The 59346-nt window shown below is 40.7% G+C and overlaps 1 protein-coding gene across 3 annotated transcripts; it reads left to right on the top strand.

Moving 5' to 3' along the window:
* The first annotated feature begins 11430 nt into the window (after nucleotides 1-11430).
* Nucleotides 11431-58723, top strand: ALKBH8 (alkB homolog 8, tRNA methyltransferase). 3 transcript variants are annotated; one of them, XM_065849548.2, is made up of 13 exons: nucleotides 11480-11537; nucleotides 13029-13099; nucleotides 13790-13930; nucleotides 16824-17064; nucleotides 18115-18246; nucleotides 19126-19221; nucleotides 20584-20688; nucleotides 23704-23774; nucleotides 42197-42303; nucleotides 46308-46462; nucleotides 47290-47555; nucleotides 56896-57045; nucleotides 58024-58723. In XM_065849548.2, exons 2-13 carry the CDS (start codon nucleotides 13064-13066, stop codon nucleotides 58588-58590), a joined length of 2067 nt encoding a protein of 688 aa, XP_065705620.2. In that variant the 5' UTR covers nucleotides 11480-11537; nucleotides 13029-13063; the 3' UTR covers nucleotides 58591-58723. The 3 variants fall into 3 exon arrangements, with proteins under 3 accessions (XP_065705629.2, XP_065705620.2, XP_071659873.1); XM_065849557.2 differs by lacking the exon at nucleotides 13029-13099 and having other exon boundaries at nucleotides 11431-11537; XM_071803772.1 differs by lacking the exons at nucleotides 11480-11537; nucleotides 13029-13099 and adding an exon at nucleotides 12117-12164 and having other exon boundaries at nucleotides 13787-13930.
* The last annotated feature ends 623 nt before the right edge of the window (nucleotides 58724-59346 follow it).

Raw genomic sequence — 59346 nt, 5'->3', positions numbered from 1 at the left:
TCCATAATTATGCAAGACACATCATAAGCATGAAAAGCCAGATCCATGCTGCAGAAGTAGGCTTACCATCCCAGATGCCATATTCTTGTCCACAAATGTGAAGGAATTTAAAACATAGCTGGAAAGGCTCATTGACTTCAGTCCCTTACCATTACAGCAAATTTAGGGGATCAGACTGACAGACGGCATTCTGCCTGTTCTCTGGAATGGAGCAGTGGTACATGGCTATGCTGTAGTCATGCAGTGCCATTTCAGATCTGAATGGATTTTTAGAAGACCCTTCTTACCAAGTTGCAGTTTTACATACCCATTTCTTCAACGTCTTGGGATGGAAGTTACCCAGATTACTATGCCTCTGATGTTCAGCAACATTGTTCTCATGAAAAGTTGAGGCAAAATAGCATTTTAAAGCTAACCAGGCCCTGGGTTAAAATGTCTCCAGCTCTTGTGGTTATAAGCAGTTAGAGAACATTTTGCTATATTGTACTTTCCTTCTAATAGCATAATTATTTTTAATTTATGGCAAATGAAAGAAACTGTACATGACAGCAGAAACATAACCTGTACTTAGAAGTGGCAGTGAAAAACATTAAAAAAAAAATAGATACAGGACCCCACTAGTTGAGCAATGTCACACTTTTCCAGCAATAGCTCATAGAGCCTGCTGTGTGTAATAAAAAACAGCAAGGTCACCTGCATGATTAATTTAGCACTGGAAAGAAGGTGACAGAAGCAGCAAAAAAACCCCCAAAAAACAACAAACAGTTAGCAACGTACCTAGCTCAGATATTGGTGAAAAATCAAAAGCTCAAGTCTCTCATCATTTTGGATAGAAGCTCTCATTGTTGCAGAATTTACTGATAAAGACAAGATTGATAAAGAGTACACATGCTGTGCCCTTGTGAATAAACTAATGTGTTTTGACACCATCCAGCACTTTTCTCAGAAGACACGCCGCCCAAGCATTATTAAATGCACCATAAGCAGTTACATTTTAGTTAATGCTTTTACAGTATTATTTTGGTTTTTTTTAAACAAATAACATTTTTCATTTTGTGACAATACAGATAGCAGCAAAAATAATTTAGCTATACTTGTATTCTTTTTACTTAAAACAGAGAAGAGAAAGAATACATTTTACCTAACAATCCTAGTACTCCCCAAATAATCTTACAGGTTGTAGTAAGGAAAGATAAATGAATAAAACCAACCTCTCCCACCATTTACATAAGGAACTGTCTTACCTCAGTTTTCAAACCCTATAGTGCAAATTATTGATCTGTTCAGGTTTTACTCAGGATGAGACAGGCTACCCTCAGCAGAAACTGAAACCTTTTCAGGCTGCTTTAAATCGTCCTCACCTGCCCTGGGCATCAGGGGACCCTTTTGCCAGCTGGGCATTACCAGGGTGTGATAAACCACACCCTGCTCTTTAGTCTGCTAGCACTTGTCCTGAGACATGTGGATCACCTCAAAGTTTTTGTTTTTTGCTCCTTAGTGTTTGATCTTCTGGCTTTATCAGCCCAGGTGTGATTTAGGGGACCATAATACACAAGAAAACTGGTGACAGTGGTGTGCATTTAACAGAAAATTGATGTAATGGAACCATACTGCTAAGTATAATGATACTTGTGGAATGATTACAGTATCACAGTATCACAGTATGTTTGGGATTGGAAGGGACCTCAAAAGATCATCTAGTCCAATCCCCCTGCTGGAGCAGGAACGCCTAGGTGAGGTCGCACAGGAATGTGTCCAGGCGGGCTTTGAATGTCTCCAGGGAAGGAGACTCCACAACCTCCCTGGGTAGCCTGTTCCAGTGCTCTGTTACCCTCACTGAGAAGAAGTTCTTTCTCAAATTTAAGTGGAACCTCTTGTGTTCCAGCTTGATCCCATTGCCCCTTGTCCTATCATTGTTTGCCACTGAGACGAGCCTGACTCCATTCTCATGGCACTCACCCTTTATGTATTTATAAACATTAATAAGGTCACCCCTCAGTCTCCTCTTCTCCAGACTAAAGAGCCCCAGCTCCCTCAGCCTTTCTTCATAAGGGAGATGCTCCACTCCCTTAATCATCTTTGTTGCCCTACGCTGGACCCTCTCCAGCAGTTCCCTGTCCTTCTTGAACTGAAGGGCCCAGAACTGGACACAATATTCCAGATGGGGTCTCACCAGGGCGGAGTAGAGGGGAAGGAGGACCTCTCTTGATCTACTGACCACCCCCCTTGTAATACACCCAAGGATGCCATTGGCCTTCCTGGCCACAAGGGCACAGTGCTGGCTCATGGTCATCCTGTTGTCCACCAGGACCCCCAGGTCCCTTTCCCCTACACTGCTCTCTAATAGGTCATGCCCCAACCTATACTGGAACTTGGGATTGTTCCTGCCCAGATGCAGGACTCTACACTTTCCCTTGTTAAATTCCATCAGGTTGTCCCCCGCCCAACTCTCCAGCCTGTCCAGGTCCCGCTGGATGGCAGCACAGCCTTCTGGCGTGTCAGCCACTCCTCCCAGCTTAGTGTCATCAGCAAACTTGCTGATAGTACACTCAATTCCCTCGTCTAAATCATTAATGAATATATTGAATAATATTGGCCCCAGTACTGACCCCTGAGGCACTCCACTAGATACTGGCCTCCAACTGGACTCCGCACCATTGACCACCACTCTCTGGCTTCTCTCTTTAAGCCAGTTTGCAACGCACCTCACTACTCTATTGTCTAGACCAAAACCAGCAAAAACAGCTGCTGTGTTTCTTTATTACTTTGACTGAGCCGATCAAACTTTTTTGCTCATGGGGAAAAGCTTTGCATTAAAAAGGCTACACTTTTCTCCTAGTACTGGAGACATGCGTCTGGAACACACATCTCCTAGTGCCAGAACACATGAAGTGTGACTTCAATTTAAACAGCTATTTGCCCTCACTTCATAGGAAATGGCATCAAACCTCTTGTCATTTGAAAACCTGTAGGTTTATATGAAACTGTACAGGATCTTGATATTAGACCACTGTAAGAAATGACCATACTGGTATGTGGTGAAATGGAGCCTTTCCAAAGTTGGTAGCAAACAGGTGGCAAAAGCATGGTGTAATTAGTGAGTCTGATGCTAACCGCAGTTTTTGTCAAGATGTTCAGAGAAGAATCAAGCTCAGATTACCTTAGGTGTAGGATGTCATTCAGCAAACATCGGGCTGTGCCTTCTGAGAAGTGTTATGTGGTCCAGGTGAACAGGACTCTTGCGTAAAAGTGCAGATGGCAGGAGACATTTTTCTGAGCACAGCTTGTCACTGTTCTGCACACGTGCATTTGGGGGGTAAGTTACTTGCTGAAACAAAAGTTCAGTAAGGAACATTGCAGAGGAGGAATTTGGAGTTTTGGGGGCTGCCAGTGGGAGCAGGAATCATGTGAGAGGTAGACAAACTATTGTGAGCTCTGTAGTGAAAGGTGTCTATAGTAAATCCATTTTCAGCTGCCGGACTGTACTATGTATGCAGGGGGACAGGTGCTCCCAATACAGTCCTTGCTCCTGAGTCAACATAGCCAGAAACTTTTATATATCTGCCTGGAGCTTTACAGTTTACACCTAATAAATAAATTAAAAAAAAAAAAAAAAAAGGAGAAAAAGAAATAAACCATATAAAATAAATGGAAACAGGCCCTGTTGAGGATGCACAAGAATCTAGAAACAGAGTACTAAACATCTGTAGATTTGCTTATATGTAAGAATTGTCACACTTTTGGAGCCTTTGATCTGAGGATGCTCATGTGCTAGCATGAGTTAAAACCTCTGTTTTATGTTTGATACTGCACAACCTATGTAGAGGTCATTTGTTGTTACTATATACAATCATATATATCCACACTGGGATTTACTGGGTGGGATGTGGGGTTTGCAGTTCATTCCTCCTCATTCCAAGCAGTGCTCAGGTACTGAGCATGATCCTGAATTACGTGATGTAGCCAGGGCTTCCCTCTTTGGTCTCCATGTACATTCAAGCAGGTGCTAACTCTGCTCCTAGGACAGTGTCCTGTGTAATTGATGAGCGTAGGGGACTTACCTGCAGAAATCGTCTCCCCCAAAATGCATTCCTACAACTGAGCTGCACAACACTATAGGCATGTATGATAAAGAACCATCCTGCTGCAGGGAAGAGAAGGATGGGGTAATAAAATACATTTCCAATCTTTAAATTCTTTAATTTTGTTTGCTTAAGAAATCTGGTCCCCCAAATTAAAAACTACCTTCTTGCTATGTCTGAGTATCCATTTCAAGTATCACAACGATCTCATAATCATTGTGATGCTTCAAATCTGTGTCAACACTCTGCTTTGAAATATTGAACAGCTGGCAACTCTTTGTGCCTAGCTCAGGACAAGCGTCAAATACAGAATTGTCCTGAGATTGTGTATTACATGGCTCTCGTGCACTGATATTACAGCACCTAAAGCAGTTTGCACACAACCTTTACGATGTTTTCTTAAACCTCTCTCTTAGTTATTTTGTTCATTTACAGTGCCACACTTCGTTTCACTTATATTCCTTTGATTGAAGGTGCTGTAAAGTTTAACACAGGAGACAATAACAAAGGCATGCAGATGATGATAACATGAGAGATGAAGTGTGTCAGGCTTGCTCATATAGCCTTTGGAGAGATGACAGCACAGTGAAGCAGCCAGTATGCTCATTTAGTTTACCCATCTCTTGAAGCAAATAATTTTGCCAGCAAGGACTTTGGCAGTATGAATTAAGAGTATTTAATATTATAATGTTTGAATTTAAATCATTCTGTTTGATATTTCTATATAGAAAGAGTAAAAGAAAGTGATGTAGACGGGAATTTCAAATACTATATGTTAACAACACCTGCTTTTTTATCTTAATAAAAGTGAACAGACTTGAATATGCTGGTTAACATCAGACTGGTTCCTGATCTTCTTCACTAAGATGTGTACCAAACATATTATGTCGGTGTGGAAAAGAAAGATCTGCATTTGTAACAGAGAATTTATTTGAAACCAATTTGAAACAAGGGAAAAACAAAGCGATGTGATCATTTTTATCTATTCTTTTCATTTATCCTCTGCCATTAATCAGATCCATACTCTGAATGCATATGCTACATTTCATTCAAGGATTACAAAGTGTCGCATAAACAATGATTCATGAAGATTTGCAACCCTTGGTAAGTTTGGTAAATATTTGTGTAAATGTCATACAGATTGGCAAACTGAGTCACAGAGAAGTGGTGTTTGTGAAAAAAATGCCACTAAGGTGCATGCATCTTTTTTTTTAGCCCATTTAGTTGAAAAACTTAAAACTTCTATTTTTCAGATGTGTTGAGTATGCACACAGATCCAGAGAAGTCCAGGAAAACTGGATTACAAGAGCAGCAAGTGGGGTAACTCAAGAAACGGGCCACATTTTCATGTAGAAAATTTAATTTATGATTGCACAGCTATTCTTCTTCCAAAGAAAGTGAATCTATTGCATGAGCAACAGCTAATGAGACCTCCTGAGATGATACCTGAAAGGACAGAGTCCCGGTCTAGGGAATATGTGGCAGTATTCTCTCCAGTCTCACTGAAGGCACTGAGTATCTCACTTACATGGAAATGTAATATTTAGTTCTCTGCATGTAAACAATACCATGCCTTTAAAAATTAACTTTGCAGATTGTGTCTGGACTGCAAGCACTATATCCTTAAAAATGTATTGATTGATGAAGTAGAGAAATTCACTGCCTGATATTCTGTGATTGTGGTAACGATATATTTATGCCCTGAAGGATAACTGTGAGAAACGATGGTTTCCAAGGATATGCAGGAAAGCAGACTGCTTGCCTAGGATAGATATCAGGGAGGATCCCTGTGCAGGGTCGCATTGCTTTCTGAATGCCTACCGAATCCTAATTGCTTGTGACAGAACTGGGTTTTGCCAGGTTAGTGTAAGATTTTGACTGTAGGGCCAGAAGAGAATAACATAATTCGATCAGTAATTCCAAAAAACAATAGCTCCTGTCTCATCATGGAAAACAGGCATAAAGAGCAAGAAGAGAATATAAAGTACATGCAGACTTTGAAGAAGAGACTATACTTTTCAGCCTTTATGCCAGAGAAAACAGAAATATTCTGTTTGAGTCTTTCTAACAGTGTTGCTTTCAAGGCTAAACTAAACCATGTGTTGATGGGTTCAGTGATTTAGAGGGAAATCAATATTTTGTATGGTTCTTTCAGTACTTCGTATTACTTTTCTGGCAGCCTGGAAAGTGTACTAGACTGGCACAAGATCTTCTCTAGACTTTGTCTGAATTGCAGAGAAAGAGTCACCTTAGAAGTGGAAGCAGCAGCTCCTGTTCAGCAGAGCCAACAGAGCATTTGGGAAATTGTTGAAGAAATCTCCATTAGTCATTTATGGATTTAATAATCTTCAAGCCTCTAGTAGATGGTTCACCAACTTGTTATGTAGCATGATAGTTTTCTAGTATTTTAAAACAACACTGTGATGATGAAGGTGCATAATGTCTGATGAGAAGTTGATGGTGGCCCATTGCTCCAAACTGTACAAGGCTCCCTGTGCTAGCGAGTGGAAATGTCTGTAGTATTCTTAGAGCAGAGAAGGCACAGCTTTGGAAAGACTTAAAGCATAAGTGTCCAAGGTGGCTTATGGCCAGAGAATATTTAGAAAATTAAAACTGAGGGCAAAATAATTGCCTGCAATTTATGACTTGCTTAGTATTGGTAAATGAAGGACTTTGAGGGCTAAAGACCATTCACTGAGAGGTCTTATGTGAGCAGAAAAAGCTGCCAGGAGACAGTATATCAGGAGCATTGGGAGCTTTTAAGTTGCTCTTCATGGATATTATACTTTGCCACTAATTGTGCTTAGGGAATTTACATCTCTTAGATTCTTCCTTAATCAAATGAGGAAACTCTCTGTTGGTTGGTATCTGTGTGCACGTATGCAGGAACCTTGCAAGAGCTGGAGCTTTGGACTGGCAGTACTGATAACGAAAGGTCTTCAGATGTGTGCAATGCACATCGTAACTAACTACAGTGATTTCTGCCTTGTGCCTGAAGGTTCACAGGAGTTTTCTGAGTACTCTCCAGGAAGGGATCAAAGATTTTCCGTTCAGTGAAGCCTGCAGAATTGTGCTCCAAGTTCTAGTGAGATATTACTGGTGACCCAGCAATGTAGGCAAACCTTGGTAGTGCGCCTGACAACACAAATTACAACTGTTCCTCCGCCCTCTGATAGCACATGGTTACACTGCAGACATGGCGTAGCAGAAGCACTCAATTCAGCTGACCTCTGCCCAGTCCTAAATATCCACTGACCAGTTCCCTGGATGACAAGATCAGTAGCTGTCCCAATACAGAACTAAAATCTGTGTGTTCAGAAAAAAATTTGCTGTTGTGCCAAGGAAACCTGCTTTACAAGAGGGTGGTGCCTCATAACAATGGAAGTGAACAATAATCATGCAATTGTGCCACAAAACCAGTGTTGCAAAAATTTGCAATTTTATCATAAGATTTATACTATTTAATTTATTTCTTAAAACTCCAGTACCTTGAGTCTAGAGATTTCATGAAAATTTCAGCTTTTATTAAAGGAAAAAAAATATATATATATACTCCAAAGTCTTATGTTTGTGAAAAAAAGCGTGGAGGTATGAAGAGAGTATAGCCTAAAGCTTAGAAATCACAAAGCATATTGATATTACTTGATGTTTTAAGTCTCTTGAGAACAAAAGATCTTTGTTTGCTAGTATCTGAAAATAAGGTTAAAATCCGCCTTTATTGTAACAACTGGCACAACTCCCATTGATTTTAGCAGGGCTTAGATTTCTCCTGTATCTTTTTGGTCTTATGCAATTGCTAAAAAATTCTTGAAGTTGTATTTTGGCTGTTTTTCTTTTTTAGAAAGAAATATGAAATCTAGCATTGAACAGCACAAATGCTGAATTGAAATGACACAGCACAGAGCCAGCCTTGTCATCTTCCTGAAAAATATAAGCCTTTGGCATTGCAGAGATTTGTTGTGCAGAATGTTACCATCACAAGCAGCAGCAGTAGCACATTTTGAATTTAGGTCAACAGATATTTGTCAAAGTCCTTAATTAATACATGAATGCTATCCTAAAACAGTTCATCTTGTGGCTCACCCTTTACTATGGCACTCATCTACAGTACTAGTTGTGGGTGATTTTGAGCTGGATTTTGTGCTAAGAGGTTTCTTTTTATTTCTGTAACAAACTGCTATCCTGAAGCATATCCTATTTGTCACGATTCTTAAACCGCAGCTTCTTAAATCAAGAGATTTGATACAGCAAATCCTACTATCTTCCTGTGATTTTCTTTCAATTGGGTTTGAAAGTGATGGAAATCCAGTTTCATCACATTAGGCTAAAGCATGGCTTGGCTTGCACTGGTGTAAAAGGCAGTAAGATTGTCTTTCCATGCATGGACCAATAACCTGTATTTTGTTGAAGGAAAAAGAAGTGGTGGTATCTGTTTGTTCACTATCATATGAAGTGGATGAGGAATTAAAAGTGCTGGACAAGTGCCTTGACTCTCCCTGGGAATGTGGCAAAGATAAAATAGCTAAGAGCATAGTGAGTATTGTAATTTGCTCCTGGAGAAAGTCAGCAGCTTTTTATTTCTCACTCATGAGGAACTGAGAACATGACATTCTGCTTTAAAAGACATGGTTCCTTGTTATCAATTTCAAAAAGTAGAGCCAGAACCAAGATTTTCTGTTATAAACATTTTTTTCTTAAGAAAACTATGAAAACTTAATTTCAAACTAGAATATTTGCTGAATATTAAAACCAAAATATTACCATTAAAAATTATTTATTTTTAAAAAATATTGTGAGTTCTCCTAAAGAACTTTTTATCAGATATTATATTAACATCAAATGTAAATGTATTTGAATCCCCACTTCTGTGAACTATTTTGTGGGTTAGTCGGTGACAATGTTGTTAACAATATGTAGATGTATTTTCATTTGTAGTCAATAAGCACTGTTGTATCTACAAGAGTCTATACCCATGTTATCTGGTATGACAAGGGACTACACAATGCCTCAGGTCTTAAATTATAAAGGCAATAACAGTTCTGGTTTGACCATAATATTCCTGTATTAAAACCTCATAAACCGACTTTAACTGTTTTCCTTTTAATCGGTGGATTTTTCCTATGTGAGAATGTTGTTTATAGAAATAAAATCTTGATGTGTTTACAAAGGAAATGTTACTGCAATATGCATCACGAATTCTTGACCAATTTTAATTGTACAAAGACATTTTAAGAAAAAAATGCATTGAGTCTGTTCTCCCCAGGAAAACATTTTTCAAAATAATAAAACAGAATAAGCCCAAACAATGACTGGCAAACACAGAGTCAGGCAGCTGCCAGAGCTCTGAGATGTAACATCCCACTAAGCCTACATTCTGCTTCCTACCTACCAGCAATTCATCCCAGTGGGATAAACTACATGTGGACAGCAAAAATAAAGTTTATCCCCCAGTGGGATAAACCACATGTGGACAGCAAAACAGAAGACTAGAGAGCCCACATAATCAGGACTTCGAACTGGAAATAGGCCCTTGACAGCAATACACTTTGGGCAGGTATTTTCCACTTGTCAGAACAAATGGGTAATGAATTACAAACTGATTTCATTAGGATCACCCTTTCAGTAGCTTTCAGGTTTAGTGGTTTCCAAGGCTGAGGGCCTCAGATAATACTTTGATAGACACAGTAGCTTTTGATGTTACCTCGTTGTTCTTTTTCCCCCATTCATTCTGGCTTATAAAAAGACCAGCTGATGCTGGTGTTTAGTGTTTGCAGAGGTTAACAAGCTCCCTGCTATACTCTTACTACGTAGGCATTTAATATTCACACTTTACATACAAGAAAACTCAAGTAAATGATCTGTGCTATCACAATACCTTGCTACTCACTGCATGAGTCAAAGATGGAGAGTGATGTAATGCCACAGACTGTGTTGGAAGGACAGAAATGGGACAATCTTTCTAACCAAATACCACCTTCACAAGCTGGTGGATGTGCCCCACCTGCCTCACATCCTTATGGTGCTTGTACCCACTGTACATGGGATAGCCATGTCCCTGGCACAGGCCACGCTATATACTCCAAGGGAAAGAAGATACAGTTTTTTTCTGGGCAAGCACAGCCCTACCTAACAGCATGGCTAGGCTCATCCAGAGCACGGATCTGGGACAAAGCTGAGGAGCTGGTTTCTGACTACAGGTTTACAGGCTCATCAGTCAGGATGTAAGGACAAACCACCCACCTGGGAATCCCATACCTAATTGATCTTGAAAAAGGTTAAAGACTCACAGGAGACTGAGGGAAGAAAAAAAAAAAATCAGCTTGGTATTTGAATAGAGAGAGGAAAAAAAAAAGACAGCTTTTTAGATAATAACCTACAGTGAGAAGTAGAATATTTTTTCAGGTAAAAACAGAAAAAGTAGGTAATGCTGAACTTTAGTATTTTGGATAAAAGAGGGGGAAAGGTCTATATCTAGGGGCACAGTATGGAACTTAATTAGTCTATGATGGCAGAGAAAAATGAAGGGAAGACTTACACACTAGCTGTGATTTAAGGGATTACTTTCTCATGCAGGGAGCTAGTGAGCTGTGGAGATGCTTCCTTCCAGCGAGGCAGGTCGCTAAATAGCATGGGTTTACTAAGCAGCCTTACTGGGGTTGTCAGCTAGCTATGAGTGGTGCGGGGAAATATGTGCATGCAACCGAAGGGTCGTTCTTCATATGGCCTTGACTTCATTGGCATGGTTTTGTCTTCCTCTGTTCCTTGTGTGGGACGTGCCAAAGGAAATGTGGTCAGTGCTGGAGGCTTGTGTGGGTGATGCTCCCTTCAGGTGAGAGCCTTGGCCTGAGGGAACACATCTTTTACCTGCTGCATACGTGTGGCTGTCCCCTAAATTGCCCCCAGCGAAGAAGCAGATCTAGCCATGGGGCTGACCTGGGACCTCAAACATTGCTGCAGGCTTGGAAGATGATGTTACTGTTAGGAAGGGGGGTGACAAGGAGCAGGCTCCACTCCAAGAGAGAAGGCAGAGGGCCCACAGAGAAGCGAGGCCGAGTGGCACTTGGGAGAGCAGAAATGAGAATACGGAACAGATACAGCAAGCATCTGTCTTAAGCACCAGACTGAAGAAGGCCACTTTCCACCCCACCCCACCCCTCCGTTACACGCTCGTCCCTAAGCGCTTTAAGGCAGGCCCGGGACCCACCAGGCGCGGACAGGCCTCCCTGCGGAACCGCCTGACCACGCTCCCGGGACGCACTACACCGGCCTGTGCGACACAACTTCCCTGCCCTCACCCTGCGGTAATTAGGCAGATGTTATATCTCGGCGAAGGCCCTGAAGACGTAACACTTCCCAGCCGGCAGAGGGGACCCGCCCGCCGAGGGCGGGGCGCCGCCATGACGGAGTGACGGCGGCGGGCGGGCTGCCCGCCCCAGCATGGCCGCCTCCAGCCAGGTAACGTGCTGCTCCGGCCGGGTCTGGGGCTGCAGCACTCGCCCCGCCCGGTTCCCGGCTCGATGCTGGGGAGGGAGCCAGCGCGGGCGATGGGAGCGCGGGCGGCCCCTCCGCGGGGTTCCCTCTTTCCCTCCCGCGGCGGCCCGGCCTGGCAGGGCAGGGTGGTGTGAGGGGGACAAGGCCAAGTCAACCACTTTGCCTGACGGCTTTTACAGCCCCCGCCCGGTGTGTCCTCTGAGGGTAGAACAGCGTGCGCACGTTCCTGTTGTTGTTCCTGTTACCGTTGTTGTTTTCAGCGAGTGTTCAGAGCCCCTGAATCTGAGGGGTGTCAGTGGAGGTTTAGGTGCTGCGGGGGTGGCAGAGCCGCTGGGATGTGCTGACGCCCTCAGGCGCGTTTGGTCAATGCTGGGACTCCTAAATCTCCCCAGCAGGGCTCCTGAATTTACTTTTTTTTTCACAAGTTTTGATGTCTGTGTGTATACATTTATGTTTACGTGTCCGCGGCACAAAACCAAGCCTAACCTGAATAATAAGCTGCTGAAGTTCATAACTGAGCGTGGCGCTCCCTCTGCTGACAACTGCACTATCGTAGCGATGCACTTTCGTTTTCAGAAGTGGCTCCTACAGCAAATAAGCTTCCCCCATTACTTAAAACTTTACATTGACTTTTGTAGTCGTTTCAAGCCAGTTGTGTGACCTGCTATAACTTGAAACTAGCTTTGCAAAGCAGGGGGGACTGTTTCAGTGTATTTTCAGGACCTACTTATTTTAATACTTGTGAAAGGAGGTGGTAACAGTTGTTAATAATCCATTGCTGTGTGCTTTTTCTTCTGTAGTCATGATGGCCTTTGTAGGGGGCATGTGAGATGTTACCAAATAAAGTTTTGCGCTTCTGTACTGTTGAATGTGACTCCTCAATTCAGAAATCAAGGCAGATTGCTGGTCTCCATGTCTGCAGAGTTCAGCCTTGGGTAACAGTGCAAAGGACAAGGCAGAGAGTTTAGAACCCGGTTCAGAGACCAAGGGAAGGTTCTGCTGTCTCAGTATTGCAAGTAATGCTGTTTGAGATGTGTTCAGGGGCTGGAGACATCTGGGTGATCTTGGCAAGCATGACACAGCAGGTGGGGAAGCTCTTCAGCTTCTTGAGCAGCAGGTGAAAGGCCAGGCATCTCTGCCAGTTTTAGATGCTCTTGTTTAGGCAGCGGAGTCACACCTCATCTGTCCTGTACTCTGTTGTTTAGTTCAGAGGCTTTTCAAGGATGGGAAGCAGTCTTTCAGCTTCAGTTTCTATGCTGGTTGGCCAGATATTGGGCCACGACTTTTTGGCTTTTGCGTGGAAAAGTGGTAGTTTGCGAGGACCTTGCATGATGAAACTCAGAGCCGCTTTCCCCTGAGATCAGATGGAGTCTTCAAGTGTGCAAAGATGTAGATGTTATTAGAGAGGCCTTAGCCTTTCAGTTCGATATCTTTCTGGCGGGGTCTGTTTTGCAGATGCTCCCTGCTGATGGTCTGACTGATAATGGGTGATGTGCAGAGCCCCCATGTTTTTCCTTCTGAATCAGGTTTGTGTGGTTCCAAAGAGTAAACCCATCCTGTATTTTTATTCTTTCTGTAAACTTACTTCACCAAATCAAAGATGTATCTGTCCTATACTTCCCTGTAAAGTAGTTTTAAACTGCTTGTTCCCCTGCCCAGAAGATAAGAACTTGCACTTGGGTGGTCTGTAAAGGTGTTGGCCTCTCTTCACCTGTGTATTGCAAATAAATTTGGGCAGGCCAAGCCTTTTGGAGCAAATCTTTTAATTGAACAGCTTGGTCATGATAACCTTGCTGAACAAGCCCGCAAATCAGGTGAATCCTGGTAAGGGTAACCCATTAGATGTATCTAGGGGAATGTACTTGATGCAAACTTTTCATGACAGGAATAGAAAAACTGGAAAATTAAATCTACCAATCTGTCATCATGACAGTCTTTATAAAGCTTTGTTTTGGGGAGGGCTCTTCTTAAGAAAAGAGAGTTTAATAACAACCTTCAGAGATGTGGAAAACTGTGCCATTGACTGAGGAAGAACCTACTTTTCAGGCTCAGTTTTTGTCAGCCTCAAATAATTCATGAAATCTGGAATTATCGCAAATACTGTAACTATCCTAGAGATGACATGTGGGATGGGAAGGCTATCTCTCTACAACAGACTGAAGTATTTAATTTTTCAAGCAGGATACTTACTATGTGTTTTTTTTTCTGCTTCCCAGATCACCAGCATGGAAGTTAAAACCAGTGAAAATCGTTTAAAGGTCTATAAAATGAAGAAGAAGGTATTGAGGAAGCAGGTCAGAGCCCAGCATACGTTGATGAGACACGAGGGCATTGAGTGCGTCTCCCATGGCACACAGGTGATGGGCAGTTGTAATATTGATGGTAGTGTGAAAATGCTGCTTATTGGTGTGTGATTCTTACATATGCTCTGTCTAAAATACTGTTCTCCAAAATGCACTTCCTAAGATTGAGGGTTTTTTGTGCCTCTTTGATTTCAAAGCAGAGCTGTACTTCAGCAGTTTAATGTCTGTGGAGAGACTCTGATGGCCTTTGGATAAGCTTTTTTTCTTTAATCTGAAAGAGTATTTCCTTGGGTTGGGGAGAAGGAGAAAGCATGGGAAATTATACCGTGTTGAAGTAGATAAACTTTTCTTCTCTTTGTCTGATTTCTTCTCTGGCTTTTAGCTTTTATATCTTTCTTTCCTCTGTACTTGTCTATAAAGTATGATTTATCGTATTTAAACTCCCAGTTGAAAACATGTCTCTCTTAGAAATCTTTTCCACATTGTTTTCTTCATGTAGATTGATTTAGGCTATGGTTCTGTGGGAGTTGAACTGATTGACTGACTTGCAGCTGTTGAAAAGGGGACTACTTTCTCTTCCCTTGCACAAAAGAGGACAACATAGGAGGGAGTTCTGCTTTATTATGATACTCCGTGAACTGTACCATAAGTCATTTTAACCTAACAGAAAATGACTCAGCTGTTTGATCTGTGGTTTCTGCCACAGTAGTGAGTTAGAGCAGATCAGAGGGTGACCTCAGAGATACTGTTATAGCAAAAAGCAAGTGACAGGAGCTTGCGGACAGAAAGGGAAGAAGTCAGAGAGACTGTTTATAATTTCCTTCCGTGAATTGTGGGGAGATGCTAATGGCTTGAAGCACTGTAGTGCAGTATCGTTAACTCTAGCCTTGTTCATCTTGACGCTGCAAATTCTTCCTGTTCAAATACGGAAACATCAGTTAGATCTCTGTACCTTTTTGTAACAAAATTTGGCCTAGTCTTCACTCAGTTTTCACATCACGTGGGAATAGGCTAAAATGACCCAGCAATCTTGCATACATTGTAAGCTCTTTGGAGCAAGGACTGTGTTATTCTAGTGTTGCTTGAAAATAGGTCCATAATCTGCAACTTGTTCCCCTTGACACTGCCCCAGATACAAAGCTATCCATTGAATCTATTCAAAGGATAATTCTGGGGTCCAGTGGGATCCTCATTGAAGAAGGAACATTTTAATAAGTGGTATATGAAACAAAATCATAGTGCTAGTGATAAACTTGTCTAAAGAATGCAGAAAATGCTTTCGGCCTTGGTGCAAGAGTCTGATTCTACTGAAATTGCTCAGACGTGATCAGTTGCTGTACATACTGCTGTTGTATAGTGGTAGACTTTGTAGATGAGGTGCCTACAGCCGGTGGAAGCACTGTTTGAGTCTCTGCATTTCTTCTACAGACTTGGGCCTTCCTGTTAATATCATGCTAGAAAATAACTGTAAACCATAATGGGGTCACATTTCAAAAATGTGATCAGTAATGGACAGCTGGATGCAGTGATAAGAACAAGTGTTAACGGCATAGTCACAGTGGTGCCTCAGACATGCTCACTATATACATTTTTAAAATAATCCTTCTCTTCAATTTTAAACCTGTTTTTCTGTCTTTTGGAGAAGTGAAATGCTATCATTTGAAACAATTGAACACTTTACCAGCTGCCTTCAGAAAAGGTCATAGAACATTCATAGACTTTAAGGAAAGGATTGTCTGAAAGCTTTCTGGAGAGGTATTACAGGGAGTCAATCTGAGTAAATCGTTGCTAGCTGTTTGGAGTCACTGTAGCTCAATCAAGTCTTCAAGACTTCATCCTCATTTGGCCTTAAAAAGGCACTTACACTTCTTTCAACCACCATGATTAGATTGAACATCCAGTTATGGCATATAGCTATTTAGATGTCATAAGAACTTGTTAATTTATTTTGAAAAGGCCTATGTATTTTCAAAGGATATTTCTTGAATAATAGTCCCATGAAAAGCTCTGTTTTGTTTCTTCTAATGTTTGGCAAACCACAAACAGTCCTTGCAAACTGTGTGCTCCTTGATAATTTTGGGCATAAATCACTATGAAAGCATAGAATTAAGCAATTAGGCATTGTGCATGAACTAATCTGTGTTAACTAAGAATGGGATATAAATCCCTTTGTTTATAAAAACAGGAAGGAGGATTTTCAGATGAGAGTGCTGGAGCAGAACTAGATGCTCTGTTGCTAGAGGCTGCTGCTTTTTTTGGTGAACTTGATGTATGGGGGCCATGAGGTGGGACTGGGAATATCAATCACTCTATGCTTGGAGAGACTCCTTGGCAAAGATGAGAAAAACTGTCTTAAAAAAAAAGTTTCCAAAGGTTTTTATCTTTGTTTTTATTGGTGGTAACAGGTCTTGGGAGAAGTTCTGTTTTAGAAACCTCCAAAATTATGTGTGTCAGTGTCACTGTTTGCCTGTAGTACACTTGACACACGTGCTGGTTTGAAGCTTAAGAGCTCTTGTAAGAGTAACTACATGCATTAACTGAGGAGGTATCTCTGATACGGGTTGCAAGACTTTCTGCCAGAATATGTACTAGGCAAACAAGTGTTTGCCTTTGCCTTATATACCAAGCTCTTTGAAATGTGGAATACATAAAAGAGTACTCACGGACTTACTTAATTTTTCTTTATACAGCTGCTCTCCTGGTAGGGTGTTAGTTTTAAATGAAATGATAGTAATCACTAATTGGAACAGGCTTCCCTAGGAAGTGGTGGAGTCACCATCCCTGCAGGTGCTTAAAAGGCATTTAGACAAGGTTCTTAGGGACATGGTTTAGTGCTAGGATTAGGTTAGGTTATGGTTAGACTCGATGATCCTGAGGGTCTCTTCCAGCCAAAATGATTGTATTATTCTAATTTTTTTTTCTTTTTCCTTAATTCCCCTTCAATTAGAGCCTGGTTATTGCCAATGCTGGTCTTGGTAATGGGATGAGTAGACACCAGCTGCTGAAGATAGTAGAAGAATATGGATTGGTGGAAACACTCTTAATGCCACCAAATAAACCATATTCATTTGTGAAATATGGGACAACAGAAGCAGCCAAGAAAGCCTTTGATGCCCTTAATGGAAAAGAAGTAACACTGGAAGACTTTGGCCAAAACATTGTTCTATATATTAATTTTGTGGAAAAAGGTATATTTTTTTCTGCTCTCCTATACAGCCATCTTCTTACGTAGTGCTTCCCTTTGCTTTTACTTTCTAGGTATAAATATAGCTAAAAGCACACTGGTCTTTGCAAGTAGACACAGACAACGAAAGCCAGAATCTAAGATTCAGGACATAAAACAAGCATTCCTCCTTGTATTTCCTGATAGGATACTCTAATTTGAACTCCTTTACTTTGAGACAAAATAAGAAAAGGACTTCAGGTAGTTTCCCTGGCCATTCAATACTGTGCTTGAAAGTTTTGTGATTAAGGAGCTAAACTGGGACCCAAGAGATCTCTGGACAGGTCACTGGATTTTTTTGTATGACCTTGTTTCTTGTGGTCTCCATCTCAACTCCAAGAATGAAAATAAGCACAATAAGATTTCTGTTTTTTTGTCCCCTTCTCTCCAGTTTTTTTTTTTTTTATGGCTGACTATAAACTATTTAGGACAAGAACTGTTGTTCTTTCTGTGAGCTTTTATAGTGTCTAGTGGAAAGGGTTCCTGGTGTTGGTCTATACATTAGGCCAGTGAATAGCTTTTTTAAAGCTATTGGGGTAGCAAACTGAATGTCTGCATTGCCAACATTTTATGTTTGCCTACGTATTGCATTATATGCCTCCATATTTGATTACAGTTTGCTTCTCTGGACTGAGTAATCTGGTGATTTGATAAATCACCAAAATGAAATGCAAGTAGAATCCTGAAGTGACTGGGAAATTCTTTCTACTGTTATTTTGACATGAAAATCACTAGTGGTATTGCTTTTAAATAGTGCGGAGTCTTGTTGATCTTATGCAGTAAAAATTAGAATGTGCTTTGCGTGATGCAAAACATGGGTCTGCCCTGTTTTGTCATGCCAAAAAGTGATCATTTATTCACTAGATAATACTCTAACGAGGACTCCATTGTATCATTAAAGTAAATACTTCTATACCTATACTGTACTCCCATACATAGTAAATATCCCTGTAGGGACCACATGGTTTTATTTTTTCTAAACAGTGACAATATTTTCTTTTTCCATATATCCTAGTTTTCTGCAAGAACGCTGTCCCTACAAGCTTGCCTCCAGGCCTGATGGTCATTGAAAATATCATTTCTCCAGAGGAAGAAAAGAGGTTGTTGGAAAGTATTGACTGGGTAGGAGATGAAGATACTCAAAATGGTGGGCAAAACCATAGAAATGCAGGCATTCCATACTTTTATGCTGTTGTTAACTACTTTTTCAGTTTACAAGAAGTCTACATCTTGGTAAATGTATTGTTTCAAATCATTGTGTATTTGTTCTTAGTAGTTTAGAAATTGGATCTTGTATTGCAAGTGATAAACTCCTGGGGGCAAGTGATCTGAATTGATATTCTGGTATGGGTTTACTTGAATAATATTTCTGCATCCAGAAACAACTAAAGTCTTTTTAGATGTGTTTATGTCAAACACAAGCCTGTTCTGTGAGGGTTACGCTTTTAATTTGATGTCCAACTGAGGAGCTGTGTCACGTTAAATCAAAAAGAAGTCAGTGAGACACACATTCCAGATGCTTTTGTGCTTTCACTTGAGCTCTGTGGAATTAGATCTTGCAAAAAGTGAATTGTTCTTGGAATTCACTTCAAGGTTTCTGTATAAATTTTGTTCCTTGGGACAACACAAAGCTTTATATTGGCATTAGCTAACATGGAAATGGTGACTGGTGAAAGTGAAGGATCCTGCTCTATCTGCAGGATATTAATCAAATGCAGGTTCAGGGATCAGGGCAAGAATAAAGATGCATTACACATGGCTCAGGAAAACTGGTGCTTTCTCCTTCTTGCATGTACAAAACCACTATCAGTTTGACTTCCAACAGCTGTGAATGTGATGTGTGCTGAAAATACGAAAGGCAGTAGGGCACAAGAGTGTGCCATGAAGAACAAGGGCCAAACACAGTTTCAACTGTTAGTTAAAGAATGTGTAGATTTAGCAGGTCAGATGGAATAGGGAAGCATAGAAAATTGCCTATACTGCTTTATGTAGTCTAATCTTACTTTAAACTTGTGTGTTTTTACAGCCCAGCAGACTTTAAGACATAGAAGAGTAAAACATTTTGGATATGAGTTTTGCTATGATAACAACAATGTTGATAAAGACAAACCTTTACCTGGAGGTGAGAATTTCCCTATTAAGTCATACTTATTTTGCACTGATGTTTGAACCATTATATAAAGCCTTTAAGCCTCACTGCGATATGGATCTGCAATTCTAATAAAAGCAGAGCCCTCACTTAGTCTTAAGCACACACTGAACAGTGCTTTTGAGTGGGATACATTCCAAATTACTGTGAGTGCTTGAAGCTTGTTTTCCAGTTGTTGCTGCCTTTTGAAGTCCAGTCAAATAAGGATTTTGGGATTGTAATTGTTATTTTTTTTTTAGCTTTTGTTTTATAAAACAACTGTGTGTTACAAATTGCATACTTGTTTGGGGGTTGTGATGTCTATTGCTTTGTATATTTATCTTGACCAGCTGAAAGGTTGCTGGATGCAAACCAAAATAAAATTTCTTTTGGACTGAAAGCAGATTTGAAAAGGTTTCAATAACTCTTATTTCGTGTTGAGAGTTGTGAGTCAGAGCAAAGCGAGTGAGTCATCTTATAGTCTCAGATTTAAAAACAGTAAAATAGGGGAGTTAAGTTCCTATAAAATGTGAAGGTGTTTAAGGTGATGCATATGTACTGGGTGGGTGTAGCTTCTAACAGAAGGATTCCGGCTACACTTTGGTTTTAACAGTGAAGCTGTGTAATCATAAAAGCAATGATATTTGAGCTGTTTCCTTGTCGCACAGCTAAAATATTTGGTGTGAGAAAAGCTTAATTGAGAAACACTTCATTGTGGGAGAACAACTGAGAAGTAAAAGTCAACAGATTGATGAAAGGAGTGCTACTAACATGTTTGTGGGTGTTACCTTGAGCAGAAGTTTACAATGAAGTCTTCAGGTAAAACAGCAAACCAAAGATTCAGTGAAGGACTGTAACTTTCATTCCCATTTCAAAACCAGTTTAATTTCAGCAGATTTCTTGGTGGTACTTAATCTAATTCAGTAATAGATTTTGAGAGAACTCTATGCACAACTTCTCACTTTCTGTAAAATAATTTTCCTTCTTGACTGCAATGTTTTTACCGTAGTTGCTGGAAACTTTGCCTCTGATTTGATATGCTTTTATTTATGTGCTGAGATAGTGCAGTTTGCATTTGTAAGGAGTTAGGCCTGAACTACTTCTGAATGCAGAGGCCTTTGGGGAATAGCCTTTCTAATTGTGAGATATAAATATATCAGACTTGCAGAACAGGACCCCATTTCTGATGTGTGTGTGTTACAGCAAATGCAGAGTGATCATTATTAAAGATGGACTTATGTATCTTTGAATCTGTTTCTTTGTGTTTTGTCCAGTTGTTGTATTTATTGTAAAAAGAAAGGATAAAAATGTAAAAAAGCTTTCTTGTCTTGCTTACAATTTTGTTTCTCTAACTAGGTCTTCCTGAAATTTGCAACCTATTCTTGGAGAAGTGCTTGAAACAGGGATATATCAAACATAAGCCTGATCAACTGACTGTAAATCAGTATGAACCTGGACAAGGTAAGTTTATTTGTCTTTCAAACATTTTGAGCTCTTTGCCTTACATTGTGGTTTAATGCTGGTAGACAACTAAGCACCACACAGCCAATTGCTGACTCCCCCTCATTGAGATAAGGAGTAGAAATGGGAGGATAAAAGTGAGAAAACTCATGGGTTGAGGTTGAATGTCATGGTACAGGCAGTTATCAACACTGTTTTTATCACAAATCCAAAACATAACCCCATACAGACTACAGTGAAGAAAATTGACTCTGCCCCAGCCAAACCAGTACAACTTAACTGAAGATTGGAAGAGAATGGCATCTAAATGTGACATGATGTAGGGACAGGATTTAAGGACCTGCTCAGTGTATTTCCTCTGGGATCAGAGGAGCTTTGAATCAAAGATAAAGTCTTCATGCTGTTTTCTGAACCTGGGAGCTTGTGTTTATGCCACTGCTATGGAAATGGATGGTGTTTAAGTCCGAGGCCATAACAAGGAAACCAGATATAAAATGCTGTAGGAATAGTCATATTTGGTTTTGTACTCTAGTGCGCTTTTCACTCCAAACTCTTCTTGATCCGTGTATGTACTGTGCATGATCTCCAGGCGACGGCTCTTGCTGTTAGTACATAAAATAGAATGTTAATATATATGGACTCATAAGTGATACAAGCAGTATTCCCTTATCTGAGGAATAAGAAATTACTCTGTTTCTGTAATCTTTCCCAAACTGGAGACATCTGAAGAGACATTTACTTCTAGTCACACCTTTATGGAATGAATCATGTGCTGTGCTTTTTGCGAAGGTCAGTCATCAAAGCTAAATATCTGGCTTCCTTTCTAGAGTGGGTATTTCATTTGTCCTTAGGAGGAAAGGAAACAGCTTTTCTTTCAGAATTAATGTCTGACAGCTAATACAGTGTCTGCCAAACAGGGGTCTGAAAAGCTGATCCTATTGGTTTATGTATATGACAATCTGTTAAATTGATATAGTCATGTATTTCTGGCTGGGACATCAGAGAAGATTAGTTAGAGTTATAGATTTCTATCAAGAAAAGAAGCAGTTTAAAAAACAAAACCAAAGAAACAAACCAACCCAAAACAAAACATAACAACAACAAAAAAAACCAAGATCAACTGCTCCTCACCCTCCAAACCAAAAAAACAAACAACCCAAAGCAAAATACCCTTTCTTAAGTGCAAATCATATGAATGAGCCAGGATGCTGTCAGATTAATATCTGTGTTCTGAGTCAGATTGACACTAGAAATTATACTTGGTATTTTAAAGAATGACTGATGACTTTGGCCTTCTAAGCTGTAGTGGTGACGCTTAAGACACATTAAATGAATTCCTTTTTGAGGATACTTTTTCATTCAGGGTCCTAATCATGTTTAAAGTGGTAGATCTATACTTGAAGGTCCCTATCCACTTTTGAATGTTTAGGTGACTGCGTTTATGAGCTGCGTATATGGAGTAAGAGAAGCAGGTAGGTCAGTGTGGTCTTGATGGAATTGTCTGGGTGACACTGAAGACAAGCTGCCAATGTTGCCCTGCTGCACAGTGAATTCTGCTGACTTTAGTGCTCATCTGAAGGCAGAGTTTCAGTGCTTTATGCTGACGTAAAGTTATGAGCAAACACAAACTGATAAGTGTCCTTGGTTTTCAAGTCTCACTGATCTTATTTCAGATTAAATGTTTGCATCATAAAACACTTGTATTGCTTTCACCAAAGCTAATGGAATAGTAAATTTTGACTTAAAATAAGGATGCCTTATACGGCTGACTGACACTGTTAGGAAAAAATGTTTTCAGTGCAGAAATTCAATAATATCCAAAATTAATGTGGGTAGAGTTTTTAATAAGCAAATATAACTGTTTTGGTTTGGATTACTCTGTCTGGATCTGCTATAGTGTCCAAGGAAGGTGCAGTTGCCATTCCCCTGAGCTCTCTGCTGGCCTTGCTCTACTGCTGGCTGCAGTTCCCCACTATGTGGTGAGATCTTGCTGTGACATGTTGCTGCTGTTTCAGCACCTGGCGTTCAAATGGGTGGCACGAGCTGTGGGGGATGGCAGTTCCTTTCTGATTAGCAGATCTGAAAGAAAATGAAAAAAAAAAAAATTGCTGGCTGCTTTGGTGATTCTCAGCAATGTGTTGCTCATACACACACTGACAAATGTGCTGCCTTAGGGGTTGGCCTGGCAATGATGTGTGGAGTTCTCCTGGGAACTGCAAAGCGGAGACAGGGTTTGATCCTGGCAGTGCCTCCATTTGTGGTAGTACGTCCTAATTCTGAAGCTGAGACCCTTAACACAATCATTTGCTTAGTGAGAGAGCGAGTATTTGCAATGATTCCTTCTCTGTGAAAAGAGTGAGGGAGAAATGCATTATCAGATACAGGAGAAGAAATTTTTTACAATTAGGGTGGTAAAACACTGGCCCAGGTTGCGCAGAGAGGTGGTAGATGCCCCATTCCTGGAGAAATTCAATGCCAGGCTGGACGGGGCTCTGAGCAACCTGATCTAGTTGAACATGTCCCTGCTTGTTGCAGGGGGTTGGACTAGATGACTTTTGAAGGTCCCTTCCAACCCAAACTGTTCTGTGATTGAATGATCATAGATGAGCTAAGGCCCAAAATCACCTAACATAGCATAATTGTTAATGCTAAGCACAGAACTGCCTAAGAGGAGAGCACAGTGATTTAAATTACTCTCTGCAGCAAGGAGAGCATTTGGAGTCCTCAGGGGATGAGTGTAGCCTTTGGGTGCTCTGAATTATCTTCCAGATATTTCAGCTGATTATACAGGACACTTGTGTGAACTGTGCATCTAGTCTGGGGATGTAAGTCAGATGTAATCCAGTCCTGGATTGTTTTGGAAGGCAACTCCCTCTTTTATGGTAAGTTTTGTTTGTTTCAGCTGTACATCCCAGTTTTCTATATGGATGTTCATGGAAATAAAGCTTGCTAACTGAGACAGCACTCAATTATTATTATTCTGATTTTTTTTTTAATTTGTCTTTTCTTATGCAGGAATTCCTCCTCATATTGATACACATTCCGCTTTTGAGGATGAAATCATCTCTCTCAGTTTAGGAGCTGAGGTAAACTTTATGTTTATACGTGTTTTGATGACGCTTTACTGAGAAGTTCCATATTTATGTTGTTTAATAGAAGTTAATTTGTTTTTTCCATGGTGTCTGTTCACACTCATCTAACTTTAGTATCGAGCATGTAAGGTAATGTGATATGCTAATTAAATAAGTAACTGCAATGAGATGTTGTCATTGGAGGATTTTCCAGTGATATTAATGATACCCCATTTTTTTTAACGTTAGTATCCAGTTCTCAATTGACCTTCATTTTCTGTTCATTTTAGAAAGCGTACCACTGCTGTTTGTTTCTACTTCCATTTTTCCCTGTGCCGTCCCCTTTTCCCTCTGCTCTGTGTAAGCCTCCCATTATTTTTATGTTCAGTATATTTACTGTAGGCTAATGCAGATTTATTACCTGTAGAAGGTCCAGTCAGCATCTGAACTGTACTGAGCTAGTAGTGGCAGGCAGAGGTAGACTCTGATCTCACAAGTTTCCAACATATGCGGATGATGTAGACAAACAGGGGGAATGGAAATGGAAGAACAGTGGACTAGCACAAAGTCATGCAACGTATCATAAGTATGGCTGAAAACAGTCCATATCATCTAGTCTGAATGTTCTTGTTAGTGGTACATGTATTGCTGTGTATTCCCATTTTACTGGATAACTAGAAGCTTAAGAAGGCTGAGAATGGGTTATTGCAGTGGGTAATAAAGGTTTGACTTTTGAATCTTTCCATTGAAAAGCTATGAGTGCTGTAGAAGAATGATCTAATCTGCTACTTGTTTTTACTGACAGTGGTATGCAGATGCCACAGATGTTTGCGCTTATAGAGTTATACCTGTATTACTGATAGTGTTCTCCTGTTACAAAATATCAACTGATTATTGCTCTCAGTTTTTCTTACTCTTTAGGTGGAGAGGGGAATGTGGCTGGATATTCTGAATACTGACATTTTTTGAATCTTGAGTCTGGGTTTTAGCATCGACTTGCTTTCTTCTTGCAAGTTGTGTAGTGGATGTGGAGCTCCTGTGACTAGGGTTGAGTCTAAGGAAGGACAGCTTTGTCATGAATGTGTGACAGTGGCACATCTGTGTTCCTGGTCACTTGAAAATGGGCTGAAAGTGTTGCCAGTGCTCTCAGCCTGACTGTAAGTGTATTTGTGCACCATTCACAAAAGCGTCCGCTCTAGAGTAGGAGTGTTTGGGATTAGTTGTGAGGGTGGTATGCACAGTGGCAGCAGAGTTCTTACTACTTTTGTTCTGGAATCTCCAAATCTAGGGGCTACTTCCTCATGTGGCTTCTGCACTTGGCCTTTTCTCAGAGATAATGTGTTCTCCTCTGTTCAACTGCAGTGTTGGCTTTAACAGCATCAACACCTCTGCGCTAAGTAGCACGTGAGAATGTCGCTTTCTTTCATACAGTTTCTCTGGGAGAAGGGCTCTAATTGATCTTCTGTGCAGTTTATCCATCCTAAGTTTAATTTTTCTAATACGTGCCGAGCATTCAGAGCAGCACAACAGTAGGTAACCCCAATGTACAGCTGTTCCTATGTTGATCTAGTAAAAAGAAAAAAGTTACTTTAGTTTACTTTAGAAAAACTATATTGGTGCTGTGATTTCACATGCTCTGCCTCAGTCTCCAGCCCCAGGCTTTCTTACCCTTTCCATTTCAATTAAAAGGCTGACTCTGGCATGGATGCTCTGTTACCTCATTGATGAGGCACCATAGGTGGTGCATTTCTTGATGATTATATTACAGCACACCTTTGTGATGGGCTCAGAGATGGCCAAAAGCAGAGTGATTTTAATCACCTGAGAAATACAAACCTGGACTGCCTGGAGCATTATGATGCTGTTAAAAATTGGAATGTGTACATTTCAATCAGGAAAACAGCCGGACTTGAGCAATTTCTAGATATTTCAGGGATAGGCATTGGATACAGTCTGTTAGATAGTGACTTTTCACTAATGGGCCATTAACGCACTTTTCAGGTGCAGAAAATCAAAGTACACATGTAGTCAAACAAACCAGTGGCCAGTGAAATGCTACATTATTTAATGGCTTTTCTTTCTGGTACTTTTACAACTTTTTATAATTTCTTCAATGTGTTTCTGTGCACTTAACTCTTCATCTGATTTTAAAATGTACATATCAGTTGCAGCAATATGTGTGTTAGCTGTTTTAGGAGTGAAGGCCATTACTGTATTCCCTTAAAGCTTACCATGTACAAAATTTACGTGGTCTGATAATAAATAATCAGAGTTGCATATACAGCAGCGAACTTTGGTATCTGTCCCATCTTGTCTCTGTAGTATGACTGTTTTTTTATCTGAATAAATTAGGCTCAAAATAATGGAAAACACACATAAACGAAGTTGCATGTCTTTTCCTTTATTCTCCTCAACAATAAATGCACGTATTTAAATAAGTGTCTAAAAGAAGTAACCTTGCAGCTCAACTGGTTCTGTATTATATTTTGGCAGCTGGTGAACCAGATACTTCAGAGGAACAAAAGAAAGCAAAATGCCTCATGTAGTTTATTCTTACTAAGCTTTGTTTTATGATTGCTTGTCTGCTTGTCCTTCCAGGATCTGAGTTAGGCAGGTTCTGGTAATTAGTAACTAAAATAAATATTTTAGCTTATGAAAAAGAGGTCTGTGGCAGGGCAGGGGACTAAACACAAGTGCCTTCCTAGCCTAGTGCCTTATTTATCAGCATAGGTTCTCAAACTTGTATCATCTTCACAGAATCACAGAATTGTTTAAGTTGGAAGTGGCCTCTTGAGGTCATCAAGTCTCAAGCAGGTTGGATAAAGCAGGTTGTCCAAGACTCTGTCAAGTTGTCTTTCAAATATCTCTGCAGATGCTGGACTTCCTACAGTTAGGTCCATATCTTTTTGGCAGTGGGAAGCACAGTCCAGTCCCAGTACTGGACACAGTACTCTAGATGCATCCTCACCAGTGCTGAACAGAGAGGAAGGATCACCTCCCTTGAGCTGCTGGCAGTGCTCTCCCTGATGTAACCCAGGAGGCTGTTGGCCTTTTTTTTTCTGCAAGATTACACTGGTGGCTCATGTTCAACTTGTCCACCAGGACCCCAAGGTCCTTTTTGGCAAAGCTACTTTCTGTTCTAGCTGATCAGCCCCCAGCATGTGGTGCCTGGGGTTATTCCTGACCAGGTGCAGGACTTTGCAGTTCCCCATGTTGAAGTTCTTCAGGTTCCTGTTGGCACCACTTCTCCAGCCTGTCCACATCCCTCTGAATGGTGACACAACCATCTGGTGCATCAGCCACTCCTTCCAATTTTGTACTGTCCATAAACTTGCTGAGGGTGAGCTCTGCCCCATCATCCAGGTAATTAATGAAGATGTAAAATACTGTTAGCCCCAGTGTGGATCCTGGGGTACACCACTAGTGACATGTCTCCAACTGCAGCCTAAATCACGTGGTTGAGAATCAGTCCCTTCCTCAGTGGCGAATGAGTTTATCCAGTAACAAAGCACTTTGTACTGTTTTGTCAGAGGAATCATTGTAAGTCTAATTTGTTTCTGCAGACTTGATTTATGTTGAAAAAGGAATAGCTCTTGGCATGTGACATTTATGTTCATTTTAAATATGAACAATCTTGAGAAGAAAATAAGTGTGTGATTCTTCACAACACAGTGTTTGTCTTGCATTAGAAAACCTAAAGCAATCCAAATTCTTACGCTTCTCTGAAATTAGGTGGAACTGTAGGTGAGAGATTTTCTTTCCTATCAGTCACATGGAACAGCTTTGTCAAGAGACACAGAGAAACCAAGTGGCTCAATTTTGTTCTAATTGGTGCAATAAGTTGTGTTTTGGAGAGTTTACAAGACAGATTAAACTTGATTTGAAGGAGAAAAATCTCACTCTTACTTTGTACTTCTCCCTGGCTTATAAAAACCACTAAATAGTTAGAGGGCAAAGCAGTGAGACAGGTGATGTGTCTTCTCCCATAATACTCCAAGAAAAGTGAGGGTCTTGAGCTAATGATTCCTTTGTTTGTGACCCATTTCTTTGGCATCTTCTGGTAAACTGCAGAATAAAGTGAGACTTCCGGAGTGGCCTGTGGGCTTCTAATGGCTTTTTGTAGATCACCACATTCACCCTTTCTTTATAGGAGCTGAAAAACTGAAAATATTAATGAAAGTCAGTTTCAGTGTTATGTTACTTTAATTTAGAAGTTGTCACGGTAGAAGAAAGGCAATGGGGTGAAATTAGTTCAGAGTGATTTTTATTAAGCTTAATGGTAAATGATATGTCCTATGTCCATGGATTTGAACAAAGTATCACAGTATCACAGTATGTTTGGGATTGGAAGGGACCTCAAAAGATCATCTAGTCCAATCCCCCTGCTGGAGCAGGAACGCCTAGGTGAGGTCGCACAGGAATGTGTCCAGGCGGGCTTTGAATGTCTCCAGGGAAGGAGACTCCACAACCTCCCTGGGTAGCTCTGTTACCCTCACTGAGAAGAAGTTCTTTCTCAAATTTAAGTGGAACCTCTTGTGTTCCAGCTTGATCCCATTGCCCCTTGTCCTATCATTATTTGCCACTGAGAAGAGCCTGACTCCATCCTTGTGGCACTCACCCTTTATATATTTATAAACATTAATAAGGTCACCCCTCAGTCTCCTGTTCTCCAAACTAAAGAGCCCCAGCTCCCTCAGCCTTTCTTCATAAGGGAGATGCTCCACTCCCTTAATCATCTTTGTTGCCCTACGCTGGACCCTCTCCAGCAGTTCCCTGTCCTTCTTGAACTGAGGGGCCCAGAACCGGACACAATATTCCAGGTGGGGTCTCACCAGGGCAGAGTAGAGGGGAAGGAGGACCTCTCTCGATCTACTGACCACCCCCCTTGTAATACACCCAAGGATGCCATTGGCCTTCCTGGCCACAAGGGCCCAGTGCTGGCTCATGGTCATCCTGTTGTCCACCAGGACCCCCAGGTCCCTTTCCCCTACACTGCTCTCTAATAGGTCATTCCCCAACCTATACTGGAACCTGGGGTTGTTCCTGCCCAGATGCAGGACTCTACACTTTCCCTTGTTAAATTCCATCAGGTTATCCCCCGCCCAACTCTCCAGCCTGTCCAGGTCCCGCTGGATGGCAGCACAGCCTTCTGGCGTGTCAGCCACTCCTCCCAGCTTAGTGTCAGTCATTCCTGTTGAGAATTTTCTGTATTTATTTGAATTAGGTGTTATTTTCAGTGCCTCCATTTGGTGTCTCTAAAGATATGTAATTTTATAGTAGTTCATCTTAGGAGCCTGACCAAGTTTGCAGCTGTCTCAAAAAATCCCAGTTAAAGCCTGTGTCAAATTTCCTTTGGTAGATGTGCAGCAGGAGCTTGGTCAATATTGAGATTTTGTTTTTCCCCTTTTCGTAATTTCCATTTTACATGCTGTCACGTAAGCCTTGATTGATTAGAATTGTAGAAATACAGAGGTAGGTAACATTTCTATGATGAGCTAAGTAGTGCTATAAGCATATCAAACCAATAAAAGAATTTTCCCTTCCTGGCTGTAGATCTTACCCAATAAACAGTGGGTGACACCCTGCGGTCCCTCCTCATCGGCTCTGCCCTGTTCTGTCCAGTACTGCTGTGGGACTGTCCTGACCTCGTGCCAGAGAGTGAAGCACAGTTGTAGTTTTCCTGAAGAGTGTGTTGTGTTGGCACCATACTATGATTTATGTTGTTCTGTCTTATTTTCCTAGTATCCAGCCCTGATGTGGAAGCCCCAGGTTTGTCATTCTCTGCCCCTTCGCTTCTGCATTTCCTTCTTGAGTGCCTTACTCTGCTCTGCAGCCCTGTGCCTTGGCCTAGCAGAAGCCTGGTATAAATACGGAGAACTGCTGTGATGCTCTGGCCATGCCCCTGACCTCATGTCTGTGAAAGGGAAGCGTCAGGGTTGTGAGTCAGAATTGTGGCTCAGAGTTAAACAGTGGGGCCATGTGTAGATTGTCGTTGACCTCTGTCTGACTTCAGTTCCTCTGAACACCTGTTCATCAGGTCTTAGCCTGCAGATATTAAGTGCCTTCATTCTATAAAGAAAACCTGTGACTCTCTTAAGCTTTGAAAGCAGAGCAATGTTACGAAGAAAAACTCCACTGGGCCTTTTGCAATATGTATTACCAGTGGTCATCCTAGAACTGATAGAATGAGGTAACCTAATATTACTGATCTCTCAGACTGATAATTAACCATTTTTTCCTACACTTGTTTCTTATCTGTTAATCTATTTCTAATCTGTCTTGGTTAACAAACATGAATCTGTAGGTGTCCTAGCAGCAGCTGTTTCTGTAATAGCTTCTTGAGAGAATTTATCAGAAGCCTTTAGAAAGTCTAGATTGTGCCCAGCCTTTGACAGTAAGCACCTGTTTCATGTCTTGTATGAGCTCTAACAAGGCGGGGAGGCACTGGAGATATTGTTGTGTTAACTTTGTGGTCCTGCTCTTATTTCACTTTTCTTGGTTAGTTGCTGATTCTGTTTCATTTACTCTTAAAATTTACATTGCATTATTTTTCTTTTAAGAGAAGACAGAAAACTTCTTACCTGTTTAAGGAATTACTCTGGTAGTGGCTATACCAAAGGTTTTCCTCTGTCTGTGCTAGCAGCATGATTTTAGTAGGTGAAATACTAAAAATAACAATTGATATTTAAGAACAGATCGGATTGGCAGAAATAAAATGTCTCTTGACCTAAATGGGAGACATTAATTTTAACAACTGCAACCTAATGCTGTGTTCAGAAGTTTGTTCAAGTGAGGCTGGTAGGATTCCTGAAGCTCAGCAGTGTGCTTTCCAGATCTGTAAGACAGGTTTCTTGAGCTGTACCCTTCTTATAGTAATGGATTTTATCAGTTCTTGAAGAATAGTGACTTGCAGTGGTTTCTGTATTATCTAGATGGAAATCCAAAGGCATAGTATTTATAAATATATACCCAATTTAGTTGTTTTGTTCCGTTTAAAGTGGTATTTCATTTTTGGAAACTGCTCAAGAGTTTCTCCTGAGCACCACAAGTTAAATGCATCAGGCTTCATAAATCTCTCTCTCCTATTTGCATTTATTCTGTATAAATATGTCCTGTGTGTTTCTTTCTGTGCATCCCATACCATAAAGTACTATCATTGAGCTTGGATCAGATACAAGACCAGTCAAAATCAAGGGAGAAGTTTCTGTTGATGTAACTGAATGTAGAATTGTGCCCTCTGAGATAAGCAACAAACTCTACAACCCTTCATGGGAATATTTATAACAATCTTACAGTATTTTAGGGGAAAGGTGAAAATTCGGTGGCCATGCTGTTCCGAGTTTTATCTTTATGCTGGATTACTCTTTTCCATTTGCATGCAGGATTCGATTAACGAATATTCATGTGTCCTGCTGATCTTCTGGTCAGTTATTTTAACCCAGCTTTCATATTAATTGTTCAGAAATAACCTATTATGTAATATTTAATCACCTCTTTCCACAACCTTGGTTGTTTATAGGCTAACTCCCTATTTTAGCCAAAGGTAACAACCCCAAGACACCTACTGCATGCAGGTAGTGCAGACAAGCATTTGTTTCTCTGCTAACCAATCTATATTGGCACTGAGAGCCTACAAGAAGAGCGTTTGGACAGAATTGCCCTCAGAATGATGATCCTGGCCTTCTTTCTCTGGAAGCTGTATGGCAGCAATTTGTTGAAAAACAAGACAGCAGGGTAGAGATCTTACCTTCTCTGCTACCTTCTCAGCTACTTAGGAGGAGCAAAATCAAAGTTAAGCAATGACAGAGCCTGTATTTTAAAGTTTTGTATGTAAAAATATGATTTTTTTTCTCCCCTTTCATCTTGGTGAGACATTACAGCTTCCAGGTGCCTCGTGTGAGTTGTCCCTGTGGTAAATCTCCAAGGTCTGGCGTTTACTACCAGTGGGCCAATACTGGGCAAATATCTCTGCAGAGCTTTGTCTCCTGTCTCCCTTTTTGTGGAATTGTACCAGCCTTCCTTCCTCTCCACAGAAGAAAGAAACTTATCTGCTGTGCTTTTCCATAACACTGTCCCCCACCACGCAAGGCCTTCTCTCTAAATGGGCTCACATCTTGCTTTAGCACTGAGGAGGGAAGGGCGGCTTGCTGTTTGATCGCTGTGGGATCTCTGGTCTGCAGAATATGCTGTGACTTGCTGACATGTTTCTTCTGGGTCTGCTGGAGTGGGAAGTTGCCTTACTCTGTTCTGTGCAGCAATTTTGTTTCTTGCATGAGGCCTATTACTCTGGCTGCTGAAAGGGAGGACAGAGCTGTGGCCCCTCCTGGTTTGTGCCACTTTGCTTTCTCCATGTCAGTTGGTTTTAGCATCGTGCATTTTCTTTGTGTCATTGTAGAGAAAGGTATGTGAGAAGAATGTTCTCGCTGCACTTCTCTGGACAGTTACATCAGCAGTGTGTTCGAGGTGAATGTAGAAAGAGAGACAAAAGAAATTGCAATTAACAAGAATTTGACAATAACATCCGCTCAGTATCACATAGAAAAAATACAGAGAGATGCTATGAAAAATATTATATGGTTCCAGTTAGTTTTCTCACAATTACACCAAAATCCTACTTTGAGTGAAACACTTTCTGAAATGTTTGAAGTCTGCAGTATGGCTTACAGTTTTCTGACTGTGGTCATAGCTGCTAAATAATGAAGGAAAACTTCTGCAGATTCCTATACCAACTTGATTCTGTTTTAACATAACCTGCTGTCTCCAGGATATTTGCCGTTTTTGAACTGTGCTTATTTTGTATGCTGAGGCAGCATCATTTCATTTCCAGTTCTCAGACATCTGGCTGTTAACAGCTTTTCTGTGAAACACGAATACAGATATTGAATTTTTCAGTGGAAGCAAACGTACTCTCTAAAAAATATCTTGTTATTGCTGACAATTACTAATTGATTTTCATGTGGTAGGAAATATGCTGATAGATTAAAATTTTGAAAAAATATAGTTTGTGATATTGCTCTCTTTAGGCTAAAACCCTTTTTTTTTTCCCTATTGTTCTGTTTCACTCCTCCATGTACAATACATGAACTGCTTTTCAGTGGTGGTGGCGTGGATTATTTTTTTAAATATGAAGTTGCTGTTTATTCCTGTGAAAGATATGATCAGTGTAATAGAAGAAAATTAGCAGAGCATTTAAATTTACATTTCAATTAATATTTTTACAGCTGAAATTATTTTTTAATCAAGTTTTGGATTGTCGTTCTTGAAACAGTTCAATTTTTTTATAGAAATGTGTGTTGTTGTTTGAGTAGTTACTAATTTCTTCTTTAAATAATTTTTTGATTTCTGAAAGGGGTTTATCAGTGAAATTTATTTCTATTCCACATGTTATTTTTAGAAGATCAGCACTTGATGCATGAAATGGAATCCTGGTGTCTGCCACAAATTAACAGCAAACAGGCTGAACTCTGGGGTATTAAGAAGTCATTATCTTTAGCTGTTCCATTTCAGCTGTACTTCAGTTCTGGAATTCAATAAAAAAAATCTAATTTCATTAGCTAGTGATGTCATCTCTATTGTCATAGGAGCCTATTTTAGGACTGTGGCAAATTTCATGTAGAAGTAACAAGTGGTCAGTCAATAATAATAATCACAAGTGGTCTATAAGCAAAGAAAGAAGCTTGTTAACCTCCTGCTGTGGTATATTGTCTCTTTTGGCTTTCAACTGGACTTCTATAATACCAGCAAGTGTAACAAATGGGGTTTGAAGTCTGTTTGCATTTATACTATCTTTACAAATATGTGCGTTTTACATGCTCTATTTTTCCTTCCAGCTATGTTGAGTGTTTCGAAAGTTTCTCCACAGAGCTTTTGTTGCTGTAGAGTTGACTCTGGAAATTTTCATTGAGGAAGTGGCAATTTAGAGCAGTTAAAAGTGCACTGGAGCCAGATCTGTCAAACCTGCCACGCTGATAAACTTGACAAAAAGATTCTGATTCCAACCAGGGGAAGAGACGTCTCTTAGCAGAGACGAGAGTCGGCAGCAGCCTCTTGGTGCAGTCACAGCAATGCAGATGAAGCTCTGGTCTGTTCGCTGGGGCAACAGCAGGAAGGCTGGAAAGAACCAGGGCTGAGGTGCAGCTGAAAACAGTGAAAACCAGAAACTTCACAGTTCCTCATGAGATTTTCTTGTCCCTCCGCTGTTACTGTGTACATCTCTCTGCAGTGCATGTTCATGCAACTACTGTAAATTCAGGTCCAGATGCTGAGGCTGTGGTAAAGCCCTTTTGTGTAACTTGTCTGCAATATACGAAACTAATATGTATTATGTTGCTAATATATATTGGGCTAATGAACATATGGAGACAGTGAGAGAAGAAAGAGATGACATTGCTGGTGGTGAAAATCAGCAGTGTTGGAACACTGCCTATCCAAACTTCAGAATGTTTTTTCTCTTTGATTGTTTTACCTGCTTTAAAATAACACCTGTATGCCAGATGTGTCATACTTCTATGGGCTGCATTTGTGTGAATTGATAAAAGTTTCTTCAAATGATTTTAAAACAGTCTTTCTGTGTCATGCTGTGTTTTGAATTATAATTTATGTCCCTAGGAGACATCGTTAACCGAGAAGATGGCTTTCATTTCTTCTTTATTTTTTTGGTGTTGTGTATTTTTTATTTTTGTCTAATAAGGAATGACTTTTCTTTATGTATTTAAGCCATTTCTGTAAATTCACAACCAGATCTTTATTCCTCAGTAGATTCCCCTTTTGCAGTGAAGATGTAGAGGATTAAGAAACAAGCCATATGGTAGTTTCTATAGCAATAGATTAGAAACTGTGTCATGTCAGCTCTTGTGAGGTATGATGCAAGAATTAGTTCATGAGGCACAGTTCACATGTCTTGTATTCTGGCAATTCTCTGTTACTGTGATGATCTCTGGGATAGTTGTTAGATGGAGCTGTGAGAAGAGCTCATTGACCTTTCTTTCAAACTCAGGCTGAGTAAACACATAATTTCATCCTTTTGAATTACAGATATTTGGCACAGGACTATATTTTCATACTACTTTCTCAGTCTGTAGAGAGCAAGATTGTCGTGATAATAGTGCAGGTTTTAATCAGGCAGGACTGTTTTAAACGGAGTTGAGGCATCTGCTGGATCCATATTTGGGTGCCTTATTTAATAGCTTGTTGTCAGTGGTATTCAGTTCAGGATTAAAACACTGAATTTTAGTGTTTACAAGGAGTTATGTATATGTGCACTGCATGACTGAGGTCCTCTGTGTTCAATGGGGGCTGAGTCAGTCCAGCCTAAAGTAGACATCTAGTGTCTGGTTTCACAGTTTCAGATCCCTGATAGGATTTTAAAAAGTCTATACCCAAACACAGATGTCTTAATCTTGAACTGAATTGACTGTTCTCACCCTGTGACATAGTTAGGTTGGATTCCTGTAATACAGTGTTACAAGCAGAAAGCTGAGACCCGCAGAGGTCTGATGAACAACCCCAGTGTTTGTAAAGAGTGAGGGAGGACGGTTTTCCACTCTATAGGCTTGTGAACACACCAGATGTTTTAGCCATGCCTTGAAATTCTCTGAACCTATAAGGACTTGGGCTGTTGTACAACAGCTGGTGCTGCACTAGTGTGTGGTACGAGTGTTACCATGATGTTTTCACAAAATGTCAGGGATTGGAAGGGACCTCAAAAGATCATCCAGTCCAATCCCCCGGCTGGAGCAGGAACACCCAGATGAGGTTACACAGGAAGGTGTCCAGGTGGGTTTTGAATGTCTTCATTCCATGTTTGGCAGTATCACTCAGGCAAGACCCCATTTGTCCTGTATCAATAATTTTTTATGTTATGTAGAGGCCCTATTAGCAGTCACTTAAATCACCTCTGTTGTACAGAACTTGCAGTTAAAGGTTATAATGTTTAATGACAGGTTGATAGATAGATCAGATAATTGCTGGTTATAATGTGTGTTTCCGCAGACGTTTTTAAACGATTGATGATTTCAAAAGGTGATATGCTCTTTTTGAATTCTGAAGTGTTTCCTTTTCGACTTGGACACTGAAAATCTTTTCAAAAGGTGCAAGTTTTTAATGTGTGAAAGAATTACAGATATGCCACAGCACCACATGCACAGATGTGTATACCAGAATCCTGCAAATGTCATCATACTTGTGTATAAATTTGTACTCATTACAGAACAGCCATGTCTGTGTTGTAAGGACTTGTTTAATGGTTTCTTGGTAGGCATTTTGTACAGTTTTATTTGCTTTCAAGACATAGAGTAATTAAGTGCAAGTCTGAGGAGATGTATTTGATGATGCTGAACTGCTTTCGTGTGATGTTTGGGCGTTAGATCTTGAACAGATTGAGCCTTCTGGAGGCCACTGGCATCAGGATGTCCAATAGTCCTCTTGTGCTCCTCCTTTGAACTGTATTCCATTAGAGAGCAAGTGATACAGAATCTCGAAAATTTCCTTTGGAAAAGAGAATGAGTGTTTTCATATACTTGGGGCACATTCTGCCCTGGTGTAGATGGGTGCAATTCTCTGTATATCAGTGTAGTAATACCCACAGATGTGAGGGAGGACATATGACTCAAAGAATGGAAAATACTGTAGAGGAGGCTAAGTCAATAAAAGAAATGAAATGAAATTAATACCAGCAGCATTAGCCTCTTCCTTTCTGTGTCCTGGAAGAGTTTAATCTTAATCTTTAATTTATTAAAGGATGAAAATGGAATGTTAGCAAAATTGAATAAATGATGTTGTTGAGAACTTCAGTCTTTGTCTCTGAATTCACAAAAGGACATCAAGGTCATATGCTGAGCTTGAATAGCATTTTCCAGAAAGAAGACCTTTATACCTGTGGTGGCAGAGAGGGAGGAGGAGTGGTATTACAGCTATTGCTTTTTACTGTAGGGATTGAAAGTCTTCTATGTAGGAATCTAATATTCAGCCTTGACAGGACAGGTATTGTCCTGACGTACGAAACAAACTTGATAGTTTCAGAGTTAGTAGGAACAGGCGTATTTGATGGGTAGTCTTTAATAAAGTTTCCTGTGTTCTTTTAGTCTGGCTGTTCAATCAGTGAGATGAAACAGTAACCCTGGATTTACAAAGAGGCATTTGAAACACAGAAGAGTCAGCTTGAGAGGACATGTGAGTGAAACATAAAAATTTGTAACAGCAGGGAGAGGATTTGGAGTGGGAACAGCAGCGGTCAAAAGTTGGTGTGACACTGCCAGAAGTACCACCAGCATCCCAACCCCGCCGAGGCTGCGCAGAGCAGCTCAGCTGTTGGACACTGTGAGGAGCCAGCAGCCAGCTAGTGGGGTGACTAATAACTTGTAATCAGTTGGAGTTGGTGAACCTTAAGAGATGCATCCCTGGGTACAAAATGAGAGTGGTGTGTATTCCAGCTTGCTGTGACAAGACCTGCAGAAAACTGAAAGCTCCTCCATCCAACAGGACTTAGCTTAGAAACTGCAGTAGTTTTCCTCGTCTTGTGCACTGCCCAAATCTTGTAAAAGGAGAACTTGTGTCATGGAGTCAATGGCATATGTACTAGGTAGGAGAGACAGTGGTATGCTGTTCAGTGGATACACTGTCCTTTGTGAGGTTATCAAGAAAATCATAACAAGGTGAGACCTCAGAGAGAGAAGAATGAAGTACTGTTGATAGAGTGAAGTAGGTTTTAAAAATGTATAGACTAGCCTTCAATTAAGATGAAGAAATAGGTAGCTACTTAAAACAAAACAGAAAATTCAATAAGAGAGTAATGCATTGCATGGATGGAAAACTGAATATGTTTTTTGAAGAAAGAAAACCTAGTAAGTATATTAAGAATCTGACTAGCATCACCATAGTGTCTAAGTAGATAAGCAGGCTTAGCAGGAGGTGGTAAGCTTTGATGTAAATCTGATATGGGGGAGGCCTGTGCATATGTTGAGAGGTTTTTGAGGTAGGCAGGACTGAAATATTTCATCATTGTGATTGTAAACGTCACACTCATTTTCTGAAGGATGGCTAGAGACCATGATACAGGATGGAAATATCAGCATAGGTTACATAAGATAAATTTCCTATGACGTGGATTATTTAGAGAAAATAGTCCCATTCTTCTTCCCCTTAGAATTCAACACTTTTCCGAGTTCCAAATTTTGGAATTTTGCGTGGTTTTTGCAGTGGAAGGCACAGTGTATTAGTTCTGGGTTGCCTCAGTCCTATGTGAGCCAGCAGGCTCTTGTCTCTGCACAGAGCCCCACTGTGTTGTTACGGCTCCATGTGTGGGCTTTAAACCTCTCAGCTGTCTTTGAAGTAGACATTCTTTTTCATCTGTTTTACATGTGGGAAACTGCTATGTAGGCTGATAATGTGTCTTTGCTCTCTGAAAATTCAGTAAATAATGTCAGAGCCTAGAGAAGCATTCCACATTGTACTTTTTTTAGCTTTAGACTATGTTTCATCTAAGGCAGTCTATTAACATCAAATACAGATTGCATCAGAGACAAAGCTTAGAAAAACAATGTTGTCATTTCACACTGTAGCAGTAAAATCCTTATCGACATTGCCCTTCTAGCCTCATTGCATTATTTCTCTTTTGCTCTTGGATCGTTACTTATTAGATAGACCAGTCATTCACCTCCATCCTCCTGCTCTTTCATGGAGTGCAGAACCATCGCACTGAAAGGCGGTGCAGACTTCTAATTCCCTGAGGAGTTAAGAAAAAACACATTGCTGCCCTGTTTCTTTTATGCTGAGTTCTTTTCTGTTTTTTGCGTTTTGCTGTATTTTATGCCACAGGAACAATGTTTGTGATGTGAATATCTCTTTGATGTTTAGCCAGCCCCGAAAGCTGTTTACTGCTTCATATGCTCCCTCGTCATAAACACTCTCTCTTAAACATCCGGCATCATGTCAAGTTATTTAAAACCACAAGTAGGTATTATTAACTGTTTGTTTCTTTTAAGTTTTTTGATATATTTAGAGAGACCTTTTTCTCCATAGTACAAAGGAAGAAGGTAAAAGTTGTATAAGATCAAAGCACCCACTATTTTTATTTTTTGAATGTAATCTGTGGATGATGCACCATGGGCTAGCTGGAAATTTGATCTTTATTGACTCTGCCATCTAAGAGAAAAAAGAAAATGGGTAAAAACGAAAATAGTAATTGGAAGTATCTCCTGTGGAGCAAAGCTGTCATGAAGCAGATCGATTCAGCAGTGGCAGAGTTGCTTTATTGATCGAATCCTTAGTAAATTAAAAAGAGGACCAAATGCGTTAATCTTTTGTGTGCGTGTGTGTGACAGTGACAACTTAGAATGTTCTGCCAGGATAAAGACACATATAGAAGTGTGGGAATGTTATCTACTTCAGTCAGTAATAGGCTTTTCAGAGATAAGAGCAGAGTTCTTCAAAAACCCTTCTGGGTTAAATATTCTTTACTGTACTGTAAACAAAAGATATAAGTACTCTTGCTTGATTTCTTCAAGCGTTCAGGTGCAGTTACTCTAGATAAAGGAATCGAGCATAGGAATTGCGCTAATATACTTCAAATGTTCACAGTGGGTTCCTTAAATTTGGTTGTTGGAATAGCAGTGTCAAATTTGTTTTTAATAGAAAAAGTGCAAAACTTTAATGTATTCTAGCTGAGGATCTTGGCTTCATAAGCAAAAGTCAGTTTTGAATTTGGATTTTTGACTCTTCCAGTTACTGCTAATTACTTAATGTCATTGCCCATTTGCAGGTAAATCCTTTATTTATATTTTCCTCGCCAAATCATCATGGCTTGTCATAAGGATGAAGTTCATTGAAAAGTGGAGCAGCCATATGGTGTGAAATGATGGTGCACAAGGTTTTCCTCCACAGAAAAGTAGCGAGCAGGGGCAGAGCTGGGATCCTGTGCTGCTGAGGACTACACTTGCCAGATGTTACGTAGATGAAAATCTGCTTTTCAGCCTCAAATTCTGCATAGTCAGAAACTTTGTTTCACATATTTCTTGTTGGCTTAGCATAGCTGAAATTTAGCCAGGAGGACATACTCTCCTCTTTTACTCTCTATTTTCCTGCCAGTTCTGCCTGAAAATCCAGTTGCCAGGGATAGTTTTGTGGCCTCTCATTCCTAATGTGCTGTTACAGAGCACTCTGAGCATCTGCTGTTTTGGATGCACAGTTATTAACAGGACAGGGTTTGAGGAACATCTTGTGTGAAGAGACTAAGGGTCCATGCAGCTGGTGAGGGAGGAGGAATTGGAGACACATGAGGTAAAGCAAGGAGCTGGAGGCACTGCTTCCCAGTGCTTCAGATGGAGTCCCCAGCCTGCCTCACAGAAGTGAAAGGGAATGAGGTCTCCTCTTCCAGGCCCTGAAGGGAGATAGGAACTAGAATTGTAGGGGAACCCATAGAGGTCTCTTCATTGATTCTTGGAGAAAGTGTAGTTCTTGAACATCATCTGCAAGAACAGAGCTTTATAGCTACTACTGTCTCAGAACGAAGGACAGTGGGGTAACTGAGCCTCCCGGAAGGAATCTGGACAGACTCTCATGTTCAGTTTATTCTGCCATACTTCCAAAGAACCTGGTCTCTATCCTGTCCCCTCACACCTTTCCCCCAACAGCAGTGAGCCAGAGAGGCAAAAGACAGACTGAGATATCTCACCTATTCCATGCAACCCGTTCGCTCCCCGTTTCTTTTCCTGCTTTTCCTTTCCCTACTTGCTGGTCCTGATTATTTGTCCTCTGGTTTTATCTCCTTAACAGGTAGCTATGTCTTTTTACAGAGGCTTGCACCTAGTTATGCTTTATGGGACAGCCTCCCCATCAGATCTGTAAAGCCACTGTGCTTTGCCTTCCTCACCCCATGCTTCTTTGAGGATACCTAGAAGAAATTGCTAAGTGCAAGGGAAGGACTATATTGGCAAGTTGCTGCCATTCATCTATTTGTGTAGCTATTGAAGCATTTCACAGTCATTAATCAGACCTTACAAGTAGGCTTTATTCCCATTCCCCCATATCTCTCTTCCCCTTTCAACCCCACTGTTCGTCACTCATCATTTCTTGCCTTAAATTTAGATAGCTCAACAGAAAGAGCTGTGTCACTCTATGTGGGTGGTACTACAGCATAAATAATTCTTTTTGTAAAAATGTAAATGCCACTGCAGTTTGCTCCAGTGTGCACAACATTAAATAGTAAATGTTGTAAGTAAGTAATTTGTGGTGTTTAAAAGTCTTGCTTGTTCAGTCTCTGTCTTGCTGTTTCTTGTGCTGAATGACTGATCATTGCGCCACCGTTTTCTTTGTTAAACGCATCTGTATGCAGAAGCAGAACTGCTGCATTTGTTCTGATGTGGCATACTGTAGTAAATCGGCTTTTAAATTGCATATTTAGTAGGTTACAAATCAGGTGGCAGCACTTTCATGGTGCTAATTCTCTGGTGTAGCTGGAACTGCTGACTTGAATAGTTTTGACCACTTTTCTTTTTTTGTTAAGTCTTCTGTAAGTCGGTTGACTTGCTTAAATGACCTGCTCCTTATTTTCCACAGCAAGAGTTTCACTCATTTGGGAAATGTAAAAGGGTAACATTCTTAGCCCAAGCAGAAGCAAAATGCAGCATTGCCATCTGGGCTGTGAAATTGGAATAAAGCTGAAAGTGTTACCTCAGTAGATTGCCATGGCTAGAAGCCAGGTGGCAAATAATGAAAGGGTGGTCTGGTGGTTGTCATGTTAGTCAGGATTTTGGGAGACATGTGCTGCTAACCTCCAGGAATGTGGGCAGGCTGGAAATTATTTCTCTCACGTAATACTGGTTATCTCAATGTTTTCTGCCTACTCTGGGTTAACTGTCTCTGCCCAATCTGCTGTGAATGGATAGGCATTTCCAGAGGGTGTAAGGTCATTCTGTGTCACTTAGCTCTACATTTTAGACTAGGATGAATAAATCACTCTGTGGAGATATTTGTCTCTCTCTGTATGGCCTTCACAAAAAGACAGTAGCTGACTGCCTTACCCTGGGTACATAACTTTCAGATGCCTCAGTTACAGCAAAAGAGCCCCCTCTTCCTCTTATGCAGTTGCCTTTAGTTGTGGAATAGTAATCCTTTCCTACTTCACAGGTACCCACAGAGATTAAATAGTGCTACACTGTTCTCGCAATGAAAACTATTACTGTGAAAATAAAATATATGTATATATATTTAGTGTTTTAATTATCTATATACGCACATACATTTGTGACTGCCTCAGATTTTTGAACACGGTGCTGAAAGGGCACTTTTGCATCCCTGAGGAAATACGTAGCTGCTTTGTGCCAGTGTTCTGATGAACACATTGAAGAGGCAAACAAAGCTAGGACTCGAGAATGCCTGGCATGTATATGAAGCTCTGTAAGTTGTGCTCGTTCACAGTGGCTGGTTTTCTCTTTTTTTAGATTGTGATGGATTTCAAACACCCCGATGGCCACACAGTGGCAATTATGCTGCCCCGATGCAGTTTATTGGTGATGGCTGGAGAATCCAGATACCTGTGGACACATGGGTATGTGTAAGAGTCCCTGCATTGCTGATAATAGAAGAATATATATTGTTTATTTGCTTCATTAATGACATTCTGTATTTTAAATTGCTCTGAAAGAAAGTAAAGTTCTATAATTATTATACAAATTAACTCCTTTGCTCAGATGCTGTTCAGGTTAAATTGAAAAAACTGGGGATTTTAGGAGGCTAATTGCCAGTCCCTGAGCTGCAGTTTCTTGCTGCTGTCACAAGTGAAGTTTCACTTGGAAATTGCTCTCACTTACATCTGCAGTGTGAAAGTCCTCAATGACTGTGAGCTGGCAAAGAATTGATTGTAGTGCAATTAGCTTCACCATTTCCTTTCTCTCTTTTCAGCCTACAGCTTTTCCCATTGGATCACATATGCCAAAGGCTTTAGAAAAGGGCTGGTTTGAGAGAGTGACTTTGCCTGCACAGAGGGCATGAGGGTGACAAAGGGGAATCTTTCTGCCCTCTTCCCAGCTGCTTTAGGGATGCTTTAACTACTGATAAGTCTGCATTGTACTGAGCAGGTCTGGGATCCTGGAAAAGAGATTTAATGAAATATGTCTTGAGGCTTTGCTTATTTTAGAGTTTAAATACATGCTTTTTAAATCCCACACCACCAGGAGATGCTTACAATAGGAGCGATGAAATAGGCAAAAAGGCTAAAACCTTGCAGAGCTCTGAGAGTGACAGTAGGGCACTTCAGGAGAATATGGAAACCCTCATACTGGACAGAAATGCCCATGGTAAATGTTTCTTCCTTTGTTTGACCCAAGCTATCACTGGTTACAGCAGTAAACTAGAGACACTAATTACATTCTGTGCAAATTAAACATCAAATCCTTCTATTGGCAGAAGATTTTCTGCCTTTTAATTTTACTGTTAATTTGTATTATGAAGGGTGAGTATGAACTCCCCAATGACCTTTACATTGTTTTTATAGAGCACTTATACCACCTGTATATTCCCTCATTGAATTAAATAGTTGTACAAAACAGCTGGTATTTCAGACATGCATCATTATCGAAGCCGAGGGCAGGGAAGTCCTTTGGTTTTTTGGTATACAAGACTGAAAGCAGATACCAGAGGTATAAGCTTCTTATTCTGTCCTGTCAAACACTGTCAGTTGTCTTTTGGAAAGGTTATCCACAATTCTGAGAGCATAGTGCTGTTTCCATGTGGCTCACCAGGGGAGCCAAGGGGCAGCCCCCATCCCCGGGCATCAGGCAGCTCCGTGGGGCTGGGCTGGGCCATCAGTCAGGGGTCAAAGCCCTGATCAGTGTGGCACTGACAGTGTACAGGCACAGCTGGGACGTGTGAGGGGCTGTATCTGGGACAAGGCCCAGGGGCACAGCCTCTGTTTAACAGCAGCTCCCAGGGCCACCAGCTCTGCTCTTCCCAAGCTGGGCCTGGACAGCCACACTCCCTGGGGAAGGGACGCAGGGAGCTTGCAGCGCTTGCCAGCAGGCATTCAAGTTGGGTACTGCACCTGTCTACCAAGAACCAGAATTAGGTTATTACTTAATTCACTTGTACCTACCTTCCAGTCATGGTTGTCTTTTGAGAACCAATGGCATAAGCTATGTTTAAAATTAAGATCCCAGGTCTTTCTGCTGCTATGTAGGTTATTCCTGTACCATTGCTTGTCCACCTTTACTACAAATTGTTTTTCTGTATATTTTTAAAAGCAGTAGTGGATCAAGATACTCAACTGGAGTAAGCTTTCAGTTGTGCTAGTGGAGCATGCCGTTGTAATCAACAAGATTAATCATCCAACAAGCAAGTGTAGTTAATTCACTGGCATACATTACATCAGGATGTATTTAAGATCATTTCTGATGCCTTTTATCTACTCAGAAGTCAAACTAGAGAGGAAAAAGTTCAGTTTTGGAATTATTCTGGAAAGATTTCAATGTCTATATTTGGATAGTAAGGGAATTAGAGACTTCATTTTAACTCGGTTAACAGAGTACACAGGAAAAGGACTTTGTTCTCTGGAAGAGAAACATATGGTTAAGAAATAAGCTATATAATGTCATCAAGGAAAGCAAAAGATGTGCTCTCTGTGAGAGAACTCTGTGCCAAGCAACACAATGTGCAGCATTTAATTTTTGACATTGGGAATCCTGTTTTTAGTCCGGCCTTTATCTAGACTTTTTGCTCATAGTATAGGCAAAAGGAAATTAATGTGGGTTGAAACTAGAACCTTGAAAAATATTTACTTCTGAAAATATGAACTGCTGTGCTTAGCGGACTGTTGAAAGTACAAAAGAAAACAGAAAATCTGCAAATTTGGAATTTGAAGTTCTCTTGCCCCTGGAGTCTCAGGCATCCTCAGCTGATTATTTTATCATAGCTCCATTGTCTGCCACAAACAGGGCAGTTCTTGATTAGATCCCAGCCTTTCCATGGCTACTTTTGGGATATTTCTATTCTTAGGGCTATTCCATGTCTCCTCTTTGCAACATCTAGATGGTGCATCAGTGTGCTGCTTCCTGATTTCCAGGCAGAAAGGACCTGCGCCCTTTTTCCCTGTGACTGCATTAGAGACGGGCGTCCCTGTGGTAGGGGAGATGCAAACAGCAAAGCACAGGAGCACTGTGCAGGCTGCCTGCTCAGCATCGCATCGGTCTTCTTGGTTAAGTACAGACACTGGGCAACAGCTTCATCTTCCAGTAGAAATTTGAGATGAGACTAAATGTTCTACTGTATTAAAAGATGCAAGACACCTTTTCATACTCCTTTGGCTCAACCTATGAGGGTTAAACTCAGCTAACCGATATGTAAGTCAGTTTTATACTGAGAACTTGTCCGGCTGGGAGTCAAGTACTTTGCAGTCAGCAGCTCTGAAGGGGCTTCTCTGAGAGGCCAGTTCCTTAGAGATGTGGTGGTGTGTGGGGAGTGTGTGTGTTATTGTTGGTTTCTTGTTTTTCTGGTAGTTCTGGTTTTTGTTGTTTTTCTTCATTTGCTTGTTTACTTCTTGAGGAAATTTTTTCATTAATCTCCTTGATGACAAAGTTCAGGAAGCATTTCAGTGTGACAGTAACAGCTTTGAAGTGCTGAGCTATTTCCCTGAGGAGTTTCAGTGTTCTTCGAAGAGTATCTAGTTTTCCCATGTGCAAGTGATGGGAAACTACATGTGGTTGTTTCTACGTGTGGCTGGTTCTCTTCTCCCATGCTGTGTTTCGCATTTTAATTCCTTGTTTTCCTCTTCTCAACTTGGAGATCTCTTTGTAGAGATACTAAAAATTCTTGGATTTGGAACTTTTTTGTAATGTGAGCCACTCATAAAATTATTTGAAACTTTTGTCACTCCAAGAAAGTTCCATATCACTTTCATTTTATGAATTATGTCCTTGCAAAGATCTTTTTGTGTTCCATGAAGATCACTGCCAAATCCAGAAGTAGCTTAAGAACCTCTGCTCCCAGTTTGCTTGATAGATTTTGGTCAAGAAAGGTCTATAGCAGAGTTTCTCCCTTTAGGCATTTTAGCAAATCTCACAAATGCTACATTCTTTGCATCTCATGCTGTCAATAAATGGAAAACCAATTCTGCCACAAAGCAAAATTCCTTGGAGAGGCCTGTTTGTAACTAGAAGCTTCGATTTGCTAACAGAGCTCAACTAGTTCTATGCTTTTATACCCTTAGCCACCATCTTAACAGTGTATTTTATCTTTAACAAATACATATTTTTAATATAAAAGAAATATAAAAAAAATATAAGTCCTAGCAAAATAAACAATCAGGCTTTATGAAAGGGAAGGAAGGGCAATGTAACTACTTGCAATTAAATAACGCTTTAATTAATGTCATTAGTTTATGTGTCAGCTCCTCTATTTTTTTCTCTGAAATTGAATAAGTTGAAAACTCAGAAGCAGCAGTACATTAAATAGCACGTTGTAATCACACGTGTCACAGTATTTAAGAATGGCTTTGTTATAAAGATAGATATTTTTTCTGATGCAAATGGAATTATTTTATTTTGTGCTACTTTGTTTTAGGATTACACCACGAAAATATGATGTCATTCAAGCATCTGAGCTTGGGCGAAAAGTTGGAACAATCACTGCTGATGTTAGAGATTTAACACTAAATCGAAGGGAAACAAGGACATCATTTACATTCAGGAAAGTGAGGAGAAGCCCTTGCAATTGCAGTAAGTGTCTTGAGGTGATCTCCAAGTCAAAATGGTTATTTACTATCAATAGCATTTTCTTGAGCAAACTGGTTTATCCCTTCAAATAGTTTTGGCAGTCCTGGTAGCCATTCTTGAATGGCTCAGGGTCAGGTGTGCTATGTGGCTTGGAATCTGTTGCATCCACATGGCTGCTGGAGTTTCTCTGGACAGGAGGCACTTGGCCACTTGGCTTGCTCAAGAGCCAGGCAAGTCGTCTGGAATCTTGCATTCCAGTGGGATCTTAAGTGCTAGAATAATGTAACAGAATAAAAGTAGCTACTACTTTTCAGGTTCCCGTCAGTTTTGATTATTTATTTATTTGAATGGGACTGTAAATTTGTGAAAATAAGTACATTAGAGAAGGAGAAACAGTCACATCTGCAGTGATAGAGCCATGTAAGTGCCTTAGGGCAATACAGCTAATAATAGCTAGGTGGATCAGTTATTACATGGAATTGAAGTCCATTTGTGCCCTCAGAACAGAATTTCAGAGGCTGAATTGCAGTGATGTCATGATCTTTGGTAGCAGAGGCACTGTGTCAGTTTTGAAAACATGCACCTCATTAACATAGCAGGGTGAGTGATCAGTGCAAATGGCCTCTGGTACACGTAGGCAAGTTGCTTCTTTTATGGTCATCAAACACTTCTGCAGTTTGACCTGCATCTCAGTTTTTAAAAGGTAAAGGAGGAATGGAGCAGTTTTTGCACTTCAGTGTTTCACTTTTAACTCTATTTTGCTAAATAGTTTAACCAACAAGGAACGACTTAAAACTTTTATTTTTTTGTATATCTGTTGTTATGTCTAGTTTACCCATCTGTCTGTGACAGCCAGAAAGGACACCAAAGACAGTTACAGCCTTCATTTCCCCACAACGAGATGGAGGCTTCCAAGCTGGAGCAAGAATATGTGCACCAGGTGTATGAAGAGATTGCCAGACACTTCAGCAGTACCAGGCATAGCCCATGGCCCCAAATTGTAGAGTTTCTCAAGTCATTACCAAAAGGGTCAATAGTGGCTGATGTTGGTTGTGGTAATGGGAAATATCTGGGCATCAATGAGGATTTGTATATGGTAAGTAGTAGTTACTGTCACTTGTTTTCATTGGTACTAGTGTTTATTTCATCATGCAGTTGCAGCATGTTGGAGCTTCAGTTGTGGAAAAAATGCCAAGAACAGAAAGCTGTTTCCTGATCCAAGATCAATTACTGGTTCTGTTAGGTTTCCACATCCATTCACTATGTGCATTACCCTTTTCTTTTTCCAAAGCCACTTTTGCTTTGCAAGTCAAAATATGGTAATAAAAATAGTAATGGGTGCAGTGGATTGAAAAACTGCAATGGATGCTTTGGCCTTTTTTTTGGTGTTGAATAAGCTTGTTAAAAGTAAAAATGGTTGGGCAGTTAGAATGCTTCCAGCAAGTTTTTCTCTTGGCTGATGGGTGAGGAATGCAATGTACGTGTCCCTAAAATCCACATGGGCAGCACTAATTCCCATATATTCTCTGCTGTTCCCGTGGCGCTGATGGCGAGGCTCATTTGTGCATGATGTCATGTTTGGCTGTCCCACCTCTGACTCTGTGCATAGGCCCAGTAAATATGCCAACATAAAATTCATGGAGGAGTCTCAACTTCAGCACAGACTGCTGGCCTTTCCCTTTTCTTCACTTTTAGACAGTTCTGGCATCATTCTTGCTGATGTTCTCAGCACCTTCCCTGTCTCGCAGTCTGTACTTAGTCCAGTTTTACTTCTTTTCCTTCCTGTCAGAGAGACATGAAGCGCATACAAATACGAACCAAGAGTTTTATTGCAAATATTTCAAAGACTTTTTTTGCAAGGGTCAAACTTCCTGTTGTTTTTACCCAAAATAAATCTTTGACAGACGTGCATTATGCTCTCTGCTCTCCCCTGTTCCAGAATTGTCCAATTCTTTCATATGCTTGTACTGTGTGAAACACTTGGAAATCCATCAGGCTTGCAAACTTCTATGTAAGGCAGAACATTCATTATTAATAACAAAAGTCAGACTTGTTTGTCTGTTTGAGGAGTTTCTGCCCCCCTATTTATATTCAGCTATAAACCACAAGTTGTTACTTACAGCCCTGTCTGTATTAGTAATGGATTTATTTCCATTATTGTTTCTAAGCAAGAACAAAATCAACTGATTTTTAAGTAGGCGTGTTTATGCCTGACTGCTGTAGCCCGAAAATAGTTATTGGTGTTCAGTACATTTCAGATGTTCACCATGACTCCTGTAAGAAAAATCAGCAAACCTAACTAGGGAGGAGAAAAGTTTATCAGGGTTCCATGAAGGTCACCTGATCCTAGAATGAATTTGGTAAATTGCTATTGTGTAGGTGTGTGGTAGAAGGTGAAATCTCTGCAAGGTGCTGTGTTCAGAAATTGCCAGCACCAGTCTGTTTTCTGGGGCCCACAGTTAACCAGCTAAGGGAAAGAAAGCTGAGGTATCTACTGGCGGGCAAATGACAGCCAGCCCCTCTGCTCTGTTACTTTAGGAGTTACCTCATTTCATATGTGCTGTCAGGAATAGTCTAAAACATGAAAAATAACAGTGAAAGGGAGGGAACTTTTAAAGTAGCTGTTGAGACGGTTGAAAAACAGAACCTGGGAATTGCTTCACTCAGGTGTCCCTTGACCTGCTATTTTCTACTGGTAACAACTAGTTCTTGTTTGGAGCTAAGCTCTAGACTTTGCAGGGCAACAAAGATGATTAAAGAAGTGGAACATCTCCTGTATGAGGAGAGGCTGAGGGAGCCGGGTCTCTTTAGTTTGGAGGAGACTGAGGGCTGGCCTCATTAATGTTTACAAATATATAAAGGGTGAGTGTCACAAGGATGGAGCGAGGCTCTTCTGGGTGACAACCAATGGTAGGACAAGGGGTAATGGGTACAAACTGGAACACAAGAGGTTCCACTTAAATATGAGAAGAAACTTCTTCTCAGTGAGGGTAACAGAGCATTGGAACAGGCTGCCCAGGGAGGTTGTGGAGTCTCCTTCTCTGGAGACATTCAAAACCCACCTGGACGCCTTCCTGTGTAACCTCATCTGGGTGTTCCTGCTCCAGCGGGGGAATTGGACTGGATGATCTTTGGATGTCCCTTCCAATCCCTAACATTCTGTGATTCTGCTTATTTTCCCCCACAAGCCAGCACATAGTCTCAGGAAGACAGACTTGCTTCCTTATTTCTACTATGTTTATTCTTACATGTCAGCCAAAATGTGGTTAAAGAAAAAAAGGGTGTTTATTATGTTTACAGATGTTTTTAAGCTTCTGATGAGGTATCTTGAAAAGACTAAGAGAACTAAATTATCATAGGTGAGAGGAACAGTGTGGTGTTACGCTGGTGTGGAGAAAGAGGGAGGTGGGGCTGTCTGATGTCATTCATTACTGATGAAGGGTCACCAGTGGGTGTCACTTAGCATGAGTATGAGTAGTTGCTGGTAGGTAGGATAATGAGGTGATCCAAGGGGACCTCACGGTTTGGGAGCAGGCTAAAGTGCAGCAATCTGTTTTCTACTGTGAAGACAAAATGTTTTGGTCACATTTGGTGCCATTTATTGGATGGAACTTACCATCACAACGTGCCAGAAAGCCAAGCACTAAGCAGCAGTTGTAGGGATTGGGTCAAATTCTTCAAAGAAACATAAGATCACTTGGTTCATAGGTAATACAAATCCTCATTCTTTGACCTGAATTGCCAGTAGACAACACGTTTTTCTTATGGTCAGCTTTTAAGGAGAGTAAACTGTCCTGATTTTTTTTTTTTTTTTTTTTTTGTGCACCTTCCTCTAAATCAACTGATAATGGCTATTATTTGAAGCGAGGTACTACTTTAAATACTTGGCTATTTCTGTAACTGCAGAAGCAACTGACATCAGTTCTTTATTTTGTAAATTCTGATTTGTGGGAAATCAGTCCTCATTTTTTCCCTGCTCGTATATTCCTTACTGGGATTTTTATCTCTATTCCCTTGCTGTACTGTTCTATAGGAAGTACTGTAGAACAAGTGTTAGTCATATATCAGTATTATTAGCGGTAGCCCAGCTCCTTGGCATGCTGACTTGTGTCGGATGAGTCAACCTGTTCATTCTTTTTATCTGTGGGAGAGAGGAGAAATCTTTTCCACTTTTTGTTGTCCTCCTGTGTTCTTATTTGGGCTCAACAGAAAGGTCTGATTATACAGAGCTGTTTCTCCTACTATGTTACTTCTATTTACATGAGTTGGGCATGGATCCAAGGGTGAGGGGTTAAAGAATGTTCTTTGTGTATCAGGTATGGCATTGGAATAACGAGAGTGCTCTCTAGATTCAGGGCATCAGTTTCCTTCCTCATTTACTCCTTTTGACTTGGGGGCATAAAATCCAGGCGGAAACAGAATAAATTGCTGCAGCTTTTGCCTCACAGCAGTTGGTAAGTCTTTATGCACAGTGTACTGGAGCTCTAAGCCTGGGTCCTGTTCAAAAGAAGCGATAAAGCAATACTGTGAAATTAGGACTTAAATAGGGGTTGGGTAGAGCATTGTCAGTACAGCCATGGAGGTTGGAGTGTTTTGACTCAGAAATACTGAGAACCCGAGGCGAGCACTTTCTGAAGGCAAGCAATGTACTACAAAGGTTACTGTACATTTTCAGATAGGATACTTTAAGTAGCAGCACTAATGGTACATCAAAGCTAAGGTAGCCCTCTTGATGGTTTTAATCTTCAGGCACTGTCTGAAAATGCCTCCACTGTGGCCTGTGCTATTGTATTTGCCTCAGTTTCTTTGGGTGATTACATATAGCCTGATCTACTTGAGTACGGTTGAGTGACAAAGAAATGCACAGGAGTCCAGCGACACTCAATGAAAATGACAGTGCTGTAATGGCTGCATTATTCTGACACAGTGGAAGAGCAGCAATTTCATGACAAACAAATTCAGATTAAGAGTGTTTGAGCAAGAGATGGAATCCAAGTCTGATGTAGTTAGGACAAAGAGTGGAGAAAGATTGAATTTAATAAAGTTTCAGATTGCTTTTTCTTTTTCTGTCTCACCCAGCTTTTTATTGTTTGAATGAATGCAAAAGGGAGGAATGGTTTTAGTTTGGTTTTTTGTTGGTTCTTGTTTTTTCTCTACAGTCTCCTCCCAACCCAACCTCCTTTGGGGGAATTATTTTAACAGTTTATATTTAAGTACTTCCAAGCTTAATATTCATATCTGCAAGCATCATTGCAATGTATCTCATCCATTTTTATGAGCTTTAGCTCTGTTTCCCAGTTCCCAGGGTTCAGGCAGGTGTGATGATGTGTAAATCCTCACAGGAATGTTCATCCTCCTCACAGGGCTCAGATGTGAGTGAAAGACAAACAAAGCCTTTCAGTTTTGTGCTTTATAGTTTTAATTGCACTGATAAACTGGTGGGAAATCATAGAATTATAGAATAGTTTGGGTTGGAAGGGACGTTTGAAGGTCATCCACCAACCCCCCTGCAGTGAGCAGGGACATCTTCAATTAGATCATGTTGCTCAGAGCCCCATCCAGCCTGGCCTCGAATGTTTCCAGTAACAAGCAACAGAATATGCCATTGAGTAAGGATTTTTTTTAATATATAAAGAAATTACTGTCCTTGCCAGAATACTGATGTGAGGAGGAAAAATTATGGCAATGTAGGAGCCCAGTGCTTTCTGATTTAATACAGACATTCCCACTTTTGTAGTGCCTGTCTTTTGAAGGTAATCAGTAGTGTTGCTTGTATTTCACTTGACCTTGTAAGACACCCTTTTGCTGTGAGATGAGCATCTCTCAAACGGGGATCTGCTGCAACTGTATAAAAGCTTGATTTTTGCTAGGGTGTGGGGAAGAGCGAGTGAAGATTTGCTGTGGTATGGTTGTATAATGGTGGGTGTGTTTTAGTTACACTGGGTCCATGTTGATTGAGAACAGATTCCTATCAGTAGGTAAAAGCAGGAAAGACAAAACTAACTTGCAAAAGTGTATTTGGAGCCAGTTCACTGTATTTCGGTGATTGGAGGGTGAGGTAGGGGAACTTTTCCTGACTTTTTTCTCAATGAGTAGGAATTGTTAAAATGCCAGGATATCTGGGATGAAGAGAGCCCAGAAGGAACTGGGCAACAGCAGCACAAAACCGAATGAGCGCTGAACTGCTCCACTTGGTTCTGACTCTTCGTCGTTGAGAAGTGAACTCCATGTTTTAGACATAGGGTTTTGTTTCCACAGACACTCTGCCTGCACACAGTGGAAAAACGAAACGCCGTGGGGAATGCTAAAGGCCTGACTCACACCAGTCGGAGCAAGATTTGCCTGTGCTGCTGCGGCTGTGCTGGTGTCTCTTTTTCTATGTACGTCTGTGTTTGCTGGAATGTAATTTAGTTCCTTGAGGCTCTCGTGCTATCAGTTATAGCTGAAGTGTTTCTCCGGGGAGCCACATAATTCCATTTGGTGGCTGGATTTCAGAATTAGATGTCGTTTTCTTAATCAGTTTCTAATGTGGTGAATCAATCAGGTTTCCAGATACTTAAATGAACTAATTCTACCAGGTAGAGTTAGTTATAATGAGATAACTTAGAAAGAAAATATATAATGGTGGGCAACATCAACCTGTCTTTACCGATCTTTATTTTAAAGTTTGCAAGAGGATTTGTGTCTTGCAGATTTGCAGCACCATTACAAAGTGAGCTATTTATATAGTGTCTTTTGCCCCTTAATGATCTATTCTGATCCACTGCAAGTTTTATAAAGCTTAGTTTAGCTACTCCTGACTGAAATGGTGGAGGTGAGGGTGCCTGGGAATGCAGTGGAATGGGATGGGATATCTGCCTGTGTTACCCCATTCCCAGGAAGCCAGTACAGAACTGCTACAAACTCAGACAAATCGCAGGTGTCACACTTGTTTCTCCCTTCCCTTATCCTCTTTCATCTTAGTCTTTTTTGATACTTCCATTAGTCTGAGGGTTTGTGCTACCAAGTGTGCCCTAAAGAGAGGGTGTCATATGCCAGAATGATGACATGCTTTGGCCTCTCTCATAAGTTTTGTGTTTGGGGTTCTAGTTGTGGGGTTACAGGCCTCTGTACTAGTACAGATTTCCTGGCTTAAAACAGGGGTTGGATGCCATTGGTGTTTATCCCGATACCATAAAATTCAGTGTCTGATATTCCTGTTAAAAGTGTAAGTGGATTCTGAGCCCCAGTACAGAGGTATTGGTGGCCACTCTGGAGCTCCTGTGAGCCTCTGTCCACATCAGAAAGAGCAGGGAAGAGGGGGGTGGAGGTACCTGCTGGAAAGGCAGGGATGTGGGAATGGCTGCCTGGAGTAAAATCCGGGAGACCTGAGAAGCCAACCTCCTTTGGGGAAATGCTGAAAGGTGCAGAGCAACTTGCTGAGAGGTTGATTCAGCTGAGTAGTCAGCTGTGCTATTTGAGATATCTATGAGAAATTGCGGGGCTTGAGCATGGAATTTGATTTGGAAAACAGGTATAAGAAATGATTGAGAAGACTCACAGATAATAAGAAATAGTGAACCTTAAAAATTTGTACAACTTGGCTCACCAAAAGATGTCCTAGATTCTATTGGTTTTGGACACTAAACTAACAGTAATTCATCTACCTTTCTCCACTCTTGCAGAAGAGATGTCAGCAAGGACAGTATCCTGTGTTGAACATCAAAATTAGAGATATGAACTGGCAAAAATTAAAGCATTCCATTTATATTTTGATATTTTTAAAAATGTTTTGATTACGTTTTGAATTAGAGAAAAAAATAAAGCTGTTCTAAATTAAAACATTCATTTGAATTGTTTTCTGTAAATGAAGCTTCATCACATAAAAGCTTCCATGTGCTTCAGAATGTAGAAATCAGTAACATAACTGGGAAAAGTTGAGTTTGGGGTCTCTGCTGCTTGCTGTAAATGTTTTCTATACTTATAAAAATCATATTTTCAAGCTGTAAGCAGGAATTGCACCACTGTAGTTAACTGCTTTTTTGCTACCTTACTGTTTTCCAAGAGACTGAAACCAATGTGTTTTGTTTTTTAATGAATGCATGTTTCTTGTGAACTAGAAAATGCAAGAATGTGGTGATTGCAATTCTTTTAAAGTATCATGCAGAGAAAATTCTGGTAAGTATGCTAAATTTGCTTAGCTCCAGCACCAGGCGTATCTGCGGTGACTCCCTGTGTTCAGCATTCAGGCGTATGTATGTAGCACCTATCATAATGTTTACATTTAAGACAAAGTTTTAGCCTAATATATCTATATTGGAGCAGCTGTGCATTCCAAGTGATCCATTTCAGGTCTCCGTTTTCATTGCGAAACAAAATCTTTTTGCTTTGTATGTAGATTCACTTTAATAAGTATGACAAAGAAGTAAGCCTGCCTTCGTAATTATTTGATATAATTTAGATGCAAATGAGGACTTCACGTTCCGGCAGTCACGCCTTTGTTCTCCTTCTCAGTTCACTGGATTTCATCAACACAGAGAGTCCCCCTCAAGGTCACTTTGGGAGGACTGAGTGCCTTTATCCAGCCTATTTTTACTGTAGATGTGCAGGGCCAAAGCAATTCTTTATGGGAAAGCTTGTTGTCAGTGGAAATTGCAAATATTCTTCTCCCTCTTTCTGCCAGGAGTGAATTTGGTCCTTGGAGGTTTATTAAACACTGCATGCTAATGTCTTAATTGCAGAAGCAGTTGGAAGCACCGGTAATGAGGCGTGGAATCTCTAACATGCAGGTTGTCAGCTAAATCCATTCCATGATGAGAGTAATTTAAAGACCCTTCAGTTGGCTTCCAGTGTGAAGTGATGGGGATTTATGTTTACTTCCAAGTAAACAAGAGTTTCCTTTTTTTTATTCATAAATAACACTATTCACTCAGTGCTTCAGTAAATGTGGAGGCCAAGGAGTAAATGGGAAGAAAGCAATGCTAGGATTGATCTTTTCAGGTCTGTTTAGAGCTAATTGGCAGGACAATATGTACATCTTTATACTACTGGTTTTATGGAGGATTATCTTGGGTTGTCAGGTTGGCATTTTCACAACTGTTTCATTTACTTTGATCCAAAAGTCAGGGACCTGACTGGCCAGTGGCTCACCTGGAAGTTTTCAGAACATACAGCTGGAACAGAATCCTGGTTTTCTTCAAAACTGTGATGGTAGAGTGAAAGCTAAAATGATTTGAACTGATAAAATGAATATATTATGATAGTTACAATAAATTATGATAGAAAATAAATGTATTTTCATTAATCTTGCAAAAGAGATTTTTAATTTTAGCAGTACTGTTGCCTCTGCTGGACTGATTAATCCAGAGCAGGTTGTTTGCTGTTTTCTTGCATCAAGGATGGTTTAGCATTCTTTCAGCGTCAAAAACAATAAACACTGTCAGCAGTGATTATTTAGGATTCTGAATCTGTTCTCTGCCATCTACTTGTTGCTGATTGTTGAAAACCAAAATAAATTTAATAATCTCATACAAACGGAGTTTGATATATGACTTAGTAGCAGGGCTTTGGTTTGAGTATTCAGTGTGCACAGCAGACATGAAAATGAGGGTGGTGTACGCCTTGCTGTATTTGTTCTTTCAGAAGGCTCTAGATTTGGGTTTATATTTTTATGAAAGTGCATTAAAAAACTTTTTTTTTTTTTTAAACCATCTTTGATATGGACACTGGGCAAGGTTCAAAGGGGAAAAAAGAAACATTTGATGAGGTGTCCTGAAATGGTTCCTGGGCATCACTTCATTTGGACTGTACAAAACCATGTAAAATTATGTTAAATGTGGAAAATTATGTTGTGCTTAAATTTGTGTGGATTGTGATACTGAGAGTGAAGGGGAGTGTACTCCAGGACATCCTTACACTGAAATGACGAAATGTGGGTGCTTAGCAAAGCTGTGCGACATACTTCAGTGATGCCACCGAACTCACCAGACTGTCATTTACACTTGTAGATTCAGCTTTTGTGGGTTCAGTGTTTGGTGTTGTCAGGTTACAAATGGCAATTGGAATGAAAAGAAAATCCTGAGGTTAGGTCACCTCTTGTTCTGCTGGTTTCAAGATACCCGAAAAGCCGGTTTTGATGAAAAGTTAGGTTGAAACCTGTTCTGTCTTAAGCTGGTTCAAAATCAGGGTGCTATAATGAGCTGTCTGTTATCCAGTCTGCCATCTTTGTTTTGAGATAGCATCAGGATTTTTTTCTCTTTTCCTATACTTGGGAACCATATATTCCTCTTACTTAAGACTGTTTTCTCATGCTTGCTCTCGTTTTTATTTTAAACTAAAATGTTACCTCAGTAGGACACTGTGATGACTCTATTACTGTAAGCATCAAGTGAAAATCATTTTTCCAGTCTTGTAATTATCCTCTTATGAAAAGCTTAATGAAACACTTTCTGTTATAGGTTGGCTGTGATCGCAGCAAAAACCTGGTGGATATTTGTGGAGAAAAAAACTTGGAGGCATTTGTCTGTGATGCCCTGTCGGTGCCAATCCGCAGCGGTTCTTGCGACGCCTGCATCTCTATTGCCGTAATCCACCATTTCTCAACAGCGGTAAGTTCCCCCTCTCTATACTGTTGTATTGCTCTGCAGAGCTACTAATATTACAAAAAACCTGGTAGTTTGGGCTCCTGGAAGCACAAGGGAAGAACAAAACGGGGGAAAATTGAAGGTTTGCACTTGGTGTAAGCAGTTGTCAGAGCAGAGTTAAGCTGTTGTGCTGTTGCTGCTGCTTAAACTTTCTGTTCACATTCTTGTTCTGCTTGCCAGATGCCTTTGCTCCTCCTGGCACTTTGAGCTGGGTGTTTGTGTTTCGTTTTTGTCTGTGTACAATTAACGACACCAGAGAAGGGGGCTCTGCTTTGGGGCTCAAGGGATGTGTTACTTCCCGCCTCAGGTCCTGAGCAGATCTAATGTTTTTTTCTCTGGGCCTTCCTTGTCCATCTGCACAGAACAGCAGAAACACCACTGCTCATTAGCCTGCTGTATCTCTGGGCTGTGTAAGCTCAGGAACTGTGCAATTGCAACAAGTTTCTAGACCGTGCAGCCGTAATCTGAGGTAGGGCCTAAGGGACTGTTTCCAAATGCAATATAGAAATTAGGAAGAAGTCTGTTTTGGAGAAAGCCGACATCTTTGTTCGCGTGGTCAGAGCACCTGTGTTTAAACTGTAAATCTGACTCCTTCAGCTGCAAACTTCGGGCATGTATTGTCGGATGTGGTAGATCTGAATATGGGGTTTTGGATATTGAACAACCTTCTTGAAGAGGTGTGTGTCATTTCCAGCTGGGCTGATGTGTCCAAGAAATCCTACTCAGCACAGCGCTGTTTTCAAATGGAAAGATAATTGTTCAGGAAAATGTCTTGGCTTGCACCTAGTGATTGGCTACATTATGAATGAAAATGAATAATAGAAAAAATTCCTCTGATTTTTATTGTATCTTGGCAGGGATAGTAAGGAGGAATTGTCGCCATTCCATTCTCATGTCTTTCTGTTTTCATACTGGCTTCACACTTCTGTTTTACCTTTATAGGAGAGGAGATTGGCTAGTATCCGTGAACTAGCTCGGCTTCTGAGACCTGGTGGAACAGCACTCATTTATGTCTGGGCAATGGAACAAGAATACAAAAACCAGAAGTCTAAATACCTTAAGGAAAAGAATGGCAGTAGAGACAAGGAGGAAATCAGTGCTGCTGCGGCCCAGAGACCACTTAGTGATCAAATGCCTGATAGCGGCAGCCAGGACTTGGCGCGTTCTGACCAACTCCTTAATGACAGGAAGGACGAAGGCAGCAATGCCGAGCCAGGCACAAACTCCAGACTGCCTGTTCACACAAACCGAACCTCCTTTCACTCTCAGGATTTGCTGGTTCCCTGGCACCTCAAAGGTGGCACTAAAAAGAAAGGGGAAAGTGTCAATACAGCATCGTTTCCAGCTGCCTCTAAGGAGTCACAGGAACTCAGCCCTGTCTTCCACCGGTATTATCATGTGTTCTGTGAAGGGGAACTGGAGGCAGCATGCAGATCCCTGGACTGTGTGAGGGTTCAAAAGAGTTACTATGATCAAGGAAACTGGTGTGTGGTTCTAGAAAAGTTGTAGCCTTCAGTATTTCCTCCACCACCTGTGGTGGTTTGTGTGGTTTTTTTACAGTCTGAAAGGTATTTTTAATGCAAGTTGCAGCTATTACCTCTTTTAAAATAGCAGAATAAAGATCGTTATTGAGTTAAAAACAGTAACTAGCACTGTGTGCGTATTTAACAAAATATTGGCCAAACTCAGATACTCCCTCTGCAAAGTGTTTATTTTACTTTTGTGAATTACAGTGAAGATGGTTAAGTGGGAAAATACTGGCCATGGAAATCCACAAGGCCAGTGTTGAGTTTTTAAAGACAAAGGGCCTGGTTCTCCCTGTTCTTACACAGGGTGTAGCTGTAGTGGCCTCCCCACCTCCCACAGATGATTGGAATGGAGCTCTGGGCAGGAAAGCTGAAGGTGTTTGCTGTGTAAAGCTGAGGGTCAGGGAGAAGGGGATGAATGGCATGTGAAGCAGTTTAGCTGAAGGGTCAAAAATGCTGCCTGAAGTTTGGCAGAGGGTCCTGGCTGTTTTGGTGTCTGTCAGGGGCCACAGATCTCTTTCAGCTTGGAATTTATTTTCTGGGTCATGGGACTAATGATTTCCTGAAGAGGAACTGGAAAGCCTATGGGATACCACAGCCATTTTTCCTCTTCTTTGACCCTCAAGCACCCACAATTCATGCTGTCACTACCCAAACTGGTCTACTGTTGTTTGAAAGCTGCTCTGAGGTGTGAGGTTGCCCAACTGGAATGCCCTGACCAGCTCTGCTAATCACCGGC

The sequence above is a fragment of the Patagioenas fasciata genome, chromosome 1, assembly GCF_037038585.1.
Source record: "Patagioenas fasciata isolate bPatFas1 chromosome 1, bPatFas1.hap1, whole genome shotgun sequence".
Classification (NCBI taxonomy): Eukaryota; Metazoa; Chordata; class Aves; order Columbiformes; family Columbidae; genus Patagioenas; species Patagioenas fasciata.
This window is presented reverse-complemented; position numbering and strand designations above follow the sequence as displayed.

Bases quoted from the DNA above. Each gene is read 5' to 3' on its own strand.
- ALKBH8 (XM_065849548.2), top strand. From the start codon at position 13,064: ATGTGCAGAGCCCCCATGTTTTTCCTTCTGAATCAG. The intron at 13,931-16,823 runs GTGATGGGCAGT...CCCTTCAATTAG, and splicing joins GCGTCTCCCATGGCACACAG to AGCCTGGTTATTGCCAATGC. The intron at 18,247-19,125 runs GTGGGCAAAACC...GTGTTTTTACAG, and splicing joins AGATGAAGATACTCAAAATG to CCCAGCAGACTTTAAGACAT.